This window comes from Peromyscus eremicus, unplaced genomic scaffold (assembly GCF_949786415.1).
Source record: "Peromyscus eremicus unplaced genomic scaffold, PerEre_H2_v1 PerEre#2#chr22_unloc_1, whole genome shotgun sequence".
Lineage (NCBI taxonomy): Eukaryota > Metazoa > Chordata > Mammalia > Rodentia > Cricetidae > Peromyscus > Peromyscus eremicus.
Genome location: NW_026734286.1, coordinates 8587073 through 8659161, shown reverse-complemented (window position 1 = coordinate 8659161; position 72089 = coordinate 8587073). Strand labels below are relative to the sequence as shown.

Sequence of the window (72089 nt, the reverse complement as noted above, 5' to 3'; positions counted from 1 at the left end):
AAGACAAGCCTTATTACTTGAGATCAATGTTGCAATGAAAAAGGTATCAACTCCAGAACACTATGCTCTCACCTCTACACATATACACTTGTATATACAGCCAACCTTGAGGACTTCACCCTCTTGCTTTCACCTACCAGTTCCTGGGATGACAAATTCCATGAACAATTCTTGTTTATATAGAGGCCTTGTGCATGCTGGGCCATCATTCCACACATTGAGATTCATCTGAGCTTGAAAACATTGATATAACAAACTTGGTCATGCACAGCTGCACATTGAGACCTTCTCAAAATCAAAACAAAACAAAATACAAACAAACCAAAAACTTCATTACAAAGGAGTGTATCTGAGTGTTTGTGTGTGTTTTGAGAAAGGGTCTCTCTCAGTTGCCTAGGCTGCCTTTGAACTCACACTATAGCCCGTGAACTCCTGACACTCCTGCATCAGTATCTATGTACCTAGATCACAAGTGTGCACCACCAAGTGAGAAAGATAGGGCACACAGAGGCTTAACTACCTGTTACATGATGCAGCCAGTAGCCAGAGGTAGCACAGCAGGATTAGAATATTTCTTGGGTCGAGTTGGAATCCAGAACCTTCCTTGAGGTAGAAAGCCATGTGCTTCCCATAAAGGGTGGGAAGAGCACCAGTATCTAAGCCTATTTGAATACTAAATATTCAGAGAATCTTGTGTCATCTAGAACCACAGACACAGCATAAGTCATTGATTACTAAGAAGAGGCATGTGGCCCAGTCTCAGCTTACCACAGCCTAGATGCAGCACTATGGGATTTGTACAAAGTTCAAGAGGGCATCCCAGCCCCAGTACTATGCCCAGGAGGCCCTAGACAAGGCCAAGGATAAGGACAAGAAGATGGGTTCCCACCTTGCTCAGTCATGGCCCATGAACCTGACATTATACAGAACTGAGGGTTTTACCAGTTGGCCTGGTCTTATGAAATGGTCTTATGTTCATTTCTAACATGGGAATTTGGGGCATAGAGAACAAAGAGATTCATAAATAGAGCCACACTTGGTGTGGATGCCAAAACTGGTAATTGTAACCATGGTAACAGAATTCAGCCCTTACTGTACTCTCTAATTATCCCTCTTTAAAGTAATAGGCACAGAGTGATGAAGCCATTCACAAAAGGTCACACAGACACAAAATGGATCGTTAGCCAGTATTTGAACCTGTTTTCCATCTAACATTTTAATGTTCTTTAAATTACATATTTATTAATGTGGGGGACAGTGCTGGCATATATGGAGGTCAGAGGATAGCTTGCCTGAATCTTTTTTCTCCTTCCACCATGTAGGACCCAAGGTTCAAACTCAGGCAGAGACAGGCATGCCAGCAAGTGCCTTTACTCCCTGAGCCATTTTACAGGGTCACAGTTGGATCTTTTGTGTGTGCTCTTTGTGTGCATGTGCATGTGTGGTGGCCGCCCGGGGTGGCGCCTCCCGCTGCGGCCCGAGCTCGCTCCCCAGCGCCCCGCAACGGCTCTGGGATCGCCGTGCGCCCTCGCCGCGCCCGGCCGTCCGCCCCCCCCCCCCCACCTCCTGCAGCGGCGGCGCGGGGGGCGGGAGAGAGGAGGCTCGTACTGCGGCGCCGGGCGCGGAGGGCGGACTGGCGGACTTGCGGGCTCGCGGGAGGCGCGGGGGCAGCTCGGTGCGGCCACCCCACCAGGCTGGGAGCAGGGCGCTGCGAGCGCCGGGTCCCCACTGCAGCGAGGCCCCGGAGCGCGGCGGGGAGAGGGGGCGGGGAGGCTCGCCTTTGGGCGACCGGAACAAAGCGGGAGCGCTCAGCCTAAGCCCGAACCAGGCGACCCTGCGGACCCGCGTGCCTGACGCCGGCGGAAACGCCAGCATCGCGGGGCCAGGCTGCGGATGGAGCGTGGGACCTGGGCGCCGCTGCGGCACGGACTGCGCTAGCACCGAGCCGGGCCAGGGGCGCCCTCCGGGAAGGGCCGAGGCTCCTGCCTGAGAGCCTGATTTGCCCCTTGTCAAAGCAAGGGGTTCTTTCATTCGCAGATTTACCAGCTATAGGTAGAAAACGTGTCCAAGCGTCAAGTAATTCTTTTTCTTTTCGCTCTGTTTGGACGGGCGTGGAACTGGGTCTCCTCACCAGGGACGGCCCACCCTGCATTAGCAGGTCTCTCCCCACCCTCCTAGGTACTGTAGTCAGGACCTGTTCTCAACTGTAAAGACCCTTACCAGCTGGGGTCATGCAGCTACCATCGCAGACTGTGGGAGGGGGAAGTAAGTGGCTTATGCTCATTTCACCACTCAGTCATGTGACAGGCGGGGAAACTGAGGCCCCGACCTATGATCATTGTTGCCTTTCAGTCTGCCGCAGCTCCAACCTACTCCTTCCCTGTCCCGCGGGATGCTAAGGACAGAGTTTTGGACACCAGTGTTTGAGACTTGAGGAAGTCATTATGAAACAGCCTGCTTCCTCCTGCCCCAACCCCACGCCTACCCCCAGCCTGTGTAGAGGCGTGGTCTTATGTGACCCTGGATGACCTCAAATTCACTATGTAGCCAAGGATGACCTTGAACCTCTAATCCCTCTGCCTCCCCTTCCCTTGTCCCTACAGATGGAGGCCTAGGAGCATGGTGCTGTAGTGGTTTTATGTAATGTATGTAATTCAGGTGAGTCTCCTGGCTCCTGACTCCATCTCAGAGTTCCAACTCTCCTTCAGTATTCCTCTGCCACTGCCCAGGCCTCAGTTTCCTCTTGTGTTCTGAGACAGGCTTGTGGCTTCTGGGAACATCCATGTCCACAGACCTGTCTCACGGAGCATTAACAAACTTGGGTTTGAGTGGGGAAAATGCAGGGGTCAGTAGAGTACCCAAGAGGTGCACCAGGCTGTGCATTTGCCTGTGTCCCCTACCATCTCACTGCAGGGACAGATGAATGAGGACGTGCAGTTCATTCTCAGGCAGATCCTGCAGATGCAGCAGTTGGAGGCTTAGGGTCAATGAGGACATGGTTCAGGTCCTCAAATCTCCAACCTTCACCTCTGCAATCCAAAGCCTCAGGGACAACCCTCCCCAGGCCTCAGGATGATGAATGGGGCGCAAAATACATTGGAATGGCAGCCTGGCACTTTACTGATGGTGCCCAGTTGGTCTCACCACCCTACACTCTCGGGTCCCTACCCTTTGACCCTCTGATTCCCATCATTCTTTATCTGATATGACTCCTCATATGCCACCTACATTAGAACTGTCCACTCAGGGGTATATGGTCACTACAAGTGGGAGAAATAACCAGTATGAGGTGAGGGCAGGGATAAGGCAGGTGGATTCAAAAGAAATTCTGATCTTCTGGACCCAAAACACAGTTACAGCAATAAACATGATTGTAGTGCAATATGTACAGAACCTAAGGTATGGAGTTGTGGCTCAGGGGTGGAGTCCCTACCTATGATACCCCACTGAGTGGCTGGAGGCAGGCCTTAGGGTTGGAATCTTTGTCTAGAATCCTCCTTGATGGGTTGAGGGCATGGTCAGTGGGAGCCTCTGCCTAGAATGCCCCTTGAGGGGCTGGGGCCATGGTCAGGTATATAACCTTATCACATCCCTAGATTCGTGGTACCTGGGACAATGGATCCATAGTTGACGGAGACTAAAGTTTCAAGCAATAACTATCTTTACTCACCTCCTCAGACAATATATATTCTGAGATTTAAGAAAGCTCACATGAGTAAATACAATCACTAGGACAAGCAAAATGTGCAAAGGCATGTTTTGGCATAGACTCATAAACATTTAATTGAATAACTGCATCAAGCAAGGATAATAAGAAGTAAATGCAGCACTATCCACTACACCTTGGAGAAGCATAAACAAAAACATTCCAAGACCAATTCTGTGTTTCTATGAAACTGAGGTCACAAGACTTTTGTCTGGTTTTCTTGGAATGTTCTCACAAGCTCTCAGAATTCTCACATGACTATGTTCCTGGACTGTATTCTATCAAACATGAAACAACAACTTATACATGACCTACTAACTCCAATCTTTCTATATGTATCTTCTCAACCCAGGTCCCCACACTGGACACCTCTACTTTTGGGATCCTAATTTCTGTTGAGTTTTTTTTTTTTAATCATAGAATGTTTCGGTGTTCTAATCCACAGGGAAAGAATAAAGACTTAGATTCTATTCCAATTTAGATTAAATGAATTTATTCTTATTGCTAGCAGAAGGAAGGCAGCCTTAGAGCCAATACAATATGCTGTGTGGAAGTGGGGGCGGGCAGGTAAGGTCAGGTTTGAAGGCAGACATCAGAATGGTGCGTGTTACAACTATCCATGGATTCCACAACTGGGCAGGAAAGTTGTTTTACTTCCCTCAGTCGTTCCTCCCTTTCCTGCTATATAGTAATAAAAAGACCAATTCGGCCTTTCAAATAGCGATACGTAAGTTTTACATAAGCAAAGGCAGCTATTAATACTTCACAGGCATTATCCTATTACTGTCTCAGCTGCAGGGTACTAGGTTCTCCCAGAGCATTGGCTTTTGCATTCCAGAGCAAAAGTCATGCCTGGCTCCATATTAAGCATCTTTAGCTATCAAAGGGGACCTGTGTAAATCATTACTCTGGTCTGAGTACTCTAATTGTAGGCTTAAGTCAGTTCATTTCTGGGCAGGCAAAAACAGTGCCATCATATTAGGGCTGGCTGACATGGCCTCACAAGACTAAACTGGTTTAAATTTTAGTGTTCTGCTTACACCTTCAAATCCTGGCATGATGGGCCAGTGCCACCACAGACGGTTGAAAATGTGTTTAAGTTTTGGCAAAAGTGGTACAAGTGACAGAGGTGTGGACAATTCTAGATGTTCCTTATTGAAATTGCTGATGCCTAGTGATGTATATCCTGTGCCTTTACATGTTGGAAGTATGTAATCTGCTTTTTGATTTTCATTTTATAGGGGATTACATTTAAAAGATTACCAAATCTCAGAAGAGATTTTAAACTTTGGACTTCATAACATTGTTGAGATGGTGATAAACTGTGGGGACTTTTGAAGTTTGACTAAACACATTTTACATTATGATATTGTTACAAGCTTATGGGGACCTGGAAGTGGAATGTGATGGTTAAAATGTAATAACACCCCCCAATCACATAGGGAGAGGCTATTAGGAGGTGTGGCTTTGTTGGAGTAGGTATGGCCTTGTTGGCGGAAGTGTGTCTCTGTGGAGGTTTCAAATATGACAAAGTCACACCCAGTGTCACAGTTCACTTCCTGTTGCCTTCAGATCAGTATCTATCCAGAATCACAGACCTGGAAAAACGGAGCCCTGAAATGAAGCAGACTAAAGTTTCATGAAATAGCTAATTTTATTCAGAGTACTATACAATTTTTATTCTTAAGGTTTAAAAAAGTCGTAAGTAAAGTTCTTATGAGTTAAGGATGTATACAATCCCAAGGACAAACTGTGGCAAAACAGGTTTTTCCATAGAGGCATATGAAATATAGTTTGAATGTTTAAATGACTAACACCACCAAGCAAAAAGGAGTAATCTAAGGTAAAAGCATTACTATCTGCTATACCTGAAAGAAGCACAAAAGTACATTCCAGAAACAATCCTGTGGTTTGAAGAAAAGGACAAGACACTTGTGCTGTTTTCTTGGAGTGTAATATAAGCACTCAGAATTCTCCTCACATTACTTCATTCCTTGATATTTTTCCAACTACACAATTTAATTAATTTAAAAAATAACATATATATGAAGAAAGCCCTTTTCACAATATGGAGGCGCGCGCACACACACACAAAATCATGCCATTGCACCATGTGTATACTTGGTACACATGGAAACCAGAAGAATGCATCATATCTTCTTAACCAGGAATTATAGATATTTCTGAGCTGTGTGATGTGTGTGCTAGTAACCACACTTTGGTTTCCAACAGTAGAAGTACTAATGAGTTGACTCTCCATCCCATGAATGTGTCATTACAATGCAAAAGATTAAGTTACAATGCCCCATTATTTCTTTTGTCTTCAGTCACTGGGAAATGATGAAAGTTTCTGCTACATGGTCATCAAAGGAATGAATGGATTTTTATCCCTCTGTAAATGGACTCTGCACATTGCTTCTAATTGTCATTGGTAACACACGTCTCTTGATGTGAATAAAAACACAAAAGGTTTAGTAGAGATTCCAAATTATATTAGGAAAAGTTTTATAATGTGACATTGCTATTTATTTATTTATTTATTTATGGGCAGGATCTCTCTACATAGCATGGTGTTCCCACAAAAATTTTATAATGTGACATTTATAATCACTATATGGAACAAGCTGACCTCGAACATATAGAGTTCTGCCTGCCTCTGTCACCCAAGTGCTGAGATTACAAGCATTCACCACTATGCTCACCTGAGATATGTTTTTCAAATGACCCATCTCTGAATCAGAGAATGAAAGGGTTATGTAAGATTTAAACAGGAACCACCATTGTATTGATGAACAGTGATACTTCTTGGAATTCTATAATGAAATTCAACTGGTAAATCATTTCCTATGTTCTCCATATTTTGGTTATTTTGCTTGTTACTTTCATATTTTTCAAAATTTTAACACTGTGTATACACCTGTGCAATGGTGTGCATGTACCAGTCAGAGGACCATTTACAGATGCCTGTTATCTACTTCCTCTATGTGAGGACTAGAGATGAAACGAAGACAGCCAAGCTTGGCAAGTGCCTTAAACTGATGAATGGCCATTATATTGGTTTCAAAAATATTTATGTATGTGGTTGTATGTGGGTGTGCATATGCCACAGTACATGTGAACTATTCTGAGGAAAACTTGTATGAGTAATGTGAGGCTCCCAGAAAATGGACTCAGGTCAACAGGTTTAGCAGCAACCACCTTTGCCCACTGGAACAATTTGCCGGTATTCATTTATGTTCCTGAGAAATTGGTAAGAACAAGTGTTTAGTCCTCAAAATAAACTAACTTAACCAAAAAATGGATGGCATTATAAACAGCACTTTCATTTTAAAATATGTTTCATTATTCAAATTGAGCTGTGTTTTTCTATCCTGTCATGACAGGATGGTTACAATTTCAAAATGAGACAATATTTTATTGATGAAATGGTTCTAATCATACCAGTGAGACAACTCAGTGTAAAAAATGAGTGTTATGAAAGGTTTTACTGCATTTATTACATTCATGGAATGTCTTTCCAGTATGAGTATTTTCCTGCTTTTGAAGAGACAGTAACCTGAAAAAGCTTTACCACATTGACTATATTCACAGGATTTCCTTTGTGTGTTTCAAGATTTCACTGGTGTGCAAAAGCTTTACTGCATCAAATACATTATTTTGCTGTCTCTCACATATGATTTTCTCCATGGTTACAAAGACTACTGTAATGTACAAAGGGATCAGAAAGTGGGTGAAGGAAATCCCAGCCCAGTCTCTGGGATGAAGAGTTCAGAGTCATTGGGAGGGTATACCTGGTACTCTTGACACAGAGAGAAACTGGCAGCCATTGGCTGCTTTGACACATTAATAGAAAACTCAGCACTTTGTCACAAATTTGAGATCTAACAAGCATAATCTCAAAAATTATTTTAAAGCATTAAATCAAGCTTCATGGTCCCATGTGCTCAAGAGACTAAAAATTTGGAGCATATCAAGGATTAATCACACCTTTCCTCTCTAGCTGTACATTTTCAGCCAGAAAAGTAACAGGCCAAATAGTCAGAATCATACCAGTGTGTTCAGCACTTTTGTTCTGTTTGAAGTAGTGCAACTACAGTAGTTAGGTTTCTAGAAGGAAATTTACTTGTTTGTCCAAATTCTTTAGAGGTCTGGTCTGTGGATACTCCATATTTATTTATCAGGACATTTTTGATCACTAAAAGTTGATTATCTGACTAATCACTGAAAATCCCAAATGCAGACAAATATAGACCCATCAACCTTCTTCTTGCCACCTCCCTTTCTCTACTGTGAATATACCAGCTTGCAAGTGGACAATGGATTCTGATTCTTACAGAGGTCCCTATGCATTTGCAACTCCCCAACAAAAGACTGAGCTCTATTACAACACCTATTCCCTTGTCTTATGCTCCTTCTCACTGACCTGCATAACTGTATTCCCAGCACCGGATGGCACAGGCAATTTTATGTGTTCAAAGCAATTCTTAATGGCATAGTACAAGGCACATTTGGCATAATGTGCTGGATTGTTACCAACTTGATATAGACTGACATCATCTGAGAAGAGGGAACCTCAATTGAGAAAATGCCTATAAACATTGAGGTGTAAGCTGGAGTTTAAGGCTATTTATTAAATAGTGATTGATGGGGGAGAGACCAGCTTATTGTAAGTGGGTCCAACCCAAGGGTCAGTGATCCTGGGTTCTACATGAAAACAGGCTGGGCAAGCCATGGAGAACACCAGAGTAAGCAGCACTCTTCCATGGCCTCTGCATCAACTCCTGCCTCCAGGTTCCTACCCTATTTGAGTTCTTGTCCTTATTTCCTTTGATGATGAACAGTAATAAGGAAGTGTAATACAAATAAATTGTTTCCTCCCTAATTCATGTTTGGTCATTGTGTTTCATCACAGCAATAGAAACCAAAACTAAGACACCGTGCTCTAAAAAGAAATACAAAACCAACCATGTATAAAAAAATCAAAATTCTTAATGATTGGGAGACAATGGGGAATAGAAGTAAATAGATTAGTGATCTATGTAAAAAAATACAATAGAAAAAGGTGATACTATAGTATCTGAATGAGAATGGCCCCCATAGGCCATGTTTTAATACTTACTCATCCTGGAGTGGTACCACTAAGGAGGGATTAGAAGGTGTGGCATGGTTGAAGATGGTATGGCCTAATTGGAGCAAGTGTAGCACTGGGGGTAGGTTTTGAGGTTTCAAGGGCACAAGCCAGGCACAGTGCCTTTCTCTCTTCCTACTGCCTGCAGATCTGGATGTAAAACTATCAGCCATCATGTCTGCCTGTGTGCTGCCATGCTCCTCACAATAATGATAATAGAATAAATATCTGAAACTATAAATAAATTCTTTTCTTTAAAATACTTGCTCTAGTCATGTTATCTCTTTACAGCTAGAGAACACTGGACAAGAAAGAAGGTGGTGCCAGGGAGCAGGGACGGCCAGACCACGCTACTTGGTGGAATGTGATCTTTGAGGCTTTGGATTAGAAAAGTGGTTGAACACTTTATGTGGGACTTAATAGGTCATACTAGGAATATTAGGAATGTGGAAGTCAGTGGTACTGAGTGAAATGTAGATTATAATAGACCTGCTCAAAGGTTTTAGAGGAGAGTATTAGTAAGTGGCCTAGAGATACTTTGGCCAAGTATTTCCTGTGATACTTTGGCAAAGAATGTGGCTGCTTTCTGCCCTGATTCTGAAGGAGAATAAATTTAAGAGGTTTAGATTAATTGCATTGTCAAGATAGCCTAATATTGACATGTCTTGTGGATTTTAGAGGGCCCTCTTGTGCAGATTTATAATGAAAGGCAGCAATCTGATCAAGGGAAAAAATGTACATTTTTGAGCAGCAAAGGAGAGACAGGAAGTATAATAGAGCTAGGTCTGATGCACAAAGAGATAAAAACTTTAAATAAGTCTGATGATAAATGGTCCAAAGGGAGTGGTGACCTCACAGCAAGAACCCACTTAGCTAGGCTTCCAAATTGTGAAAAGGGAGTAAAGAGAAGCTTAAGCAGGGAAGGCAAACATCAGTAATGGAAAGCTGGTGTAAGTGTAATTGAAGGGGGCGGCCAAGTCCAGCCCCAGCAAGCAGCAAAACTTGGTAGATTTGGCTTTGGTTCTGGCTTTAAAGTCAAGGATATTGGAAAGGTGTTGTGGAATCTCCCTCTAAAACTAAGGAAAGCTCCTAAGGCCAGGCATGTGTCTGGGGTGTCTGTCCATGAAAGCCCACAGACACCATCTCCTGAAGCTGTGAAGGTGGAGCTTGTATTGTGTTGGAGACTCCAAGATGTTGGAGAAGCCACAGTCATTAGATACCTGCCAAGGAAACCTGCTAACAGGGTGTGGAACCAACCCAAGGCAGAGAGGAGTGTTACTGTCAACAAAGCTGAAAGGAATTGGAGATGTGAAGAGTGCTTTGACATCAGACATGGAGATACAGAATGTGTCGTCTGCCAAGTTGATTTTTTTGCCTTGCTTTGTTTCAGTATTTCCTTACTGTGCTTCCATTCCACACTTTTGTTGTTGTTGTTGTTTTTAAGAAAAAAATTATTCATTTTACGTACCAATCACAGATCCCCCTCTTCCCCCTCTTCTCTCTTCCTGCCCCTCCATCCTCCCCTCCCAACCCATCCCCCCATTCCCTCCTACAACAAGGTAAGGCCTCTCATGGGAAGTCAGCAGAGCCTGGCACATTCAGTAGAGGCAGGTCTAAGCCCCTTCCCCTGCCTCCGTCCCATCATAGGTAGTGGGCTCCAAAATGCCTGATCATTCACCAAGGATGGATCCTGATCCTGCTGCCAGGGGGCCCCTTAAGCAGATCAAGCTATGGGATGGTGGAGCTGGGGGAGGGACGGAGTGGGAGAGCCATGAAGGAAACAAGCCATGATGGAAGGAAACATCATGGGGATGGGGAGAGATTGGGTGCTAGGTAAGTTCAAGGAATCCATAGGGATGACCCCAGATTAGACTGATAGCAACAGTGGAGAGGGTGCCTGAACTGGTTTACCCCAGTGATCAGATCAGTGAATACCCTAACTGTCATCATAGAGCCTTTCTCCAGAACTGATGGGAGCAGATGCAGAGATCCACAGCCAAACACCAGGCCAAGCTCCAGGAGTTCAGTCAAAGAGAGAGAGGAGGGATTCTATGAGCAAGAGGCATCAAGATCATGATGGGAAAACCTACAGAGACAACCAAACCAAACTAGTGGGAACTCATGAAATTTAGACCAATACCTGCGGAGCCTCCATGGACTGAGCTAGGCCCTCTGTATAAGTGAGACAGTTGTATAACTTCCTAGATATAACACCAGTAGCACAGACACTAAGAACAACAATTAATAAATGGTACCTCCTGAAAGTGAGAAGCTTCTGTAAGGCAAAGGACACGGGAAATAAGACAAAATGACAGCCTATAGAATGGGAGATCTTCACCAACCCCACATCTGAAAGATCTCCAAAATATATAAAGAACTCAAGAAACTAAACATCAAAATACCGAACAATCCAATTTAAAAAATGGACTACAGAGCTAACCAGAAAATTCTCAACAGAAAAATCTCAAATGGTCGAAAGACATTTAAGGAATTGCTTAAGATTCTTAGTCAACAGGGAAATGCAAATCAAAATGACTCTGAGATACCATCTTACACCTGTCAGATGACTAAGATCAAAAACACTGGTTATGCTGGAGAGAATGTGGAACAAGGGGAACACGCCTGTACTGTTGGTGGAAGTGCAAACTTGTACAGCCACTTTGGAAACCAGTATGGCGGTTTCTCAGAAAATTGGAAACCAATCTTCCTTAAGACCCAGCTATGCCACTCTTGGGCATATACCCAAGAAATGCTCAATCATGCCACAAGGACACATGCACAACTATGTTCATAGCAGCATTATTTGTAATAGCCAAAACCTAGAAACAACCTAGATGCCCCTCAACCAAAGAATGGATTAAGAAAATGTGGTACATATACACTGTTCAGCAGTAAAAAACAATGACATGAAATTTGCAGGCAAATGAATGGAACTAGAAAATATCATCCTAAGTGAGGTAACCCAGACTCAGAAGGACAAACATGGTATGTACTCATAAGTGGATACTAGATGTAAATCAAAGGATAACCAGACTACAACCCACAGCTCCAGAGACGCTAGCTAACAAGGAGGACCCAAAGAGGGACACATGGACCACCCTGGGAAGGGAAAATAGATGAGATCTCCATGAGTGAATTGGGGATGAGGGGCAGCAATGGTAGGTAAGGGATGGGAGATGAGAACATTCCATCCTTTTGTAATGGTAATGTTTATGATGGGAAACTGCATGTTGGAAGTATGTGATCTGTTTCAAAGTGGCCCCTATAGGGCAATATGTTTAAATGTTTAGTCATCATGGAATGCTTTGGAGGGATTAGATGGTATAGTCTTATAGGCATGGATGTGGTCTTTTTGGAGGAAGTGTGTCACTGTAAGTCTGCTTTAAGGTTCAAGTTACCAAGCTAGGTCCATAACCTTTCTCTTTATGCTGCTTGTGGATAGGATGTCGATCTTTAATATACCATGTCTGGTTATGTGCTGCCATGCCCCCCATGACGCCAAAATGGACTAAACTTCTGAAACTGTAAGCAAACCCTGTTAAAATGCTTTCCATTATAAGAGACTGTTTCCTCCTGCAGTGTACACAATAAACTATTCCTTCTATTCTGTCTCAAATGAAAACTTATATTGCACACACAAATCATTTTCCTGCTACTGTAATAAAAAGCCCATTGTGTGACTCAAAAGGGTTCTATTAAAATTGTCTGATGTTACAAACATTTAATACAAGAATTTAGGAGGTTGAGTCAGGAAGACAAGGTCAATACCATGTGTGACTACACATGGGGATAAGGAAACATGAGTCAACATGAGTCATCATAAGAGACCTTGTTTCACAAGTATTTTTCTGAAAGGCTGGATATGAAGCTGTTCTAGATTTAATGAGCCTTCCCAATGGTAAGTCATTCCTTACACAAACAGCTTAATAAAGAATAGACTCTTTAATAATAACAACTCTCCAGATCTGTATAATGCTCAAGAGGATCTGTCCAGGAACAGATTTGCTAATTCATATCCACCGTAGGCTTAGGCTCTGCACATCTGCTATAACCCAGGAGAAATGCTGCTTTCTGCCCTGCTATCATGGCTTACTCAGTTTGCTTTCTTATACAACTCAGGATCACCTGCCTAGTAGGATAGGCCCTATTCCATTAATCATTACTCAAGATTTTCCTACATGTCAATTTGTTGTAGGAATTAAGCAGAGTCCCTGTATCTAGGATAAACATTAGAGTGAATATTTGTTTTTGAGAAGTACTTCGACCATGAAAAGATCATTGTAGAAATAATGATTGTTTTCTGTGATCTGTAGAATTGTGTTTCTGAGGGGTCATTACAGCCTGTGCATGATTTTGGTCAATAGATACTTCTGGCATACCTGAAGCTCTTGGATTACTGGGTACCAAATCCAGTACACACAATGACTAAAGAAGCAGGAGCATGATCCTTTCCTTTAGAGAAAATATAGATTAGGAACCTTTGTACGAGAAACTCGTGTGTAAGAATCCATAAATATGCCTGTCAATGGTGGTTTCAGGTTGAGTCCATAGAAGATTGACATTCCTGTTGCCACACAGGCCTAAAAATTTCATCTTAGACTGACCTCTTTCTTTTACTAATTCATCCAACCCAGAACACCCAAAATAATTCTAACTCTAGCTTCTATCAACCTACCAAATCTAATAAGCATACCTAGAGAGTCATCTCGACTTCCAAACACAGATTTTTTTAAACAAACATCAACTCTCTTAATACTCACTTTTCAGTGTGTGGATCTGAATGCACACACACAAAATTTTGATAATCTGTCAAATTTAGGACTGGAGAGATGGCTCAGTATTTAAGTCTACTTACTCTTCTCATAGAAGACATGAATTTCATTTCCAGCATTAACACTGTAGTACACAATCATGCCTACATCCTGTTGTAGGGGATCTGATGCCCCTTCTTTCTTCTATGGGCATCAGACATACAAGGAAGCAAAACAAACATAGAGGTAAAATTAAATAAATATAGTAAATAAAAAACACCCCCATGTTTCTTTTGTCATGATGAACAAAACAGCCAGAAATTACATAGAAATGTTACAAATATCTGTAGGACTATGCTATACCCAAGCACCTCATTGGGGATTCAGGCAGAGGCTTCAGCACTAAGAAATACCAAAAGATCATCATTGGGTTTCCTAGGCAGGGTACTTATCCATGAGCCACAACAATGTTCTCAGGTTTCTTTAAAGATTGTATAGAATGCGTGTTTACTGCCATAAGTGAGCTTCAGGTCCAGAAGCTCAAACTGTCTTCTGACCCTACCCGCCAAAATGTTGTTTCCCCTAAGGTCCAATAGTATGACAATAGTTGTTTATAAGGACCCGCAAAGGCCCCTAAGAGCATCCATATCTGACATTAACACTCCCCATACCATTGGTATGCCAGTCCAAGTAGTATAGAAGCCTGCACAGCCACCAGCACCTGTTGAAGAACCCTCTTCTGTTCCAGGTCCACACAAGCCAAAATAACACACGCAAGAGAGCAATGTGCTGTCTCCAGAATCCAAACAGGCACACTAAGCATTGTGCTCCTTTTTTCGTTGTGTGAGGGGCAGGTGCAATGGCTTACCCTTTACATTAGAAGTAGTATCTCTGTAAAGCAATCATCACTGGACTCCTAAGAATATCAATGAGATTAGACCTTTGAATTTTGGTTGGATTTATGACCCATCCTTGATGGGCATATGTGTTGCCAATGAGTTCAAAGTGGTTGCTACCTGCTGCTCACATGGTCCAATCAACATAATACCATCAAAATAGTTCATCAATGTGATATTTTGTCGAAGAGACAGGTGATTGAGATCCCTTCTAAGTTACGACATTTAGGGACAGAAAGGTAATAAATTATTTATTGATGTAAAACTGTGAAGGAAAACAGTCCAGTGCTATCTATCCTTCTATAGTTTTAAGTAGATTGGTTAGTGAATAATTAGAGGTTAAACATTTTGATTTTGTTGAAATTGCACTGGGAATAACTGTGGTTCATGAAGTCAGGAAGGACAATTGGTAAATGAAGTTAGCTTTCCAACAGACTCTCCTAAGTTCTCATCAAAATGTAGAGAATTCAAGAGCAGATTGATTAGTAAATTACTCAGCTCATGCTTCAGGGTCTTTTCCAGAACACAGACATGTCCCTAAAGGAGGCTCCAGGGAGCTGAGGGAGCTGGCACCTGCATCCATGTCAGTGGTGCTTTGCTCTCAATTTTGCAGGAACAAAAAATTCATCTTTACCTCTTTTACCAATTTTACACTTTGGTCATGAAGTTTATATTCATTCCAAGAACTTGATTTCACTTCTTCATGATTAATATCCTCCTTAATATTGTGAAAACAGTCCAAGTTAAGGACCAAGTGACCCAAAAATCAAAAGGGATCTTTTCCCCCTTCTTTATATGTCTTTTCATTTTCCTTTAGAACTCTGTCCCATACTTCTTCACATAAATTGCCTTCTTCTGGAACAGAAGTTAAAAACAATTTACACACAGTATAATAGTTATGCTTTTAATACTTGTGCTTCCACTTACTTTTAAAATGATCCAAAATAAGTCCAAAATAAGGCAAAGCCTTCTCTGGTGTCTGCACCATTATTCTCACTCACCTCCTTCTCTGAGAGAGCTCGCTCTTTCATTTCATCAGCCAACTTTTGGCCCCTGTTCAAGAAACACTTGTCACCATTGTAGAGATGGAGAGCCCAGGGAGAATTGTGCTGATAAATGAGGGATACTAAAGACTCATCCAAAAACCTACTTTATTAAGAGCTCCAGATAATTTATACTCTGGGGTTTAAGAAAGATTATGTGAGTAAAGTTCTAGTGTGTTCAAACTATACAATGACAAAAGCAATCCACATACGAACATACAAAAATGTTTTCCCATGAAGGTATATAAAGCATAGTTCAACTGAATAAAAACAAACAATGATGAGTAATGTGAAGTAAGCTCACTCCTGTTATATTGTGAAGAACACAAAAACACATTCCAAGAAAAATTCTGAGTTTTGAAGAAACTGAAGTCACAATTGCCTTGTCCTGTTTTCTTGAAGTGTACACACAAGCACTCAATTCTCCTCACATGACTTCATTCCAGGTCAATATTCCGACAAACACATGAACAAAAATAATTTTAAGAAAAGAAACATAACATATACATAAAGATAGATCTTTTTAAATATGGAGTCTCTCGCCTATCTCACACTCACACACACACACACAAAATATATATATATATATATATATATATATATACACATAAATAATGATATATGTGTATGTATATGCATATATCTGCCTTTATTCCATTAACATACCTGGTGCCCAAGGAGGAATAAAAGTGAGTCAGACCTCTGAACCAGGATTTACAGATACTTCTGAGCCACCTGACGTAGGTGCTAGGAACCAAACTTGGATAACCAACAGCAGTGGTGTGATGGGTGATGTTGCTCTGCATGCTGTGAATGTGTTGCTCTGATTGGCTGATAAATAAAATGCTGATTGGCCAGTAGCCAGGTAGAAAGTATAGGCAGGATAAGCAGACAAGGAGAATTCTGGGAAGAGGAAGGCTGAGTAAGGAGTTGCCAGCCAAACACAGAGGAAGCAAGATGTGAAGGCAAAACTGAGAAAAGGTACCAAGCCATGTGGCTAAATATAAATAAGAATTATGGGTTAATTTAAGTGTAAGAGCTAGTCAGTAATAAGCTTGAGCTAATGGCCATACAGTTTATAAATAATGTAAACCTTTGTGTGTTTCCTTGGATCCAAGTGGCTGTGGGATCAGCAGGTGAGAGAGATTTGTCCTGACTGCAGGCCAAGTGGGACACAGGAGAAAACTTTCAGCTACAGCAGTACTACTGAGTCAACTCTCCAGGTCCCAAAGATGTCCTTATAGTACAAAAAATGAAGATGCTCCTGACCCTTTACCCCTTCTGCCTTCCATCATTTGCAGGTGATGAAAGCCCTTGCTACTTCTTCAGTGAAGATTTCAATCCCTTTGTGAATGGACTCTGCACATTGCTTATTTTAATTGTTAACACAATTCTCTCGGTGTGAATGACCCCAACAAATGACTTAGCTGAGTAGAAATGAGTCCACATTATGCTAGAGAAAGTTACACTATGTGACAAAAACTTTCAAAAATGATAATTTATTTTTCTTTTATATCAAAAAGTGTTTTGAGTGAATGTATGCCTGTATGACCTGTTGTATCCCCTAGAACTGGACTTTAAGACAGTTGTGAGCTTCTATGTGAGTGCTGAGAATTGATCCTGAGTCCTGTGGAAATGCAACCATATTTCCAGATCCCTGTTTTGGATTTTTTGAGAAAAGATCTCTATTTATAAAAAGGCCATCCTGAAACACAATATCAGGTAATCAGGCTTAGCAGCAATCAAATTTGGTGATAAAATTCTCTGCCATTAATTTTTGTTTCTGAGAATATGATAAGAACAAGTATTTAGTCCTCAGAATACAGTAACATGATCCAAAAATAATGATTGACAATATAAATATCAGTTTCATTTGAAAATATATTTTATTATTGAAATTATCATGTTTCTGTATTCTTGGAACACAATATGTTAACAACTTGAAAGCGACTATATTTTAACTAATGAGAGGCTCTACTAACTCAAGCACCAGTGAGACAGCTCGGTGGGAAAAACATGTGGACTGCAAGGCTTGACTCACTCATTAGGTTTATGGGGATTTTCACCAGTATGAAATTTTTCATGATTCTGAAGGACAATGCAACATGGCAAGACTTTACCACACTGACTACATGCATTGGGTTTTTGTCAAGAATAATTTCTTTCAGGATTGTGAGGATAATTGTTCTGTGAAAAGTCTTTACCACATTGATTACCTTCATATGGTTTCTCTCCAATAAGGGTTCTTTCCTTTACCTGAAGGGGACTGTTACATGCAAAATCTCTACCATATTGATTATACCCATAGGGTTTCTCTCCAGTGTGACATCTTTCATGACTCTGAAGATGGGTTTTACGTGCAAAGGCTTTATCACATTGATTACATTCATAGGGTTTCTCTCCAGTATGACATTTTTCATGCCTGTGAAGATTACTGCTGCGTGCAAAAGATTTCCCACACTGATTACATTCATAGGGTTTCTCCCCAGTATGAATTCTTTTATGACTGAGAAGATGACTCTTCCTTGCAAAGGCTTTATCACATTGATTACATTCATAGGCTTTCTCTCCTGTATGACTTCTTTTATGAATGAGAAAATTCTCCAGTGTAAAGGCTTTAGCGCTTTGATTACATAGATAGAGTTTCTCTCCAATATGTTTTCTTTCATGACTAAAAAGATTACTCTTCTGTGCAAAGGCTTTACCACACTGCTTACATTGATACGGTTTCTCTCCAGTATGAATTCTTTGATGACTACGGAGATTACTCTTCTGTGCAAAGGCTTTACTACATTGATTACATTCATAGGGTTTCTCTCCAGTATGGATTCTTTCATGACTTCGAAGATCACTCTTCTGTGCAAAGGCTTTACCACACTGATTACAACCATAGGGTTTCTCTCCAGTATGACTTCTTTCATGACTGAGAAGATTACACTTCTCTGCAAAGGCTTTACCACAGTGATTACATTCATAGGGTTTCTCTCCAGTATGAATTCTTTCATGAATGAGAAGCTTATACTTGTGTGCAAAGGCTTTACCACAGTAATTACATTCATAGGGTTTCTCTCCAGTATGACTTCTTTCATGCCTGTGAAGATGACTCTTCTGTATAAAGGCTTTACCACATTGATTACATTCATAGGGTTTCTCTCCAGTATGAATTCTTTTATGTATTTGAAGATAACTAGAACATGCATAGGCTTTATCACATTGAGTACATCCATAGGGTTTCTCTCCAGTATAAATTTTTTTATATATTTGAAGATAACTGGGACTTGTAAAAGCTTTATCACATTGCTGATATTCATAGTTTTTCACACTAGAATGAGTTCTATGTATTTGATGAAGACTGTGACATGTAGGGACTTCATCACTTTGATCATATTCATAGGGCTTTTCCTCCAAATGAGTTCTTTGGTATACTTTTATAGAGGAATCATATCTAAAGGTACTATCATGTTGATTACATTCATAGAGATCCTCTTCATTATTGGTTGTTTTGTGTGTTTGCAGATAACTGTGATGGCTAAAGTCATCAGTACAAAGCTCACATTTATCACTTCCTCTTCCCATATGAGATTTTTCATATCTTTGAAAAGAACTGGAAGAACTCAGAGTTTTACAACATTGATTGCATGCATAATATTTTTTTATACTGTGAGTCACACTACATGTGCAAAGTGAATCAGTACAGACAGAAGAATTTCCATATTCCTTGTACTCATAAGGGTTTTCTCCAATGTGAGAGTATAAACTTGTATCATAGTCATCATGTCTTCTCACAGTGGGGACTACTACATATCTTACAATTGTTCCAGGAGAAACAGAGGTATATTGCTTCTTTCCATATCCCTTATGCTCACATGAGTTGTATGCACACTGACAGTTGATATACCTATTAAAGGAAGAACAACAAATAAAAGATTTTCACATTACATTCACACAGTCTAACATTTTGTGCCTCAGAGATGTGGTATATGGATTCATGTTTCTACACCACAATAAATTCCTTGTCTCTCATAAAGTTCTCCTCTCACTAAACTACGGTAAGTCACTCACTACAAATGTATAAGGAACACTAGCAGTAATATGGAAGATTTGCTTATAAAATGTCTTGGACATACACTAATCCCCTTATCAATGTATATACCTTATGTGATTATTGAACGGCATGACAATTCTACACAATGCCTCTCATATGGCTATGATTAAAATTGTGACATTTGTTATAGCATTGTTTCCTTGTCTTATCCTTAATGGAATGCTTTCCAAACAGTGATCGGCTACTTGACATTGGAGTACATGGTGTTGTGAGAATTTAATAAACATCACACAGCTGTGCTAATTTACACTGTTGCTTTTCTTTAAAAGTTTAGAGTACATTAACATTTCTTCCAAGGTACATATGTACCAGATTGCACATGAAAATTACCTTCCATGTCTTCTAGAACTTTGATAATATTCTTCAATATTGTAGTCTTCCCATTTGTAACCTAAAATACAGTACCAGAAAATGTATGTGATATATTACTGGAAATTAGACACAAGTGAAATTACTATCTTTCATGAATCTTTGAACAATGCCTGAGTTATTCACTAGATCCTTCCTCTTTCACATTTGAAATCACAGAAGAGCAACAATCTCCAAGAAATGCTTATCTCCTTAAGTTAAAAAGTGACAGAAAGCTCACATTCTTACCTACAATAGTGAGGTTCCAATAGGTTTCCAACATCACATCTTTGTACAGACTCTTCTGGGAAGGATCCAACAAAGCCCACTCTTCATGAGTGAAGTTCACATGCACATCCTCATAGGTCACTGCATCCTAAAGTATCCCATATATGCACATAATAGAAATGTTGAGACTGACTGCACTGCAAATATACATTTCATTGAAAATATATTTACATAATTCATTCTGCTTGTTATATTCTATCTCATAGATCATAAAATATCAAATGCAGTCATCATCACATTTTAAAAGGAAACAGAAAAGGTGAATCATGCCTTCCATTTGTGCCCTCAAAACAGAATAGAGCATTGCATAAGAAATGCTTAGTAATATATACAGAGAGACATGCAAATAGATTAACGTTATTTAGTATACATTAACAAAGTATTATCAAAATCTTTAACTTCGGGGCTGGAGAGATGGCTCAGAGGTTAAGAGCACTCACTGGCTGCTCTTCCAGAGGTTCTGAGTTCAATTCCCAGCAACCACATGGTGGCTCACAACCATCTATAATGAGATCTGGTGCCCTCTTCTGGCCTGCAGGCATACATGTAGGCAGAACACTGTATACATAATAAATAAATAAATCTTTTAAAAAAAAATCTTTAACTTCAAAAAACAATAGACAATATGGGTGTGGTGGTGTCAACCTTTAATCTCAAAACTCAGGAGGCAAAGGCAGGTAATATTTCTGATTTCCAAGCCAGCTGGTCTGTGTAGAGATTTCCAGGACAGCCAGAGGTACATAATAAGATCCTGTCTCAAACAAACAAACAAACAAACAAACAAACAGAATGCACTCATAGGCTCACTTGAAATTCCTCCATAGTGTTAAAACATTCACTCCAATTCTGTACTTCTCAAACATAAACTGGAGTGACCCCTGATAAACTGCAAGGCTAACAATTCCTAGGAAGGAATGCAGTTTTAGTAAGTTACTGGCAGATCAAAGAGGTCTCAAAAACATTAGTAAAGTAAATGCTGATCTTAAAAAAACAATAATAAAAAATTATAGATGTGTCAACAGATAAGATTGCCTGTTGCTTTTGAAGAGGTCCTAGATCAGTTCTCAGCACTCACTTGTGATTGCCAACTATTACTACCATTAGTTCAAGAGAATTCAATACTATCTTCTAACTCCAGTAAATACCAGACAGACAAGTGATAGTCACTCACAACCAACTGTAACTACAGCCCCAGAGGGATCTGGCCCCCTTCTGGTCTCCATGGGCACCAGGCAAACACAGTATACACAGGCATAAAAGTAGGCAAAACAGTCATACATAGCAAAATTATAGTTTATATCCTAACAAATCAAAAAGAATAAAGGGGCTGAAGATGTAACTCAGTTGGTAGCATTCTTGCTTAGCATGGATGAATCTCTCAGTTTAATTCATGTTTCATAAAGGGGACAAGCCTGGGATGCTTGTAACCAAAGCTCTTGAGAGGTGTAGGTAGCAGGATCAGAAATTGAAGGTCATTCTTTGGGGACATAGGAAGTTTGAAAGCAGCCTGGGCTATATGATACCCCGCCTTAAGAAACAAAAACACAAAAAGAATCACAAAAGAATGTCCCAGGAGAAAGAAGAAAAAAAGCATATGGGACACAAGTTACTAGAGAGTTATGAAAGGCCACAAAGCTGGAATAGGCATTGACTTCATTCATAGTCGGCAGAAATGGCAACCTGGGTGTGGGAACTGAACTCTCTCCTGCAAACTTCATAGGCACACTTTCCACTGAGCCATCTTTCCAGCACCTAGAAACTGTTTATGTACAATATAGCTTTAGTTTCTGACTTTTATTACCAGCAGAAGACATATTTATCTTGGAAGAAGACTTTTAGAATGCCCCATCAATGGCTATATCTAAAGGAAACAGGAATTTACTGTCCACAAGCAAGAACTCATAGGATGAAATGAACAGTCATTGTTTGTCAAGTAATGACCATCACATCCTGATATAATTATGTATGGCTCTGAAAATAAAATATTGAAATTTAGGCTAATGACTGCAGACTACAGAAGAGGTCTCCCTAAAATTAAGTCTTGAGTAAAAGGTCTTTTTCAGATAGGCATGGAGGCCTGACACCCTTGATCTCACCAACTGGGAGGTAGAGGCAAGAATATCAAGGCCAGTCTTAATCCCATGAGGTCCTAAGTAAAAAAAAAAGAAGAAGAAGGAGGAGGAGGAGGAGGAGGAGGAGGAGGAGGAGGAGGAGGAGGAGGAGGAGGAGGAGAAGAAGAAGAAGAAGAAGAAGAAGAAGAAGAAGAAGAAGAAGAAGAAGAAGAAGAAGAAGAAGAAGAAACAAAGTCTACGGAGACACATAAAGGTCAAGATCTTATACTCACAGTATACCACAGCATGGTTCAGGCCCTCCTCTGAGGAGCACCAAAACATTGACTATCTAATGCTTGTCTGACTAAGCACCAGGCCCTACTTACTGGCTCAACCAAGTCTAATTTGAGAAACCCACCACCATCAATTCAGCTACCCTTATGCTTGATGATATAGAAACTCATCCATGACTGTCAGGAGATGTAAATGATACCAGGTATCTTGGAGCATCAGCAGTTCCATTAACTGAAATAATTTGGGCCATATACAGAGATTTAGCCCCAGTGAGATTATTCTTGAGAAACTTCCCCCACTGCTTCCAAGGCTCAGAGACAAACAACTGGCAAAAGTGTCTAACCCTTATTTTCTCAAGGCACTAGAGGCACTCTAGTTCTCCATAATGGCTAGTCATCGGACTATTCAAGAGACCCAGCTGACCCCCCCCCCCATTCCAGTCCAATGATACTGTCTGGTCAAGAGAGTAGGCAAGGACACTAGATCTAACCTGGAAAGGACCCTAAAACATGATTCTCTCTACTCTATGGCAGTCAAGATAGCTGGCATTATATCACGGACACACCACACCCAGGTCAAGAAAGCAGAAGTCACAGATGCTGCTAAATGGAGTGTCTCTGGACAATGGACTCATTAAAATTAGTGTTTCATTGGGTCCCTAAGCCCTTCCACTCCATATCCCTCTAACTCCTCCTGAGTCTTACATTTGGCATGAATACAGGGTCATGCTCCAACTCCCATAGCTCTTAGGCCTGAACCTGGGAACTAAAAAAGACAGACAGAGGAAGGTTTTATCTAATTTAACTACAGACTAGCAACTCTTATTCATTTTGATCTTTGCTCACTGAAGCCCACTTTAAATGTCTAGTTGTATTAGAAAAAGAAAAAATATGGAGGTTTATCTTTTGATATATGTATATAGTCTATAATTCTATGCATGCCCTGTAGCTGGGTGCCCTGATTTCCAAAAACAAGGGAATTTCCATTACAAAAAAAAAAAATGGATTTGTGAAACTGAGTCCTCCAAAAAAGTTCACAAAAAAGATTCTAGATTTTGTGAAACAGGAACAACCTGCAGAATCACACTCTATGCTACAGGAAGGAGCCATGGGGATGGAATTAATCAGTCCAAACCAGAAATTGGCCAGAATTGCTGGTTATGCTTAAACACCTGACCCCTGTCATACTACATAGGAATAGGAACTAACCAGACTGTCAGTCCATTGACTGATGAAACTCACTGTGACTGGGGGCAGCCCAAAATTAATGTCCTGCTTTATGAGTTAATTCATCAGGGTAACAATATTGCTGAATCCCTGAGATGGTTTGGTTTGCATGTAGCAATGATTTCACTATATGTGCCTCTTCCAAACCAAGTAGACAGGTTGATCAGGACAAGATGGTATTGAAAGTTTCCATTTCTGAATTAAAACAACAGTTAGATTCCCTTACAAAAAATATATTACAAAATCAAAAAAACTTAGACTTACTTCTCATGAGATAAAAGAAAATATGTATAGCTTTGGAAGAAACCTGTTGTTCCAATAATAATTGATCAGTAGTAATTTAAAAAAAGTCATGTTTAAGGAAATAATTGATACCAGTCTCTGTTCTCTTGGTCCCTCTGGCTAACTACTCCACTATCAGTACTGACTGGTCCTATAATTCTCATTCTGATTGGAATAATGGCAGGGGCTCTGCATATTAAATGAAAACAGGATGAGTCCATGATTTGATTTATTCATTTAGTCCAGGGGTGAATGTAATAGCCCCAGAACTCAGTAGGCCCAAGATCTTAGAACAGTTGACTCAATAATGGAGGTGGCACTCTGGCTGCAAAACTCAGCAGTTAAACAACACCATCTGCCAAAAATATAAACAAAGGCCTGTTCCATCCACGTCCATATCTGTGGGAATTCTCTAAATGTACTAACCTTGCTTTTTAGTCTGTAGTTCTCCTTCTGGTTAACTGTTCTTGTTAACTGAGCTATGTCACCCCAGAACATGATTTTTATGCCTAAAAGCTCATCCTGAAAAAGGCGAGGACTAAACTGGAATCCAGAACATGAAGTGCAGTAGCAGGCCAGCTAATAAAAACTTTCTATTGGCTTAAACCCATGTCCCAGAAGTCTACTCTGTTGACTAACTACAATAAGTACCTCATGGAACTCTATGTGAACACTAGGTTGAACCTGCTCCCATCATTCTGCTTCTGCCACTGAGTCTTGGTATCACGTTTGTCCATCACCACCCACAGATGTTTTTGTTTTGGAGTGACAGGGTGTCAAGTAGTCCAGGTTGACCTCAAGTTCAGTAAAGTACTGAGGTTAGCCTTGCATCTGCCATGTAGTGACATTTTAATAGCAAACATTGAGGCTAGGAATAATCATATGCACTTTGAATATCAGCACTAAAGGATATAACAACAGACATGGAGGAAATCTAGAAAATCATAAGGCCATACTTTAAAAACTATATTCATCCAAATTGTAAAATCTAAAAGAAATGGGTAATTTTCTCAATAGGTACCATTTACTAAAGTTAAATGAAGATTATATTAAAAAAAAAAAACAACAGGCCTATAACACCTAAGAAAATGAAAGGAGTAATTAAGAGTCTGCAAACCAAAAAAGTCTAAGGCAAGATGCTTTTATGGCAGAATTTTACCAGACTTTCATAAAAGAGTTACTGCTAATACTACTCAAATTATTCCACAAAAAGAAATAGAAGAAACATTGTCTAATTCATTTTATAAGGCCACAATTACCCTGAAACCCAAACATATAAAGATGCAAAAAAGAAAATTACAAATCTTTTCTTCTTATGAACCAAGATATAAAACTTGTCAATAAAATATTACCAAACTAAATATAAGATCACATCAAAAATATCATCCACCATGTTCAAGTAGGCTTCCTTCAAGAGATGCTGTGATGGGTCAATATTCAAAAATCAAGAAATGTAATCCATCATATAAACAAATGGAAAAAAATGCTTATCTCATTGGATGCAGAAAAGGCCTTTGACAAAATCCAACACTCCTTTATGATAAAAGTTCTGCAGGGAAAAGGGATAGAAGGAACACATCTAATCAAAATAAAGGCAATTTCCAGCAAGCCTGCAGCTTGGTAAATGGAAACAAACTCAGAGTTATTCACCTAAAGTCAGGCTGCTATTTGGCCACCAACTTGGGTTTCCTTTATTCATACTGTATTAAATAATAAATAGTGGGAAAGTACACAGGAAGATATTCCCCCTGCCCCATCAGATCCTTCTTTATGTCAGAGACACCTGCAGCTCAATGACATAAACAACCTCTAATCTAGCTATTGCCTAGAGTGTACAAAAGATTCTCTCACCACATCTATTCAATATAGAGCTGGAAGTCTCAGCTAGGATGATAAAACAACCGAGAGAGATCAAGGGAATACAAATCGAAAAGGAAGAAGTCAAAGTATTTTTATTTGCAGATGATGTGATACTATATGAAAGTGACCCTACAAATTACACAGAGGAACTCCTATGGCTAAAAAATCACTTTCAACAAAGTGGCTGGATACACAATTAACTCACAAAAATCAGTAGCTCTCCTATGAACAAATGATTAAAGGACTGAGAAAGAAAGCAGGGGAATGACAACTTTCAAAATAGTATCAAATTATACAAAATATCTTGGGGTAACCCTAACCAAGGAAGCAAAAGACTTGAATGATAAAAACATCAAGTCTTTGAAGACAGAAATTGAAGAAGAGATAAGATAAAAAGATCTCCATGCTCATGGATTAGTAGGATTAACATAATAAAAATGGCCATCCTACCAAAAGTAACTACATAGTCATTGCAAAGTCCCCATCAAAGTCTGAATACAGTTCTTTACAGATGTTGAAAGGACAATTCTCGACTTCAAATGTAAAAACAAAAAATCTAGGACAGCAATGCAATCCTGAACAGTAAAAGAACAGCTGAAGGTCTCATCATTCCAGACTGCATGTTGTACTCCAGAGGAATAGAAATAAAAATCATGTGGCATTGGAATAAAAACATTATTTTTTAATTAATTAAGAAAATAAAATTAAACACGCAAATGCCTACCCAGAATAAATGAAGATAGATCCATCCATCCATACATACATACATATATACATACATGAATGTAAAATATCAAGTTCTTATCCTGGAGCAGCCCATGGAGTGACATCATTCAGAGACTGCTGGCTCCAGCACAAATACAGGAGTGGCAGGAACAACACCAGATGTCAAGAGACCTCAAGGGGGCCTCAAGGGACAAGAGGGGACCACTAGGACATGTCGTGATCTCATAGGACCACAGGGCACCTCAAGGGACTTTATCGGGTGTGAAATCCCACTGCCAATTCCCACAGCCCTGGGAGGATCACACACTGACTCCCATGGCTCCTCCCCATGTAGGGGTAACAGTCCCTCCCATACCATGGTATGGATTCTGAGCTCAATCTGCTCTCCTCACAAGAAAACCCAAAGAACCAAGAGGGCCTCATAGTCCCAGAACCAGGTCTGAAGCATGGTGGACTGGAAGTGTCCTCCACATCCTGACTGGTGGTCTGTCTGGTTGCCCTCATGGGCCAATGAGAACTGAGTGACAGGAGCAGCTCCCTTACAGACAGAGTGCCATGAAGGAACATAGCACAGTGGTTTCTAGCAATGGCTCCCACCCGAGGCACAGAACTGTCCCAGGCCTGCAGAGATTAGCATTGCAGCAGAACCTGGACTGCAAAGTCTTCCTTGAACTATCTCTGCACTCAATAGGCATTTCCCATTCTTCATCCTGGACACAAAAAAAAACAGGGAGTTTTGCATACACAGATCATTACTCAATGTGCAGTGGAGTAATCCCCCTGCCTCACAGATGAAGAGGCCCCCAGCCCATTTAGATCAAGTTTGAAACACATGGTGGATATTCACCAGACATCAGCAATTTCAGTAAGGCATGCCTAAGATTGCTCACACCTCTCAGCTGCACATTGGTACCCTAAACATTAATACTTTCCAGCCTTCTAGCCGGCCGGTGGTGGTGTACGCCTTTAATCCCAGCACTCAGGAAGCAGAGCCAGGTGGATCTATGTGAGTTTGAGGCCAGCCTGGTCTACAGAGCGAGATCCAGGACAGGTACCAAAAGTACATGGAGAAACTCTGTCTCAAAAAAAAAGAACAAACAAAAACCCTGTCCAGCCTTCTGTGTAAGGATTGGAGTACTTTACTTCAGATTACTCATTACTGCTTGCTGCTGTTACTTAAGTAACTATATATGCTTCTACAGAAACACATGTTTTCCATGTCTGGATTGTCCTGGTCACTGTATATGGTTTTAATTTACTCATCCTTCAGTTTAAATTGTCTGAGGCTATGACTAAAGTTGGCTATTGAATGAGATTTTAGTCTACTCATTCATCTGCTCCTTTCTCCCAGGTTCCATTGACTCTAATGGGGCCACAGGGGTGTGCCAACACAGCCTCCAAACTTTTCTTTTTAAAGACAAGGTCTCACATGATCCAATGCTTTTGGAATTAGAGCAGTCATGGCTATGTAAAGTAGTGTCAATGGTGAACCAAACCAATTAAAACACCAAATTTCACTTGTGTGAATTATGTATCAAGAAGGTAGAAACAATATAATGAGTGTCTGACTTTACTATTTTTTCATTGAAACTGATTGCTTATGAACGCCAAGAAAAGAAGAAATTTCAGTCTTAACTCCTGTGCCAGCAAGATTGCTTAAAGGTACTTGCAGCCAAGCCTAAAGATCTGAGTTCATATCTAGGAATCCATACAGTACCAATTCATGGAAACTGTCATCTGAACTCCACATGTAAACTGTTGCATATACAGCCACTTCCCAACCTGCTGCATGTATGCACACATGGGTGCCCTCCCAGAACAAAGAAAAATTCATATATACATACATACATGAATGTAAAAATATCAAGTTCTTAGCCATGTGTTCACCTATGGCAATGTTCTTTCTTACTCAGGCAGTATCAATGGTCTTGACACCAACCCCAAGTCACCAAGATAAAACAAATTCTGAGCTCACTGTTCAGAAAGGCTAGACTCTTTCCATTTTCTCCATTTGTTCATTTATTATTAGTGCACAGGATATTACACTGTAGTCTAAACTGGCCTGCATATACAACGTACTACTGACTGGGCTGTACTTAAGGAAACCATCTGCCTCAGCATTCTAAGTAAAGCACAAGCATGAGCCAAGATGCCCAGTTTCCACATCTTAAAAACAATGAACTAATAGCTGAGGTAGGACTACTTCCACATATTTTCAATTACGTATTTCCTGAAAAGAACTCAGAATGTCACTGACAAATTTGTCATGACAAATGGCCAAGAGTGGTACATTAACATTATGTGAAGAGTATGGGGATGTACAGAGAAAGGCATTAAGACTAACATATGAAAGAAGCCAGGGGATGGGGCTGAGACTGTTTGGCTAGGATGCTCCCAGTGAAGGGCTCTAACAGGCCAGACTATGCCAAACACAGGTCAGAGTATAGCAAATATGGTGCCTACAGAATTTACCTTTCTACACCCTGCAAAATTATTATCACACATTTCTAAAGCTAACCACCAAAGTCTATTCCTTTTTTGGCCACTGACTCCTTCTCATGACTGATCACCAAAGTCCAACTATTAAAACATCAACGTCCCATGATAAAAATTCATTATTTTGACTAACCTAATTAAAATACCCAAATAGAACTTACCATTGTATCCTAGTTTATTCTAACACATACCTCTTTTCTCTTAAAATAAACATTTGCAAAGATACCTGCACTGTTTCTGCCCAATTCAGATTCAGCTACCTGTCACTTTGCCTTCCGTAATAAAGAATCTCTGCATTTGTTTTGTGTTTGGAAGTTGGTATTTGAGTGTGGTCTGTGCCTAGTCCAGGGTCCAGAGGAAAGCACCCTGCATTGCATGGTTCCCTTCCCAGAGCCCTAGGTTCCATCATCAGTATGGCCAAAGGAGGCATGACAACTCATGACAACTCAGCACTCAGGAGGCAGCAGCGGGAGATTGCAATTTGGAGTTATCCTCAGCTACAAAGAAGAATTTCATTTTCACATCACAGCAGCAGAGGGATGATTTTGAATTCTGGCTGCTTCTTCCACTTACAGGTTGGAACTTAAGCCCTGAGAACCATACCTGGGTTCAATTTCCATCCCTATTCTTTACCTTGTCTAGTCTCTTCCATTTGCATATGGTGGACCGTTAGTAGAGCCTAGCCTGCTGGGTCTACCTAAGTCATACTTTTCTTCTGAAAACCTTGGTAACAACAGCTGAACATTTCTCTCCAGCTGGGTTATTTCCTAGTAGTCAGACTGTTTGCCCTGGGTTACATCAGACCTTGTCTCAGAAAAAAAAAAAAAAAAAAAAAAGGAAGGATGAAAGGGAAGAAGGGAGGGAGGGAGGGAGAGAGAGAGAGAAAAGGAAGGAAGGAAGGACAGGAAAGTCAGTTGGCAGAGAAAGACTGGGAACCTTTTTCTACCTGCACTCCATGTAACAAATGATATGCATAAGAAAAGCCTAAGATAAAGTGGAAATGCTGGGTATTATGTAAATAACCTAAAAAGATAAGGAGCTGGGAGAATAGCCCACAGGGAAAAGCACACTTACTGTGCAAAGCATGACTCTGAGTTCAGCACTGTATCCACTGAGTGGATCCTGGCCCAGTCAGTCCTTGTGTCCTATCTCCCTGTGATGACTATTCTTGGTTGTCCACTTGATCACATTTGGAATGAACTAAAATACAAAAATGGAGGGCACATCTGTGAGGGTTTTTTTTTCTTGATTTAAAGTAGGTAGGTGTACTCATAATATGAATCTGTGAGGTAGAAAGACATAGGCCTTTAACCTGCCTGAAGGTTAAAGCCAGAAGACACATCATTATTCTGGGTCACACCTTCAGAAGCTTTCACTCTTTGCCCTTTTTCCCTCACCTTTGTATTAAGTCTGTTTCTTCACTGGCATTGCAGCATACTTCTTCCAGATTGAAGGGTTTACTGAAGACCAGCAGATTCATAGACACTCATGGACTGAGCAACTTCTGCATTCCTAGAATTTCCAATCACAGCCAGCCATTGTTAGATTCATTGTACTGCTGCCTAAGTCATTCCAATAAATCCCCTTTCTCTGTGTACACACACAGTGTGTATGCATATATGTATGTACAATCATTCTTTAAGTTTTGTTACTCTAAAGAATTGAGACTAATACAGATTTGATAATAGACTTCCCCCCCCATCATTGAATTATTTTAATGGACTCTGCATATTGTGCTCAAACAGCTCCTCTATTAGAAACTGCAAGACTTAAAACCAACCACAATACTAGTGTTATTTTACAACCATTTGTCTCTCTTCAGACATCTATACAAAAACAAATTCAGCATTTTTTTCATAGCTCATTCTTGCTCATTCTTATTTGCAAGGTCTATTAACATCTGCCAATGCCTACGCCAAGGGACTGGACTCTTCCTCGCCCCAAGTTCTTTCTTTTCAGGCCACTCAAAAAAATCTCACAAATTTTTTCAGCAAAACGTAAAATCATTATAAGTACAATTCTCTTTGCCTTGTGAACAAGCTCGGAAAATTATCGGGACCTGTCCTTGTTCTTCCTTTACTGTTGTCATCTGCCGGCAGAATTAATCATCAGAAGTTAAAATCCAACAAGGTTTGGCGAACAGATAATACTCATATCTCAGAATTTGACCATTTAAAATATGTTCACCTAACAGTAGAAACCTATTCAAATAAGATTATTACTTCTGCTCACAGAGGCAAAAATGACCTCAAATACCATTAGTCATTTATTACACACCTTTTCCTTTTTAGGATTACTATGGTGATATTTTATTTGTGCTTTAATAAATAAAGCTTAGCTGGAGATCAGAGGAAAAGCCATCCACAACACAGAAGTCATGCAATGTTAGCACACGCCTTTAACCCTATCACTTGGCAGGCAGGATCTCTGTGTGTTCAAGGCCACACTGGAAACAGAGCCAGGTGTGGTAGCACATGCCTTAAATTCCAAAACTAGTTAACCATGAAGCTCTGGAGGTCTGTACAGACAGGAAGTGTAGTAAGAGGAAGTGATGTAGATGAATAGATAGAGCAAATCAGATGGCAGAACAGCATATAGACCTGGGTAGACAGGAAGTAACTCATATTTGGATGCTGCAGAGTTGATGAGGTAAGGTTGGCTGGTGGCTTTCCCTATTTCCTTTATCTCTCTAAGGTTGTCACCCCAATATTTGGGTCCATGTTTTTTATTTAATAAAACCATTTACAAATTCATCTACAATTGGTACCCAATGAATGTGGCAAGAATTCATTAAAAAGCCGCTTATGGGCTTACAGGGCCCCTGGCTCAGGCCCGATTACATGCTCAGGCTGGAGCTTGTGGCCGGACTGTCTTTGGCTTTCTTTTTCCTGGTGGGTGGTGGGCTCCCTTCAGATTCCCATCTCAGACTGCCACCACACTAAGTAGCTGCTTTGAAATGCCTGGACTTCTGCAGTTCTTTGCAGCTGACAGATTTGGTAAGTCAAGTAAGATATCTTAAAGGATGAAATTAATTAAAAGAGAATTTTTTCCCCACATTAAAAACTGGGAAACACTTTTACAATGAAAGGAATTTGGTCTCTGTTTGATAACACATTAGGCAGTCTGAAAATGGAACAATTAAATGAGAAGATAATTAATGTTGATGGGATGTACATAACATCAATTATGAATATTATTTGCCTGATCATTTTTATTTTAGTATTAACAAGGTTGGTCAATTTAAGTGCTGAGAATAAAAGCTTTAGAAAAACCTGTTAAAATGAATCATAGAGAAATTCAGACCCAGAAAGAATAATATAAAGGTGAAATTATCTCAGGATTGAATTATACAGTTACAGAGAGGCAGTCTATTTTCAAACAACCAAACTTAATCTATCCGGTAACCTTACAGGAACTGCCAAATGCTTGTGTACAAGCTAACTGGACTCCAGTGGAAATGTTAGATTTAAGGAAATTTAAAGATGCTATATAGTATCTATCTATCTATCTAGATATATAGTATTTTAAAAAGTACAGTATAGTATGGCATGCATTGTCCATTTGTAAAGCAGATGATAAACTCATGGTCAATTTGTAATAGAATTATCCCTCAGGACTGGAAAGAATTAATTACAGCTGTCCTAGAGGCCAGTCCATAGTTACAGTGGAGAAGAACATGGTTTAAAGAGGAGGCTAAAATGATAGAACAACAATGTAGGACTAGAGGTGTGGAAATTTCTCAGGATCAGCTTCTTGAAGAGAGTGATTATGCTGATATACAAAGACAATGTTTATGATAACTAAACCCTAATTCTATGCCACATGGCAGCCATGAATGCGTGGGACAGAACTGAGGAAGAAGGAAAAAAAGTTGAGTCATTTACAAAGGTTATACAATACCTCAGAGAATCCTTCACGGATTTCTTACAAAGGATGTCTTCAGCATTAAATAGAATGATACCAAATTCGGAAGCTAGACAGGTACTAATTGAATCTTTGGCTTTTGAGAACAAGAATGCAGCATGCAAAAGAATAATCAGGCCATTAAAGGCCAGATCAGTACCCTTGGAGGATTGGATAAGGGACACAATTAATATTGAGTCTCATGACCATGATGATATGTGGATAGGAGAAGTGATATGAAAAGCTTTGAGAAAAAATAATAATGTCAGATGTTTTAATTGTGATAAACAAAGTCATTTGAAAAGAGAGTGTAAACAGGGCATTTCTAGAAATAATGTTTATTCAAGGAACAGAGGCAACAGAACGTCCCTTCCTTCTGGATTATGCAGAAAGTATGGTAAGGGTAAACACTGGACTAATGAATGAAGATCAGCTAGGGACAGACAAGGTAATCCTTTGCCTCTGTCATCGGGAAATTCCTTCAGGGGCCTCAAGCAGGCCCCCACGGCAAATTCTGTTCAGACCTTTCCTGCCATCATAGAAGAAACCCCTTCTCAGAGCAATTAAATAACAAAATGCCTATTGGAATAAAACAGGCTGCTTGGAGTGATAGAACAGCTGTATCAGAGAGAACAGGAAACTCACGAGAAACCATAAACAGAATTTTTTGGCAAACTTTTATAAATGAACAAAGACCAAAATAAAAAATATGAGTAAATGATGTTCTCTCAGAAGGTTTGGTAGACATAGGTGTGGATATTACAATAATTGCACCAGAATTTTGGCATCCAAATTGGTGTCTTTAGGAGGTAAATGCTCAGCTGTTAGGGATTGGAACATTATCTCAAGTAAAATAGAGTGCAGGATGGCTCAAATGTATAGGGCCAGAAGGACAGAGAGGAAAATTAAAGCCATATGTGGCTAATATAGCTATGAATTTATGGGGCCATAATCTTTTACAACAATGGAATACCCAGATTAATATTCCTCCAACCTAAGAAACAAACCACAAACTAACACATGTTTCTGAGAGAAATATTAGGAGCTATTATTATAAAGAACAGTTACTGGACATCCAGATTCTACAAGAACAGGGCACAAGAACTACTGATCTTTCAAAGACCAACAGCTCTACCTTTAAAATGGTTAACAGACAAGCCTGTATGGGTTCAGCAATGGACTTTAGCAACAGAGAAACTGCAGGCTTTAGAAGACCTGGTACAAGAGCAGTTAAATGCTCAGCATACTGAAGAATCTACCAGCCCTTAGAATTCTCCTATATTTGTTATTAAAAAGAAATCTGGCCGGGCGGTGGTGGCGCACGCCTTTAATCCCAGCACTCGGGAGGCAGAGCCAGGCGGATCTCTGTGAGTTCGAGGCCAGCCTGGGCTACCAAGTGAGTCCCAGGAAAGGCACAAAGCTACACAGAGAAACCCTGTCTCGAAAAACCAAAAAAAAAAAAAAGAAAAAGAAAAAAAAGAAATCTGGTAGCCAGGCGGTAGAGGTGCACGTCTTTAATCCTAGCACTTGGGAGGCAGAGGCAGGCGGATCTCTGTTACTTCAAGGCTAGCTTGGTCTACAAAGCAAGTTCCAGGACAACCAAGGCTATTACATAAAGAAACCCTGTCTCGAAAAACAAAAACAAAAACAAAAACAAAAAGAAATCTGGTAAATGGAGAATGGTAACAGACCTAAGAGCAATTAACAAGTAATTCAGCCAATGGGCTCTCTATAATCTGAAATTTCTTTGCCTACTTTATTACCGAAAGGATGGCCTCTTATAGTTACCAATTTAAAAGACTGTTTCTTCTCAATGCCCTTACAAGAAAAAGACAGAAAGATTTGCCTTCACAATGCCTACATTTCATAATTCCCAGCTAGTTAAGAGACATCAATGGAGGGTTCTCCCACAGGGAATGTTAAATAGCCTAACCCTGTGCCAATATTTTATACAACAGCTATTGGAAGCAATACATAAACACTTTCCTAAATCTATAATTTATCATTACATGGACAGTATTTTACTAGCTGATTCAAATGCAGATAATTTAGAAACAATGTTTGAAGAAGTAAAGAAAATTTTGCCTTGTTGGGTATTGCTCCTGAAAAGAGCAATACATTGCTCCTGAAAAGATACAAAGAGGAGATTCTATTATTTATTTAGGGTATAAAATAGGTCTACAAAAAATTAGACACCAAAAGGTGAAAATTAGGATAGATCAATTACAGACTCTTAATGACTTTCAAAGGCAATTCGGAGCCATTTCCCATCTATGAACTGTTGTTGGGGTAAAAAAAATGATGAAAGGAGTAATTTGTTCAAAACTTTAGAAGGTGACAAGGACCAAATAGTCCAAGAGAATTATCAGCTGAAGCTGAGAGAGAATAGGCTTTGGTGGAAAAGAAAGTACAGGAAGGACATGTGGATTGTGCGGATCCAAAGCTTGATGGCATTTTGATTATTTTACCCTCTAAGCATTATCCTACAGGAATTTTAATGCAGAGGGAAGATATTATATTGGAATGGATATTTTTACCAAATAAACAGTAAAAAATTAAAAACTTATGTGGAAAAGATCTCTAACTTGATCCTAAAAGGAAAATTGATATGTACTCACTCATAGGAGGATACAAGATGTGGAACAAGGATGACTGGACTGCTACTCACATCACCAGGGAGGCTACCTGGAAAACAGGACCCCAAGAAAGACACGGGGATCGCTCAATGACAGAGAAATGGAAGAGATCTACATGAACAGCCTGGACATGAGTGGGGGTAATGAAGGGCGAGGGTCGAGGGAAAGAGAGCTTGGGGGAGTGGGAGATCTCAGCTGGATCAACAACAGAGAGGGAGAACAAGGACTAGGAGACCATGGTAAATGAAGACCACATGAGAATAGGAAGAGGCAAAGTGCTAGAGAGGCCCACAGAAATCCACAAAGATACCCCCACAACAGACTGCTGGCAATGGTCGAGAGACAGCCCGAACTGACCTACTCTGGTGATGGGATGGCCAAACACCCTAATTGTCATGCTAGAAACCCCATCCAACGACTGAGGGATCTGGATGCAGAGATCCATGGCTAGGCCCCGGGTGGAGCTCTGGGAGTCCAATTAGCGAGAAAGAGGAGGGTTTATATGAGCGAGAATTGTTGAGACCAAGGTTGGATAAAGCACAGGGACAAATAGCCAAACGAGTGGAAACACATGAACTATGAACCAATGGCTGAGGGGCCCCCAACTGGATCAGGCCCTCTGAATGGGTGAGACAGTTGATTGATCTGTTTGGGAGGCATCCAGGCAGTGGGACCGGGTCCTGTGCTCATTGCATGAGTTGGCTGTTTGAAACCTGGGGCCTATGCAGGGTCACTTGGCTCAGCCTGGGAGGAGGGGACTGGACCTGCCTGGACTGAGTCTACCAGGTTGATCTCAGTCCGCGGGGGAGGCTTTGCCCTGGAGGAGGTGGGAATGGGGGGGTGGGCTGGGGGGAAGGTGAGGAGGGCGGGAGGGGGGAGAACAAGGGAATCCGTGGCTGATATATAGAACTGAATTGTATTGCAAAATAAATTAAAAAAAAAGAAAAGAAAATTGAGACTTTGTCAATTAGCAGGAATAGACCCAACAAAAATTGTAGTACCTTTAACTAAGGATGAAATTGATAAATTATGGGCAGAAAGTGAACTTTGGCAAAGAGCTTGCAGTAATTTTTTGGGAGAGATTAACAGCAAATATCCCCAAAGTGATAGAATTCAACATATAAAGAGAGCTGATTGGATTCTGCCTTGCATTGTTCAGGAAACACCCATATCTGGAGCCATGACATTTTATGCAGATGCAAACAAACAAAGAAAGGCAGGTTACAAGTAAGAAAATTTAAGTAAATTGGTTCAAAATCCTTATAATTTGGTCAAAAAATTGGAACTGTATGCTATTCTGTTGGTATTAACGGATTTTTCTGAACTTCTCAACATAGTTACTGACTCTCAGTATGGTGAAAGAGTGGTCTGCTGTGGGATGGTCTGTATGTCAAGTGTGTTGCTGATTGGTCAATAAATAAATCACTGATTGGCCAGTGGCTAGGCAGGAAGTATAGGCAGGACAAGGAGGAGAATAAAGCTGGGAAGTGGAAGGCTGAGTCAGAGACACTGCCAGCCGCCATGATGACAAACAGCATGTGAAGATGCCGGTAAGCCACGAGCCATGTGGCAAGGTATAGATTTATAGAAATGGATTAATTTAAGCTGTAAGAACAGTTAGCAAGAAGCCTGCCACGGCCATACAGTTTGTAACCAATATAAGTCTCTGTGTTTACTTGGTCGGGTCTGAGTGGCTACGGGACTGGCAGGTGAGAGAGATTTGCCCTGACCGTGGGCAAGGCAGGAAAACTCTAGCTACAGTGGTCTTACATATTGAGACTGCAGAAATTGTCCCTGATGAGTCAGAATTAATTTTGTTATTTATTCAGTTACAAGATATAATCAGGAATAGGAAACATCCCTTATATATGACTCACATCCAATCCCATACGAGTATGCCAGGCCCTCTAGCACAAGGTAATGACAAGATTGATAAACTATTGATAGGAAATGTGCTGGACGCCTCAGAATTTCATATAAAAAAAATCATGTCAATAGTAAAGGTTTAAAAAAGGATTTTTCCATAACCTGGCATAAGAAAATGTCCTACTTTCTCTTTTTACAATCAGACTTCACTACCAGCAGGATGTAACCCAAAGGATACTCAGAGGAATGAAATCTGCCAGATGGATGTGTTTCACTTTCCAGAATTTGGAAAACTGAAATATGTACACCATACTATTGATACTTATTCAGAATTTCAAGAGGCAACTGCTCTGAGTTTTTAAAAAGCTGACTCAATAATCACACATTTGCTAGAAGTTATAGCCATCATGGGTATACTTGCCCAAATTAAAACTGACAATGCTCCAGCATATGCTGTGGGATGTATGGCAAATGTGTTGCTAATTAATCAATAAAACACTGATTGGCCGTTGGCTAGGCAGGAAGTATAGGTGGGGCAAGGAGGAGAATAAAGCTGGGAAGTGGAAGGCTGAGTCAGAGAGACACTGCCAGCCGCCACGATGAGAAACAGCTTGTGAAGATGCCGGTAAGCCACGAGCCATGTGGCAAGGTATAGATTAAAGGAAATGGATTAATTTAAGCTATAAGAACAGTTAGCAAGAAGCCTGCCACGGCCATACAGTTTGAAAGCAACATAAGTCTCTGTGTTTACTTGGTAGGGTCTGAGAGGCTGTGGGACTGGCAGGTGAAAGAGATATATCCTGACTGTGGGCCAGGCAGGAAAACTCAAGCAACAAATGGCGCCCAAAAAAAAAAAAAAAGATTCTAAAATGGAGCTAAAAACAGTTCCTAATTGTCTCTCTCAAATGAGCAGCAGCTGCTGGTTTGAGCTACTGGTGGGTTCCTAGTGTGCATGCTCGACTTGCAGTATGGCGGGAATCAGGCCTCTGCAAGTGGCACATTAAGCTGCATGGTGGATTTAGACTTTGCTAGTACAAAACAAAAAAAGAGGTTTCTGGGCTACATGCTGCTTGGATAAAAGCATAGACCCATGATAGCTCCCAGAGCTGGTGATAAAGTACCATGGCCATGTTGGGAAGCTGAGATTGGCAGAGCCAGCAGCCACAGCTGCTGCAGTTTAAAGCAATAGATTCACAATAAGACAGATTCAGATGTAATAGTTTACAATGTTTGTAAAAGATACGTAGGCTTGAAAGAGACAAAAAAGGTGATATATAGAGTTATAGAAACAAATACATAGTTTTAAAAAAAATAAAGTCATTAAAGAGACAGTAAAGGTAGTATAAAAAATAAGCCACGTAAAAATGGATATTACACAGAGAATCTGGATTGTGTTGTCTTTGGGATTTTTAACTGCAGAAAAACATTTGATTGTAAAAGCTGTTGAGTTATGCCAAAATGTATATTTTAGAGATACCTTGACTTCAAAATTTGGATATAAGGATATGTTACTTTGGAAAGGAGACTCTGCTTTTGTTCCCACAGAAAGCCAGAGGCTATGGATTTGTTCAAGATTAAGATACATCAGGTTTGACCAGCCAAGACCCCCTGAAGGTCTCCAATGACACCATGGCCCAGATGATCCAACATCCAGAATGGTTTGAAGGCATCTGGCTCAGACGATACAGCCTCATGGACTATTCCATAATTCTAAAATTTTCTTTGTTTCCCCATAAGATACAGCGCCCCCTTCCAGCAGGAAGTAGTAAGAGAAGCTACGCCCAAATTCCCAAATTATATGTAATTTTACTTTGTTAAGGTTAAAACCTTCCTTTTTGAAAAAAAAAAAAAAGGGGGAAGTGCTGTGGGATGTATGGCAAATGTGTTGCTAATTAATCAATAAAACACTGATTGGCCGTTGGCTAGGCAGGAAGTATAGGTGGGGCAAGGAGGAGAATAAAGCTGGGAAGTGGAAGGCTGAGTCAGAGAGACACTGCCAGCCGCCACGATGAGAAACAGCTTGTGAAGATGCCGGTAAGCCACGAACCATGTGGCAAGGTATAGATTAAAGGAAATGGATTAATTTAAGCTATAAGAACAGTTAGCAAGAAGCCTGCCACGGCCATACAGTTTGAAAGCAACATAAGTCTCTGTGTTTACTTGGTAGGGTCTGAGAGGCTGTGGGACTGGCAGGTGAAAGAGATATATCCTGACTGTGGGCCAGGCAGGAAAACTCAAGCAACAAGCATATGTCTCTGGTAAAATGAAACAGTTTTTTGCTTATTACAATATAAAGCATATTACAGATATACCACATAATCCTACAGGCTGAGCAGTCATAGAAAGATCAAATCAAACTCTAAAGGATATGCTAAATAAACAGAAAGGGGTAACAAAAAAAATCCAGATTACATAATGCTCTATTAACTTTGAATTTTCTCAAAACTAATAAGAAAGGCACAAAGCTATGGAGAGACATTGGATAATAGAAAAAAAAAACTACAGAATTAAATCAGCCTATATACTTTAAGGATATGCTGACCTCAGAATGGAAACCAGGATATGTGTTATGTTGGGAACAAGGTTTTGCTTTTTCTACAGGAGAATAAAAGCTATGGATACCATCGGAATTGATAAAAGTTCGATTAAAACAAGACAGACCTCTTAATTAGAAGAGGTGATAGTTCATCAACCAGCATGACCCTCCAATTTAAATTAACTTATACAACTAACAAATGCTTTTCATTTAATCAGATATAACTTGCCAAAAGATAACCTCCCCAAAGTTAGGCTTGGGGAAGGGTTTTTGTTTTTGTCTTTCAGGAGAATGGAGGCTAAGAAATCTGTAGAACACTGGACAAATGAGACATCTGAAGAAAAGGGACAAATCATCCAGAAAAAAAAAATGTCCCAAGAAAAAGAGTAAATTGGCCTATTGGTATATCACATATAAAATTTCATGTCTTCCTAAATGTTTGTTTCTGCTCTTCTCTACAGACACTTAACATAAATGGTCTTTTTGTAATCCCAATTCAATTAAAAACTAAAGCTGGCTTTGGAATTGGAGAATGGCTCTCTCCTTCTCTAAACCCAAGCATGTTTGTTAAAAGGAAAATGCAATATTCTGTATTGTGTCAGAAGAGCCACCTGATATGGGACAGAAGAAAACCAAAATTAAGGGACTATTCTATTGCCACTAATCTCAATTCTTTGATTCTATTTTGATTCTTTAAACTTTTCTTAAGGCATGAATTTTATATCAAAATTTATAAGATTAATATACATATTAAACTTTTGTCATGATATTAATGGTCATATAAAGTACTAATTAATTCTAGAAAAAAGGCTTCATTTAGCTGCCTATACATGTTTTTGTGGTGAAGTCTCTATCAGTTTTCTGCAGGGAATCATGACCAGGCCTAACAACAAATTTGAAGTCTCCAGAACAATGATGGGGCCCCACAATGATGATTCCACGTGGACAATAATAATACCACTAAGCTGACAAACATCACCCAAAGATCAGCTTTGGACTACAAACTTCTCAGGACAATTTTGAGATGGCCAGCTGAGATGATCCAGCCTCACAAACTATTCGAGCAAAGACTTGAGATAAGCTCTGCACTTTCGCATTATGCAGAGACTGGACAACAAATGATACAGCTATCTCTCCTAGGACTTGACAATTAACCCAAAATTTTTCTTTTCAGGATCCACTAAAGATGCCTTCACCCACAAACAGCAGGAAGCAATTTTAAGAACACAACACCCACATTCCCAAGAGGTGGGGCAGGTGGTTTTTGGTCTTTCAATGGGTTTTGGGTTTGGAATAATTGTCATTGTTTAGGATGGCTGGTTACAAGTTTTTATTGTTAATGGTCAGGAAAGAGGCTAAACAAAGGAGGTTAGATTTAAGGTTCTTGCTTGAAAAAAAGAAAAAGAAAAAAAGAGGATATAGATAATAGGTAGATTATTGAATCTACTCTGAAAAAAAAAGATAGAATAAAGGGCAGATTATTGAATCTACTTGGAAAAGAAAAAAGAGAGGACATAGATATGATATAAATAAAAAGGTAGATTATTGATCTACTTTTAAAAGACAACTACTCGTTTTAAGTACTTTACATTGGATTGAATTTTTGTACATTATATACAAATTATATATATTGATACAAATTTGAGACTGATTTTGTTAGAAAATACTGTACGTATATTTTTAATCTTGTTCCAGATATTGTACCTATACGGTTCATTTATAAATGAATGTTATGCAATTTGCTAATCCTTGAATGTTATTATTACCAACTATTAGGTTATAAAGAAATGAAAGTCAGCAGTTAGACATTACAATTGAACTTGTAGTCATATTAGTTATGTTTTCAAAGTCAAGCAGAGACGTATTTTAGAGAGACAGGTCATCTTCAAATCCTTCAGAGATCTACAGAATATGGCACTTAAGATATTTTAATAGCATAGATTATTTTTCTTTTTTTTAATGACTATGAAACATGTCTGCTCCTGGCAGCACCAATCTACTTCAGAAAAGATATGGGCATTGAATAAACTGCATATGGAGTTAACTTTCACTGTGGCAAAAGTTAGTCACTGGGCAAGAAAGTGCCCTCGCATCAACCGCTGACAGTATGCTGTCCAAAATGGACAAGCAGGACACAAAATAAAGGACTACCAATCCTTGCCAAGACAAGTGTGGTTGCAGCTTTGGCAACAGGTGTCCTCTGAGGCCAGGACAATATGACACCACCACTGAAGTAGCTTTGCAATCCAGAAAAGGTACAGTGCCCCTTTCTTTGAAGGCAGCTGAACAGGCAGTGGACCGATGGCTCCTGGTGTACAATGGAACCGTAGCTGGAACAGTTACTCTTGGAGGAGTAACTAGGCTGACTGAGTCTGGCTTCTCAATGGTAGACTGGCATTTAATAAGGGAGATGCAGCCACCCACAATCCAAGAAGAATGGGAAACTGAATTCAAAAAACACCAGCAATTTCCAGAATTTAAAATCCTGAATCATGACAGGACACTGGTGGAATTCAAGGTTATCTGGTACATGGAACACTTGCACCAAATGTGAGGTCGAGCTGCTGGCCTTGTGTACATCCTACTTCACAAATGAGTCTGTGAGATACGCTAAGCCTGTAGGTTGAAGATGATGCCCCAATGTGTAAAGAAACCTTGGGTGACTGTCCAGGAAGCTAGCTGTTTCTATCATAACTAACATTTTTTGGAAGTCGCTTGTTTGTGCCTCTTATTTTACTAGGTAATATTATTTCCTTCTCAGGTCTCTGAGGAAGCTGAAGATTAGATAGTTATAGTTGTAGTTTTCCTTGTTAAAAAATTCAGAAAAGAAACTCACTAAGATGTGTTAAGTGATTAAGTTTGAAAGACATTATAAGATAGTTTTCTGTTGGTAATACAAGATAGGATAGAAAGCGAATTAGACGCATTTTGGACTCACCAAAATAAGATAGATAATGAAATATTTTCATTGAATTTGTCAAACACAAATGGACTAGACATTGTTGATATATTTATTGCCTGTATATATTGTATATAGTTATTGTACTTATTTTTTTACTATTTTTTTATTTTTTATTAGACGAAAAAGGGAAATGTGGTGATATTTTATTTGTGTTGAAATGTGGTGATTTTTTATTTGTGCTTTAATAAATAAAGCTTGGCTGGAGATCAGAGGAAAAGCCATCCACAACACAGAAGTCATGCAGTGTTAGAACATACCTTTAATCCTATCACTTGGCAGGCAAGATCTCTGTGTGTTCAAGGCCACACTGGAAACAGAGCCAGGTGTGGTAGCACACACCTTAAATTCCAAAACTAGTTAACCATGGAGGTCTGGAGTTCTGTACAGACAGGAAGTAACAGAGCTGTGTAGGAAGAGAAAGTGATGTAGCTGAATGGAAATAGCAAATCAGATGGCAGAACAGCAAGGCATATAGACCTGGGTAAACAGGAAGTAACTCACATTTGGAAGCTGCAGAGTTGATGAGGTAAGGTTGGCTGGTGGCTTTCCCTACTTCCCTGGTCTCTCTAAGGCTGTCACCCCTATATTTAGGTCCATGTTTTTTATTTAATAAGACCTTTTACAAATCTATCTACAGATTACCACAACAAATAAAAACTGATAATACCCCTTTTATACCACCAAATGCTTTAGAGAAATTTTTAGTGTATGGAATATTAATCATGGTACTGGAATCCCTTACAATCCTCTAGGATAAGCTATTGTGGAATAATACCATCAACTACCGAAACAACAACTATATAACATAAATGGGGGGTTTACATCCACCAAAATCTGTTGTGGGATGGTCTGTATGTCAAGTGTGTTACTGATTGGTCAATAAATAAAACACTGATTGGCCATTGGCTAGGCAGGAAGTATAGGCGGGACAAGGAGGAGAATAAAGCTGGGAAGTGGAAGGCGAAGTCAGAGAGACACTGCCAGCTGCCACCATGACAAACAGCATGTGAAGATGCCGGTAAGCCACGAGCCATGTGGCAAGGTATAGATTAATGGAAATGGATTAATTTAAGCTGTAAGAACAGTTAGCAAGAAGCCTGCCACGGCCATACAGTTTGTAATCAATATGTCTCTGTGTTTACTTGGTCGGATCTGAGCAGCTGCGGGACTGGCAGGTGAGAGAGATTTGTCCTGACTGTGGGCCAGGCAGGAAAACTTTAGCTACAAATGGCGTCCAATGTGGTGGCAAGAGTTTCCACCTAAAAACTGAGAAAAAAGATTCTAAACTGGAGCTAAAAACAGTTCCTAATTGTCTCTCTCAAATGAGCAGCAGCTGCAGGTTTGAGCTACTGGTGGGTTCCTAGCGTGTGCGCTTGACCTGCAGTATGGCAGGAATGAGGCCACTGCAAGTGGCTCATTAAGCTGCATGGTGGATTTAGCCTTTGCTAATACCAAAAAAAAAAACAAAAACAAAAACAAAAAAACAAAAAAAAAAAAAGGAGGTTTCTATGCTGCTTGGATAAAAGCATAGAGACCCATGATAGCTCCCAGAGCTGGTGGAAAACGTACCACCGCCATGTTGGGAAGTTGAGGTGGGCGGAGCCAGCAGCCACAGCTGCTGCAGTTTAAAGCAATAGATTCACAATAAGACAGATTCAGATGTAATAGTTTACAATGTGTGTAAAATATACGTAGGCTTGAAAGAGACAAAAAAGGTGATATATACAGTTATATAAACAAATACATAGTTTTAGAAAATAAAGTCTTTAAAGAGACAGTAAAATTAATATAAAAAATAAGCCACGTGAAGATGATTATTACACAGAGAATCTGGATTGTGTTGTCTTTGGGATTTTTAACTGCAGAAAAACATTTGATTATAAAAGCTGTTAAGTTATGCCAAAATGTATATTTTAAAAGTACCTTGACTTCAAAATTTGGATGTAAGGATGTGTTGCTTTGGAAAAGAGACTCTGCTTTTGTTCCCACAGAAAGCCAAAGGCTATGGATTTGTTCCAGATTAAGATACATCAGGTTTGACCAGCCAAGACCCCCTGAAAGGTCTCTGATGACACCATGGCCCAGATGATCCAACATCCAGAATGGTTTGAAGGCAAATGGCTCAGATGATACACCCTCATGGACTATTCCATAATCCTAAAATTTTCTTTGTGTCCCCATAAGATACAGCGCTCCCCTCCAGCAGGAAGTAGTAAGAGAAGCTATGCCCAAATTCCCAAATTATATGTAATTTTACTTTGTTAAGGTTAAAACCTTCCTTTTTGAAGAGAAAAAGAAAAGGGGAAGTGCTGTGGGATGGTCTGTATGTCAAGTGTGTTACTGATTGGTCAATAAATAAAACACTGATTGGCCATTGGCTAGGCAGGAAGTATAGGCGGGACAAGGAGGAGAATAAAGCTGGGAAGTGGAAGGCTGAGTCAGAGAGACACTGCCAGCCGCCATGATGACAAACAGCATGTGAAGATGCCGGTAAGCCACGAGCCACGTGGCAAGGTATAGATTTACAGAAATGGATTAATTTAAGCTGTAAGAACAGTTAGCAAGAAGCCTGCCACGGCCATACAGTTTGTAATCAATATGTCTCTGTGTTTACTTGGTCGGATCTGAGCGGCTGCGGGACTGGCAGGTGAGAGAGATTTGTCCTGACTGTGGGCCAGGCAGGAAAACTTTAGCTACAAAAATCCCTGCTGCATCCAGCCATGTTAACTTCAATTTTTTCACTATAAAGATAATGCTTCTGCTGCCCAAAGTATTTTGCCCTAAAGGAGACAAAGCCTAAAGAATATGTTAAATGAAAATATCTAGAGACTAATCAATGGAAACATGGGTGGAAGCTTATGTCTCTTTCCAGAAAATGGACAACAAAGTACCAGACAGTTCCTGCTGTAATACTAACAACTTGGACAGCATCCCAGGGACCACCAGACAAATGAAACATCTAAAGATAGGCAGCAAACCAATGAGATCAGTCCAGACTTCAGCATAATTAAGTACTCTTTAGAAAGCTGATAGTGGAAACTATAATTGTATGAAGATGAAAAATGGAATATCTGATTACTGCTTACTAAAGTTGTTATTACAGTACCTAAAACAGAGCTATCTGTTGTCAATGATTTAGAAAATAACTTCTGGCTTCATTTTGCACTTGGTTGTAAACAAGAACAATCTTTTAGTATCAGAGGAGATCCATCTATTCCTGGGCTCCTAAAAAGAAATTTATTTGGCATAGGAGTCACACATGAACACTATGCATAAATAACAGGACAATACAGAATCTTCCCCATATATATTTATAGGGTTTTCCCTGATATCCTTGTCAATGGTGTTTTTCTATCACATTGTTTATGCTTTCAATGTTCTTGTATCCCTTCTTATTGCAATTCTGCTTCTGTTTACACCCTTCCCTTTGGTAAACAACTGCCTTTGGGATGGACCTTTTTTTTGTTGTTGTTGTTTTGAGAGGGGTGCTATTTCTACTGCCCTTCCTGTGGGTTGTAAAGGGTTATAAATGGAATAGTCTCTACTATACTTATTTTGCTCAGCAAATCTCTGCAAGTGAACAATAGAATTCGAGGTCTTCCTGAGAATTACGATGATTCTTGACATTTACTGGATCCTATAACAATTGCAGCCACATGGGGTCTGTTATTGCATATTCCAGGACTAGTTGGGAATACAAAGAAAAGCCTCAAAAATGGCCTATATGATTAGTATACCTGCGTTACAGCAAACATATCAGCAGAAATTAATCTAGAGATGGGTGATTTGGGGACCACAGTTTTACAAAATAGAGCTACCATAGATTATATTACTCAAGCATAATCTTGGTTGCCAACAATTACCTGGCATGTATTGCTTGAAAGTCAGATATTCCCAAATATTATTAAAGGTCAAATTAATGACCTACACAAAAAGATAGACAGAACCTCTGAAGTGAACGTTGAGTGGCCTTCCTGGTTAAGATGACTTTCCACTATTAATGGTCCTCTGTTAGCTAGTCTTATAATTCTCTTATGCTTGCCTATATTTTACTAGCCATGAAGGGAATCCATTCTGGTATGGCCTCTATTATTGCCATTTTTTTTTTAAATCTTAGAAATGGGGAGATGTAGAATTCACTAGGACCTTGTACTCACCAAGAAGCACTAAGAGAACCAAAAATGTTAATCATATAGGAGTGTCTCCTCAATGGAGGAGAGGAAATCAAATACCTGCATTCCATTCAGAAAACTGAGAATGGATTTTTGTAATGACCTAGTGACCGCTTTATTATCTGTAGGGACACAAATCACCCTAATTCCCCAGAGTGATTATTCCAGATTCCCCCTTCTCTATACCCTTTCATTTGAGAGGAGATACCACATGCACTCCATGGCCTGCTGACCTCTATGCTACACTGGTGAGAGATCACATTAGATTCTAGGCTTTTTTGCAATAGAACCCAACCTAATAGTGACATGTACTTTGTAAGAGTTTCTATCTATATAGTCATATCTTAACCTTTATTGTTCACTGGAATTGAAATGATTATGGAAATTATTGTTGCCTGGAGACCCTTTCCCAAATTCTATTGTGTATACACATGCCTACAATAAACTGCCTGATATTAGACTCACCAGAGTTTGACCCAGATTGACAAAATCAATGTGCATTGGGTTTAATTCTCATTCCTTCGTGTAGTTTGCGTCCCTGTCTGACACCTGCATGCTTTGATACAGGAATACGCCAGCAGTAGCAACTATAGCAGTAACAGCAGTAATTCCCAGAACAGTGGCAAAAAGTACTCAAACCATTCTTTAGTCCTTTCCTTCATTTGATCCAATATATGATGAAGGACAGACATTGAGAAAGATTCTTCCCAGGCTGAATCTGTCCGTACAGGTACCCAAACATCAATCTGGGTTCAAAGGACATAAATGTTCTGGCAGCTCAAAGTAATAGGGGTACTAGCATTTAAACATGTATACAAAAAAAATTGGAACAAGACATATATCCTTTGGATTGATTCAAAGTACTTTTCCCAATCATAAACAAATAAGAGAGATGAACATATGCCATAATAGTATGAGTTCCACTTTTTGTACAAGGGAACATAGTCTCATTGTTAGAAGTATTTTCCATATATTCCCCTTCCAAGAATTAAGCTGATACTAGATTCCATAGATGTTCTTGAGTAGCTCATCCCTCTATATAAGGAGTGACAGGGACAGGGGAATTCCTGGCCACAGGCCATACTAACCCCACAGAACCATTACTATGAGTGTTAGTGGTAATATTACTGAACCCCGTCTTAATTCTTTGCTTTCCCATTTGGTGTGAGCAGAACCTACATGGCTCCAATCTATGGCACTACCATAGGATGTATTAATAAGACTATGAACCACTGGTCCTCTGCATTATTCCCAATGTATCTATTCACTTAACTCTGAGACAACAGCAGTGTTGCAAGGGAGAAAATGAGGTGGAATGAAATGATCGGTAGTAATATTCCCTTTAAATCCTTTAGCTACTAAAATGAACATGGTCTTCTTCACTTCATTTTTTGTTCCCTAGAACTATCCCCTAGATATGACTTTCACACAATGAACTTCTTGCCCAATACAGATAGGAAGTGCATCCCTATATCATAAGATGAAATCAAATCTAAGCCCTTTTCATTGGGGAACACAGGACCTCTACTTTCACCAGGTCCTGGAATCTAATTAGTCAGTATAAATTGGAATACTGAGATCCCCCCAGTGCACTACTGGGTTTAAGGGAGGGTTAGGAATAGAAGTCCAATAAGAAAAATTCTTTGCTTTACTTACTTAAGCAGTGGTGATTGCTAACAGGGCCAAGAACAAGGATTCAAGTGTTTATTTTACCCCATATAAGAACCATCTCTTCTCCTTCATTGGCTAATTTTTTCAGCTGCCCTCGGGTAGGAAAGGTACAATTCTCTGTGGAAGGGAATAGTTTGGTAATTGTTTTGGAAGTTTGACTCAAAGTTATATGAGCCATTTGTTCGGTAGGCAAGTAAAGGTAAAGCTGTGGCCACTTACTCATTTCTCAATTTCGGCAGTCTAAAAATCTAACCATTACCTGTATCTATGGAAGCATAAGGATACCCTTTCCCCCATTTATAACATTTATTTTTTCCAATGTAAATATTCTTCCTCTTTATACCAAATAGGTTGTAGTACAATACCCTCAATATTTTCCCCAATAATACATTAATAATGAATTTTAGCAGGCAGATGATAATTATCATTACAATTCAAAAAAGTTAAATAATAAGTAGAATAGGATGTTGGCAGAATTAAGGGCTTTCCCCCTTTTAGTTTAATTAACATGCTTTAATGTTCTGATCTTTCAATGATGGCTTGTCCTTAAGGAATATAAGAGATGTCAGTAATATGTTTAATATTTCAAGGTTGTAAAAAATTTTTGAAATTTTAGTGACATATAAATTGGAACATTTTTCATCTAATTTGTTGACAAATACCCATGATATTAAAAGCTTTTTAAAAATGTAATATAACAGATGAAGCATTTTTATTACTTAATGCAGTGGCCAAATGAAATGTAGAAAATCTATCAATACAATGATGTATGTATTGCAACCTATCAAAATCTTCCTTTTTCAAGACAGGGTTTCTCTGTGTAGCTCTGGCTGTACTGGAACTCAGTTAAAGACCAGGCTGCCCTTGAACTCAGAAATCTACTGCCCCTGCCTCCTTAGTGCTAGGACTAAAGGTGGTGGACACCACCACCCAGCTACCAAAAAATTTTCATGTGCATTACATCCATTTGCTATATCTCATTCAATATATTACCTCTGGGGTATTTATCAGAAGACAATCAAGACCTATGAAAAGTTTGACAATTTTCACAATGTGAAATTTTGCCATTTTTTGAGTTAATGGAAATTTTCTTTTTTAAGGCACTCCATTTAGCATGTGATTCTGTATGAAATTTAATAGCTTTAGGTAAAAAGGTACAATGATATATTTGATATGCATTGATTAATAAATCTATGAATTAATTAACATCGGCCATAGGACTGGAAGATTAGTGAGTGCTATAATAAGAATATTAAAATGCCGTCTGCTGCAAAGTATACAGCAATAACCTCATGGAGGTAGGCAGGGTGTGGGGTGTGGGGTATGGGGCAAGGGGCTGGAGGCTGAAATAGAGGCTGGGTGTGGCTGAAGCTTTGGAAGCAGAGAGAAATGGGAGGAAAGTCCATGGAGGGCAGGCACAGTGAAGGGCAGGGGCCATCATCAAGGGAAATGGAGCCAGTGCTGGAAGGGGTGGGGGGAGGTCAGGGTGGAAAGAGACATCGCATAGGAAGGGGCAGCTTAGGAGGTGAGCAAGAAAAAGCAATGGGAAGGACCAGGGCAAGGTAGGTGAAGCCAAGATCATTGGGCGTGGCTTGATACATACTTGGGGTGAAGCCTTCCTTCTTCAGTGCCAGACCTACCTAGACATGCAAGAGCTTCACACAGGCACCATGGTACATCCACAACCCCCCTGCCACCCTAGCCTCCTATAAATCCACACACCCATGACTTCTCCAAATACACACACACACACACACACACACACACACACACACACACACACACACACACACAATGATGGCAGCCAGGCTGATATAGGCATCATGCATGCCTCACACATATAAATGTACATACAGGCTACTCCCACAAACATACACTCATAAATTTTTCAAAATGTATAAATAGAGTCAGAAAGATGGATCAGCTGAGAAAACGGCTTGATGCCAACACTACTGACCTGAATTTGCTTCCCACATGATGAAAACCAATGCCCCCTATGCACAGTGGCATGTGTGCATCACTGACAGAATGTTTGGTCAAGAAATCAGTCCATTACTCTTTCATTCAGTCTCACTCGATTTCACAGGACATGCACAGATACAGAGAGATAATACGACAAAATATTAATCACTCTGGACCAGGTTAGTCTTGAACTTCTGCATCTGCCTCAAAAGTACTAGGATGACAGGTGTTAGGCCTCATGCTCAACTAATTAAATGTACTGATCAAATCAAAGTACAATAGAGAAATATATGGCAACTTCCTGAAGAATAGAAAAATAAAAAGAAAAAGAAGGAGGCAGATTAATTTTAAAGACTTTTAACTCTTGCCAAAGGAAAATCTAACCATGTAACAGGAAGCACCACTTGGTTTCTTATGGGCCTAGGAAATCTTTGCATTTTATTTCTCAATGACAAACTGTCAAATATGCACAGCTTATGCCTTGGCGAGATCTCAGTTTTGTGTTTTTGTAGCAAGGTCTCATTCTCTGCTCATTCTGGGATGGCCTCAAGCTAGTGTTGGGATTCCAGGTGTGAGTCACCATGACTGGCTGAAGGAAATTCTGGATAAAAGCTGACCTAGTGTCAGATTATTTGCCTATCATGTGTGAGGCATTTGGGTTTGATCCCTAGTCCCAGAAAAAAAAAATAACTAGTGTGACCTCATTGCTCATATAGTATGCCATAAGCATATGAAATGTATGGGAACTGGCTCTTCAAACCAAAATTAATTAAAAGACGTGGGGAAGGGAATACATATTCATCAATGGAAAAATCTACCAAGACTACATTTCAATTCTTAACATCTATTCCCCAAACAAAAGGGCACCCTCGTTTGTAAAAAAAAAAACACTACTACAGCTTAAATTACATATTGACCCTCACAAAGTAATAGTGGGAGATGTAAATATCCCATTCTCACTCATAGACAGGTCATCTAGACAAAAACTAAACAGAAATATCAGAGCTAACAGACATTATACACCAAAAGGACCTAGCAGGTATTTACAGAACATTTCACTCAAACACAAAAGAATACACCTTCTCAACACCTCATGGAACTTTCCTCAAGATTGGCTACAAATTCAGATACAAAGCTAGTCTCAACAGATACAAAAAAAATGAAATAAGTTCCTGGATCCTATCAGACTACCACATACTAAAGCTGGATATCAACATCAGCAGAAGCATCAGAAAGCTTACAAACCCGTGGAACCTCAACACCTCTCTACTGAATGAATAATGGGTCAATATAGAAATAAAGTTCAGAAATTAAAGACTTTCTAGAAACTACCATACTGCAGATGAAATGTTTGGTCAGGAAATCAGTCCATTACACTTCCATTGAGCCTTATTCAACTTCACAGGAAATGGACAGAACACATAGAGATAAGACACCAAAATATGACACGAATAATGTGTCTTACAGACTGTTCCATTGCTGCGAAGAAGCACTATGACCAAGGCAACTCATAATGAAAGGCTTTTAATTCTGGGATTGATTACAGTGACAGAGGGTTAGCCCATTATCACCTTGAAAGGGAGCTTCAGAGGGCATGCATGGGACTGAGTGTTACATCCTGATACACAGGCAGGCAGGATAAAAGAAACACTTGCCTTGAACTGGTATGTGAAATCTCAAAGCCCACCTACACTGATACACCTATACAATACACTCAAGGCATACCTACTCCAAAAGGGCACACGTCCTAATTTTACACAATTAGTTCCACTCATTGGAAACCAAGAATTTGGAGATAGGAGCCTGAGGGTGTTGAGCAAATACGAAGCCTGTCAGGAACACAACCTAAGAAGAAAGGGCTCTAAAGTAAAAGAGTGAAAGCTATTGAGGGAAACAGAGAGAGAGAAAGGGACGGGAGAGAGGAAGAGAAAAAGGGACAGAGGGAGGGAAGGAGAAAGAGAGAGATAGAAAGAGAGAGAGAGAGCCGGGCGGTGGTGGCGCACGCCTTTAATCCCAGCACTTGGGAGGCAGAGCCAGGCGGATCTCTGTGAGTTCAAGGCCAGCCTGGGCTACAAAGTGAGTTCCAGGAAAGGCACAAAGCTACACAGAGAAACCCTGTCTCAAAAAAAAAAAAACAAAAAAAAAAAAAAAAGAAAGAGAGAGAGAGAAGGAAGAAATAGTTCTTCCAAATGGGGAGAGAACCAACTCCTCTGGCTGGTTACAGGATTCCTTAATAAAACATTTCCCACTCCATCTAAGAAGAGATTGAACAATTCAAGATCTCCAAACTCCAGTTAACATCTCTATCATTTCTCTTAGTGCATGGCATTATACCTTGTTTCTCTCCCTACCCAGTTCTTTTATAGAACCTGGGAAACCTAGGATCAGGTCTGGTGGAAACAATAAAGGAAGTCTCTTGGTGTGGTTAAGTGTGCCTGTTGTGAATGATACCATGTGGAAGCTGCATTTCTAACTGGGTAGAAATGTGCCATAAGGCTACTATGGGTTTAAATTTGATTTAACTATTTTAACAAGTTGAAATCTGAAAGTCTTCAATTCCAGCCAACATTAAGAGTCAGAAATCTGTGTGATCACAGCAGAGACCATAAATCAAATGAGATAAAATAGAGCCAAGCAACATCTTGTGTCTGGGTACTAAGAAGAATATGAAAGATCTAGATGACAACACTTGGCTTCCACAGTACAATCTGTGTGGTAAGACACAGGGATGGACCCAGCTGTCTCTGCTTGAGGCCATGGAATACTTCCCTCTGTTCCTTAGCTGTGTGGGGCCTACCTGCCAAGGGCATAGGTAACATCCCCTCCTACATTCATGCTAACCTCACAATGGTGTTTTCTTAAAGAAAAGGGTGTGACAGTTCACATTTAACCTTTAACAAGTGTGGATCCCACTTGGACCTGTAACTGATGGAGGATGAGATCGTCTCAGCTACCCTTGAGTAGAAAGCAACCTTGTGGTTTGCTGCCATCTTGGCTATTATGTCAACAATATATTACCACAATACAGAATTTGGCTATCCTTTCAGCAACAGTCCAATAAAAAGTCTAACAATTTATTCTTCCAACAACAGAAAACTGATGACTGAAGTCATTCTGAATAAAAAAAAAAAAAAAGATCAACACAAGATTAAATAAATAGCACACAGTACAACATCTGACTTTAAAACTTAGCATACAACTGCAATAAAGACTGTATTATCTGGGAAAAAACAAAGAGATCATCAGAACATGAGAGGAAACAGAAAAAAAAAACTACAATTAAAATAGAGTCAAGTTTTACAAATAAGGTGAGGAAACCCAGTAAGCCTGACCTTACTAACCCAGGAAGATAGAACCACTGTGGCCTCTACATGCAATTATGTTCATATTTATGCCCTGCACAGAATTAACTGCAGATGGACCCTACACCTGAATGTTCAGTGCCAACTGCAGAACTTCAAGAAGATATTAGACAAACTAGAGTTCAGCTAGTTAGCAAATCTCCTTTCCCTTGGGACAGTAAAAGCAGCTGAGGCTCATTGCATGTTAATGTCAGCAACAAGGATGTTTCCACTAAAGCGTTTCTGCTTCCCATGTTCTGAAAACTGTAACAAGTGAAACTAAGTCACTCAGAGGCGCAATTTCCTACTAGGAGCTGAAGACCTCTGGGAACCAAACAGTATGGCACCAGACATGAAGTCTGGCCACAGGTCCCCATCAGCAACCCCCATCCTGGACAAATTCTACATGGGCTCTGGTGGCTCCTCCCCTTGTAGGGACTGTAGCCCTTAACTCACTATGGTGTGGATTCCAAGTTCGCCCCACTCTCCTCACAGTTCTCAGCAGCAGATCACAGGTAAACATACAGGAATACCAGAGCCTCCCACAGCCCCTGGACCTCTTAGCCTGAAGCATGGAAGACTAGAAATGCCATCCCCATTCTGAATGTGGGTTGACCTAGTGGCCCTGACAGGAGGCCAATTGGCTAGTAAGGTCTGAGTGACAGGAGCACCTCCCTTAGGAACATGGTGCTGTGAAGAGATACAGCACAGTAGATCCAAGCCCTGGCTTCCACTCCAGACACAAAACTGTCCTGGATTTGCAGAGCCTGCATTTCAGTAGAACTTGTACCTGGCCTCTAAAACTTAACCCTACACTTACTTACTCCTGCACTCAGTAAGTACCTCAGCAACTCTAAGAAGGCTCATCTATATTTTCTCACATCTCTCTCAGGTACACATTGTTAACCAAAACAGTAACACTTTACCAACCTTCTGTGGTGGTACTGGCCTATAATGACAGCATTTGGGAGGTTGAGCCACACAGCAAAAGGTTAAATCACCTTGGTTTATGACACCAAAAAAACAAGCAATTAGGGTCACAAAAGGGAAGGTGACTAGGATCGGGACGTGGGATGAAATATAAAATTTAGAAAGTTTGGGATCAGCTGATGGCTCATGCTTAAGTTCCTTAAGATATACAACTCTGATACACTAGTGTTGGTAGAGAATAAGACACTCAGTGGGTAGAAAATTTAGCAATGTTGGAGAAAGCAACACAGGATACCTCAGACTGAGCTCACAGTGGCCATGAAGAGCCTGGTTCCCTTGACTCCTTCATGACGCTCACTCAAGCATTGGACCAGACCTTCCCAAGTCTGCCCATGGGCAGGACACAAAAGTAGTGTTCCTTGGTACTTTCATCATGGTATCTAAGAAAACTTTGAACAGGCCAGGCTCCCAAAAGGCCCAACTTCAACCTACACAAGCAAAAACACATATGAAAATGGAAACACATGGATTAACACAGGGAAGAAGGAGCTTAGAAAAAACCACTAGTAGAGATTGGAGGAGGAATCCACATAACAGGGAATAAAAAAATATTAATGACACCAAAAGGTGATTTTAAAAACTGTAATTGATATACCTTTAACTGAAATACTTTTAAAAGAAGACAGGTTCAAATTGTTAATTCCCCACACGAATTTAGAGCTGGGAATGCTGGTGCTATCCTGGAATGCCACCACACGGAAGGATGAGGCAGGAGCATCACAAGTTTAAGGCCTGTTGTGGCTGCTGACTAAGTTGACAAAAAAAACTTGGGCAACTTTATCAGATCTTGCCTCAAAATAACTTTTTGTTTATAACTCTGTGAGAGATGCTGGCCAAGCATGGGAGAGCTCTAGAATGAGTACCCAGTCTTCTCTACCCCAAAAGTGAAAACAGAGCAACTACACCAATATACTGAAATGGGTGGGTTAGAAGGGAGTGCTATGACAGGAACCAGCTGGTTGGCTGAGCGAGTACAGACACTTGCCACCAAGTCTGAGGGCCTGAGGTCAATACCCACGGGAGAACCCATGCCTCCAACTTGTCCTCTGACCTTCACACATGTGCTGTGGCATGTGTGTTCATATGTTTCTCAATGGCCTGAATTCAGAATTTTTAAAAAGAAAATTGAAGACAAGAAGAACAAAAATGCATCGAAACTAAAAATCCAGCAAAATAGCTAGCTATGCTGCATGTAGCGCAACCACTGACCAAAACAGACCTCCTTCAGAACAGGGCCAGGATGGCAACAGGGAGCAAAGCACTCATAGTTCACTCCCTATCAAGTTTTGACTGCAGAGCTCCCTTAGGGTGAAATAGGAACAAATAGTTTTTCACAGCATTACTTTTCTTCTAGGTACTTTCTTTTGGATTAAACAACTCCAAGTTTGTAAAGAAAAGAAAAACAAAGAAAGACAGATGAAAAGCAAGGAAATTCATAATAAGAATGATGAATGCAGGGGCTGTCAAATTACACCCTTAGCAGGATGCACCTAGGTCTGTCTCTGTTCTATGGACTTTGCATCAGGCCTGTTTAGACAGTGCTTACGCAGCATCCAGAGTGGATGCTGGATCATGTATGAATCTTCCTTACTGCTGTCCTGGGCCTATGACACTTACAGATGTCACTGGGATTTCCACACAGATGCAGAGAGGTGACAACCACACATGGTCATCCTCTAACTGTATTGCTATATAGATGTGGAACAGGAGCAAGAGGCCTTGCCTGCATCCCATCCATCTGAGAGACCCCACTCTGTAGTCCTGAGAGTCACCACCAAACATCATCATCACACTGTGCTATCTAACAGCCTCCATATCCTGCACTGTTAACACCAAGGACAGACCACCCTTTCCTGAGGGCTATGCAGGTAAGCCACTCTGGGACATCTCTTACCTGGCAGATGAAGTGATACTTTGCTCCCTTCCCCAGCCCTGCTGTGCTGCTAGATGGTTTCTTTGACATCTGGGAACAGAAAGTAGTGAGTGGTAGAAGGAACTGTGTTTTTAAACTTTATGTGCTTTGCTTACATGTATGTCTGTCCTCCACATCTGTGAAGTGTCCTCAGAGATTAGAAGAGACGTGGTGGATCCCCTGGGACCCAAATTACAGACAGTTGTTCACCATGTAGGTGCTGGGAATTGAACCCAAATCCTCAGGAAGAATAATCAGTGCTTTTAACTGTGGAGACATCTCTCCAGCCAGGTAGAATTAAGTTTTCAAAACAGCCTACAATCAAGGGTTTTAACCTAATGTGATTCCTAAGTTGCTTCTGGAAATAGAAATACAGTAGTGCATATCTGAATAAAGGGCTGGAAAGATGCTTCATCACTTTCAACCACTGGATGCTCTTGAAGAGGATCAAATTTCAATCATTACATCCACAGGCCAGCTCAAAACCATTTGTATCTGCAGTCCCAGAGCACCTCCTAGGTCCTTCGGGGCACTGAATGCATGTGGTGCACACACATACATGTAGGAATAATACCCATCCACATAAATAAAATTTAAGATCTTAAAAACAGAAACACAGGATCTTCTGGATATGTGGTGCAGAGGCACACCCCGCCCCCCAACTCATCACAAGGCCTATCTGAGCTACAGAAACGATGCTAGGCTAGGCTGTGCCACTTTTAAATATTTTGTTATTATGTTTCTGTGATGGGGGGTGGGGGGTGGGGGGGATGGTATGTGCATACTGTGGTGCTTATGGGGCTCAAAAGACAACTCTGTGATGTCTCTCGTTATATCTTTTACATGGGCTTTGGGGCTGAATTCAGGTAATCATGTGCTTCACATGCACACAAACACCTTTGCTCACTAAGCCATCTCCTTGGCCCAGCCTATCAAATTACATGCAACCGTTTTTCTTTGCTCTTTGGTTGTGTTATTGAGACAGTACCACACTGTGTATTCTTGCTGGCATGAAACTCACCATTAGACCAGGGTAGCCTGGAACTCAGAGGAATCTGTCTCTGCCTCCAGAGTACTGAGATTAAAGGGATGCTGTTAACAACACTGGGCTGTAAAGAAAGGAATTTACAGGATGAACTTGACACTTTGGTATCCTTAACCAAAAGTGGCCACAAGTAAAACCTAAACTGAGAGGACGGTGTCAGGATGCTGGTACCCACTGTCTTGTTATCTTAGTGTCATGAGAAGCTATTACAACGGTAAAATCTGGAAAATTCGAGGATTTGATCTGTGTTTGTAAAACTATAATGCTATAGAATAGATTGGGAGTTGGAGAGTGTCAAAGGAAATCCAGACACTGGGTAAAATATTAAGACACATCTTACTATACAATTGACATGGGAAAAAGAATCCACTGGGACTGAACTTAGCCTGGAACTGTAGAGGTGACTAACTAGATATAGTAATGAGGGCTGAGTAAATTCAGAGACTGAAAATGTGTGAAAACGTGGTTAAAGGAAGATGGGCTTTGTGTCCTCAGACTTGATCTTCCTACCCAGCTTCCTGATGGCTGGGAATTCCAATTTTGTTTGATCCTCAGGACCCATATAGTGGAAAGAGAGAAGAAATTCATACATGTTGTTATCAGGGATCCACATGGGGACCATGACATGGGCATGTCCCTCCCCATACAAGCTAGTAAACAAATAATTATCATTTAAAAAATTAAAATATATCTGCATTTTAATAAGCAAAGCCATTCATCCCCTCAAACTTGGCAAAGATCCAGCTTCAGTTTCCTTCCCCAATGCTGTCATCAAAGGTGTGCCCCACACTCCTCCACCCCTACCATACAATTCACCTTTTTGATCATCTGTCTCATTCAAGGCACCCAATTCCTGAAACAGGAACTCAAGCCCACTGAAATACAGTTCATCAGTAACTATTTCAGGGTTAGTATGGGATTGACCACTTATTAAAGACCATTGTCTAGTTGTATTTGTTTACATCATCATACATAGTAAAAGTACTCTACCGCTGACCTACATCCCCAGCACCCTGGTTTCCATGCCAGCTACCCTGAAACCAAACCACATAAAGATGCAACAACGAGAATCAAGGAACTTTTCCTCTTATGAACACAGAATCAAAAACTTGTCAACACTCAAAAACCAAATCCAAGAACACATCAGAACAATCATCTACCCATGCTCAAATAGGCTTCATCCAAGACATTCAGGGATGGGTCAAGATGCAAAAATCAAGAAATGTAATCCATCATATAAGCAATCAGAAAGAAAAAAAACTACATTATCACCACATTAGATGGAGAAAAGGCCTTTGACAAAAATCCAACTTCCCAGATAAAATCCCTTCATGATAAAAGTTCTTCAGAGATAAGGGAGACAAGGAATACCTAATCAGAATAAAGCAATTTCCAATAAGCCTATAGCCAACTTCAAATTAAATGGAGAGAAACTCAAAGTTATTCACCTAAAATCAGGAAGAAAACGGCCTTTCTACTCTCACCATGTCTATTCAATATAGAACTAGAAGTCTTAGCTAGAGCAATAAAACAACTGAAGGAGATCAAGGGGGTAAAATTGGAAAGGAAGAAGTCAAAGTATTTTTATTTGCAGATGATGTGATAGGGTACCTAAGTGGCCCTAAAAATTCCACAGAACTCCTATGGCTGAAAAACACTTTGAGCAAAGTGGTTTGCGTACATAATTAACTCAAAAAAATCAGTAGCTCTCCTATGCACAAATGATGAAGGGAATAAGAAAGAAAGCAGGAAAATAACACCTTTCAAAATAGCCCAAAATTACATTTAAAATTTCTCACAGGAACTCTAACCTAGCGGCAAAAGACTTATGTGATAAAAACTTCAAGTCTTTGAAGACAGAAACTGAAGAAGATATGAGAAAATAGAAAGAACTCCTACACTCATGGATTGGTAGGACTAACATAGTAAAAATGGCAATCCTACCAAAAGCAATCTACAGATTCAATGCAATCCCCATCAACATCCCAATACAATTCTTTACAGACCCTGAAAGGACAATTCTTAACTTCAAGTAGGAAAAAAAAAGCAAAAAAAAAAAAAAAAAAAAAAAAAAAAAAAAAAACAAGATAGCTAATGCCATTCTGAACAATAAGAGAACTGCTGAGGTTCACACCATTCCAGATTACATGCTGTACTGCAGAGGTATAGTAATAAAAAGCACATAGTATTGGCATAAACACAGACACATCAATTAATGGAATAAAATTGAAGACCAAGACATGAACCCGTACCGCTCTGGACATCTGGTTTTTGATAGAGATGCCAGAAATACACACTGGAAAACAGACAGCATCTTCAACAAATGGTGCTAGACAAAACTTGATGTCTGCATTTAGAAAAATGCAAATAGATCTATACTCATCATCCTGCACAGAACTCAACTCCACATTATAGGAGGCTGTATGACCCTGCCCTGTGTAAAATGTTAGCTGCTGAGTACTGTATGCTACACACAAGCCACAGCCAAATGCCCAGTGTCTCAATGTTCTCACCTGACTAAAGTGAGACAACTGAATTTACACTTACCAACATGAGAGAGTTGCCCAATTGGAAATCTGAGTGGCTCAGGCTAACCTCCCCAAACTGTACACCCACCAATTTGGTTTGCCCTTATTCACGTGGTATGAATTAATGCATACTGGGAAAGTACACAGAAAAGCACTCATCCTGCCCGATCATGTCCTTTTTTATGACAGATACCTACAAGTCAATGACTTAAACAACCTCTAATCTAGCTATTGCCTAGCCTGCTTCCCTGCAGTATACACAATAAACTAATTTCCTTCTGTTCTGGCTCAATGGAGAAGCTATGTCCCACACATTAATGCACAGCCCACTCTGTGACTCAAGTGGGTTAGTATTAGAAGTGTGTGTTCCTATAAACCTTTCAACTTCCTACAAGAATTAAGGAGATTGAGTCAGGATGATAGCAGAGTCAATGCCCTGTGGGCCTAAACACTGGGATCAAGGCAAAAAAAGTCAACATAATCTTGTCTCAAAATATTTTTCTGAAAGCTGGAAGGTGTAACTGTTCTGGAATTAATGTGCCATCACAATGAGAAATCATGTCACACACTTAGAGATTAATTCAGAAAAAAATCTCTTCAGGAATTATAAGTCTCCAGCTCTACCAAATACACAGAGGAGGGGACAAAGAATATATTGGCTAATTATATACACCATAGGCTTATGCACTCCACATATGCTGTCAACCTGGATAAATGCTGTTTACTGCCTTCCTGCTATCATGGCTTGCTCAGTTTGATTCCTTATAGGAGTCAGGACCACCTGCCCAGGACAGCTCCACCTACAGTGGGATGGGCCCTATTACATCAATCACTAATCAAGAAAATACCCTTATAGGTTTACCTACAGACCAATGTGACTCTAGCTTGTGTCAAGCTGACCAAATCTAACCAGCCTATCTACTGAGTCATCTCTCAAACCCCAAAGACAGATTTATAAGCAAACCTCAACTCTCTTAACATTTGCTTTTCAGCATATACCACACACACACACACACACACACACACACACACACACACACACACAGAGTTTTGAAAATCTGTTGAGTTTAGGACTGGAGAGATGGCTCAGCATTTACTACCACTTTTTGGTCTTGTAGAAGTCCTGGGTTTGGTTCTCAACACTAACATGGTGGTACAGAATCATCCCTAGATGCTGTTACAGAAGATCTGATGCCTCCTTTTGTCTTCTATGGGCACAAAACATACAAGTGGTGATCAGACATATGTGCAAGCAAATCACTCTTACACATGAAATAAAATAACATAGAAAAATTAAAAACATATACCCTCATATCTTATATAGGTCATCATAGATAAATAAGCCAGAAATATACAGAAATGTGACAAATATCTGTAGCCCTAACTATAACTTTGTAATTAAAGAATTCAAGAAACTTGATCAAAGGAGAGAAGTTCCATAATTGTACACAGGAAGCCTAAATATAATTTCAGAACAGACTTTGAGCTATAGATTCAGCAACAGTCCAATAAAAAGTCTAGCAACTTTTACTATCTACAACAGAAAAATGACGACAAAGGTCATCATGAATGAAAAAAATGATCCACACAAGATTAGGTAAATAGCACACATTCTGATACCATCTGACTTTAAAACTTCCCATACAACTGCAATAAAGATTGTACTGTCTGGGAAAGAATAAACAGATCAAAAACTTAGAAACAAAGTCACAATTAAAACAGTGTTGGTTTGAACACAGGAGGCCAGGAAACCCAGTAATCCTGGCCTTCCTAACACACTTGACTGGACCACCCTGGAATCTACATGCAAATGTGTTAATGACACAGAATTTACACCCTGCACAGAATTAACTGCAGGCGGATCCTACACCTGAATGTTCAGTGCCAAGTGCAGAACTTTTAGAAGACAGTAGAGAAAGTGGAGCTGTCATTTAGCAAATCTGCTTTTCAAGCCGATGATGATAGCGGGGCATGCGCACACACTGCATGGTGAGGTCACAATAAGGAACTAGCCACACAAAGTACCCACATCCCCGTGTTCTTTGCAGCCGTAGCCGCAATACGCAGATGGAAGTTATTCAGAGGCCGGGAGTTGTAGGGACAGCGCGGATCTCATGGACCTCACGGGGCGAGGATCCACCAGCGGTTCCCACAGCCCCGGGACCCTACACCGGCTCCCGCGGCTCCTCCCCTCGTGGAGACGGCGGCTCCTCACTCACCATGGCGGATTCCGCGGATTCCGAGCTCGCCCGGCTCTCCTCTCAGCTCCCGGCAGCGGGTCACAGCGCAGCACACACGGAACCCAAGCGTCTTTTGGGGCCTAGAGCCTCGGAGTCGACTGCTTGGCTGACCGGAAGTGCCCTCCCTTATTCTGACTGACAGTCGGCTTGAGAGCCCTAATTGGTTAGTGCGTTCTGAGTGACAGAAGCAACTCCCTTTGGGACAGAATGTTGTGAAAGAACACAGTACAGCGTTTCCCTCCTCTGGCTTCCACTAATGGCACAGAACTGTCCAAGACCTGCAGAGATTGGCATTGCAGCAGAACTTTAGCCGGAACTGCAAAGTCGTCTCTGCACTCAATGGGCACTGCACCTTCCTCCTTCTGGGCACAGGGTGTTAGGTTTCAAACCTAGGATTAAAGGTTGAGGTGCATATTTCACTTATAAAAGACACTAGCTGTCAGGTTCTCACTGCCTCCCTCAGTCCCTACTTATGGCAGGATATGGTTGCCATGCACCGCTCCCTACCCTGAACTTCTCCAGCCCTTCCCTATATAATCCAACCATTCTGATAACCCGGTTTCTTTTTGTTGTTGTTTTTGTTTTTTTCCAATCTATCCTTCTTCCTGACCTCTTGGTTTGCCTCTCCCCGTCTCTCCCTACCTCCTCTTGTCACATGGCTCAGGCTCATGTCCACTCTGGACTCTCCCAGATGTCCCTGTCTCTCCCTAGACCCTCTTATGAATAACAGACTTTCTCCTCTACCATACCTAGGAGCAGTCATGTCCTTTCCTTTTATAGTTTTTTGTTTTTGTTTTTGTTTTCCAATCTGGTGCCTGAACCTGGAACCAGTCATGTCTTTCCTTTTTTATTTTTATTTTTATTTTTCCATTCACAGCATCCTAGGCATACACAAATCATTACTTAATGCACAGTGCAGTGATTCCCCTGGCTCACAAGAGAAATGATGTCCAGCCCCTCTAGGTCCAGTTTAAACAACCTGATTGACGTTCAGCAGGCATCAACAATTTCAATAAGGTTCACCTAGGATTGCTCACACTTCTCTCAGCGGCACATTGTTGGCCAAACATGAACACTTTCCTGGCCTTATGTGGTGGCACTGGTGTTTCATGACAGCACTGGGGAAGTGGAGGCAAGACACCAAAACTTTAAACCAGCTCAACCTGTGTGACACAAAACACCAAAAATTTAGATCCCGAAGGGGAGGTGACCAGGGAGGTATTAGTAGGTCTTGCATAAGCTGATGGCTCATGCTAAAGAAGTTTATTAAGAACTACAGCTCTGATACACTATTTGTAGGGGCAGAACGGAACAGTCAGCAGAAAGCTAATTAAGTCACATTGTCAAGACACACAGAATACCTCAGACTCAGCTCACAGTGGGCATGAGACACAGAACTACTGTTCCCTTGGCGCATCCATCAGGGCATCTGAGAAAGCCTTGGGTTGGCCTGGCTCCCAAAAGACCCATCTCCAACCTAAATAAAAACACATATGAAAATGGAAACAAAGGGATCAATGCATGGAATAGGGCTTATAAAGAAAGACTAGTAGAGATTAGAGATTAAATGGGCATAATAGCTAATAAGAAAATATTAATAACACCACCAAAAGTTAATTTTAAAAACCATAATTGATATACCTTAAGATACACTACTTTTAAAAGAAGACAGATTCAAATTGCTGATTTCCCACATGAATTTAGAGCGGAGAGTGGTGGTGATGCCCTGGAATCCCACCACATGGAAGGATGAGGCAGGAGCATCACAAGTTTAAGGCCTGGTATGGCTACAGACTAAGTTGACAAAAACTTGGACAAGTTAACCAGACCCTGCCTCAAAATAACTTTTTGCTTAAACCTCAATGGACAGATGCTTGCCAAGCATGGGAGAGCTCTAAATGAATACCCAGTCTTCTCTACCCAAAAATGACAACAGAGCAACTCACCAATATACTGAAATGGGTGGGTTAGAAGGGAGTGCTACGACAGGAACCAGCTAGTTGGCTCAGTGAGCAAAGGCACTTCCAACCAAGTCTGAAGTCTGAGATCAACTGAGGAGAGAATCCATATCTCCAAATTGTCCTCTGACCTTCACACATGTGCTGTGGCATGTGTGTCCACACATGTCTAAATGACCCAAATTCAGAATTTGTAAAAAGAAAACTGAAAACATGAAAGACAAAAATGCACCAAAACTAAAAAATCCAGAAAAATAGCTACCTAGCTACATGGTACTTCAGCCATTGACCAAAACAGAAGTCCTGCAGAACACTGCCAGAGTAAGTGTCTGGACTGGCAAGCCACCTGCCCCTAAGCCCTTTGTAACACTATGGCAGATGGCAGAGTGAGGTGAGGGGCTCCCACCATCCAAGAGAGAACGAAAAGTGTTTGAACCTTTGCTGGGACCAGCCAACTACTGGGTCAGACTTCAACTCTGGGAGTTGAGGAATCGTTTCTGGGGCACTAGTCAGGTTTGCTATGAAACTGAGAAAGGACAAAGAGAACCAACCATTTCCATGGACAGCCATACCTCTGGCCAGCTATGGAAAATGTTTTCATTTTTGTAAAAAAAAAAAAAGTTTGATTAAAAATATGTGCCAAAAATCAGCAATCTCTCCAACAATTATTATGTAGAAAAAAACCATCAATGTAAATACAGAATTTTACTCAACTAAACCCTACAGGATCAAAGTATTTTTACTTAATCACTTCACATTTACTATAGAGCCTCTTAATATTCTGATGACTATACATATTTTACTGCCCAGTTCACATATGAGTCTACATATCTATTTTTCTCTCAATTTGGCATCATTAGTAAAAATTAAGTAAGCCACATTAAAAATAAGTATTTTTACATCATGATCCTATTGTTTCATTTTCTGTGTCAAGGTCTCACTTTGTAGCCCTGGCTGGTTGAGAACTCATTATGCAGACCTGATCAATTTTCCTCTGCTGCACAGTCAGTGCTAAGATTAAAGGCCTGCACCACCTTGCCTGACTTGTATTAATTCTGCACATTTACTCAGTTGTACTCTGTACTGAGCACACTGTGGCAGAAGGATTACTGTGAAATTTAGGCAATCCTGGGTTATATGTGAGACCCTGTCTTAAAAGAGCAAATGACAAAGTGTGTGGAGGCCCTGCCACTCCAGCTTTGGACCATTAGTGTCAGTCTTTATCCTGGAGTCCACGTGAGACTATGGCACCCTGGCCTTTGCCCCAAGTCCACTGTCCACATTTTGACACCCTGTCTGGCATCTGTGACGGTGCCGAAGCAGCAGCCAGCAGCAGTGGCAATGGCATGAAGAATCCCTGTCCAGATGCTTTACTGCTGTGCTCCACTGCTCTGTGGAAGATTTTATCCTGTGTCCTGCCTGCAGGCCTTCCACTGAGGATTCTTTAAAGCCACATGAACACTTGGCTAGAATGTTCAGTCTGACATACTATTATCATTTCTGGCTCAGGTAATCTACTTTCCCAGGGCTATTCATTTGTACCTGAACTTGGAAACAAGCAGGCAGAGTCCCATACTAATGGTGATTACCAAAGGGTTGGACAATCATTGATAGCTCCTGAATAGGCCCAAGGTGCATGTGGTACTATTGTCACAATTTATAAACAATTGCTACAAACACTGGCAAAGAGGTGATGGGAGGCTGATAACACTACTGAGGTCAAATATCTTCAAATTCCAGCACACCAAACATCTGGAAATTTCAAAGCATAAAGCTTATGTTTATTTACACCATTTTACTTGTGAACATGAAGACAGCCATGATGACCATGACCAAGAATTTTACACTGACACTTGATCTTTTTGAGGGTGCATTGAGTAGGTATGCTTTGGCTTTTTATTGTTAGAGAAGAAAAGTTAAGTAAAACCATTTTCCGAGGATACTGGCTCACCAGGTTCAGAAACCCACAGTGCTTGCAGAGAAGGCTCAGCTGTGAATACTGTGTGATGCTAGTGCCAAGGACCTGAGCTTTGTTCTCAACACCAGGTTGGTTGACTCACATGCCTATAACCAAAACGTCAAGGGATCTGACCACTCTTCTGTCTTCTGAGAGAACTAGGCATGCAAGTACATACATCCAGGCATGCAAAAACACACATAAAGTAAACAAATAAACCTCAATAAGAAAGTGAAACAAAACCTATGAGGGAAGGTCCAGACAATGTTAAAAAAAAGAACTATGCTGTGTACACAGTATATTTACTTGAGATCTAGAGGCATTTTCCCCTTATTTACCTCTCAGCTTGTAATAGTTTGCATCAAGATTATAAATATGGCCCAGTATGATGACTTGTGCCTTAATACTAACCCTTGTGTGGCAGAGGCAGATGGATCTGTGACTTCAAGGCCATGCAGGACCACACAGTGCAACCTGGTTTCAAAAAATAAAAATAAGTATGAAAGAAACAGAAGTACCAAATAGAAAATTTTTTTTCTGGGAAGACTACTCTCTTGAATTTAATTCCTGAGCATCACTAGTGTATCATGTGAAGCTATTTTTCTCATGCAAATGAACTTAATAATTATTTTAATTATTTTATGTTGATAAAAGAATCAACTTTTAAATGTCTGAAAAAGTAAACCTGTTGATTTAAAATTAAATTAATGAGATTTAATATTTATATATTTAGTTGGAGATAAGGCTCAGCTGGTAGGAACACAAATTGCTGTTACAGGGAACTCAAGTTGCACGAGAGTGCATCTATATCAGGTAGTTACATGAGGAGACTTGAATCAAACTTTAATTAAAGATAAACCTTAATACATTTAAAGTTTTTATTTTAGAAACAGATTCTCTTCTCTCTCTGTAGCCTTGACCATTGAACTTGCTCTGTGGACCAGGCTGGTGTTGAGCTATAGAGATCAACCTCCCTTTGCCTATCAAGTGCTGGGATTAGAGGCTTTTATTGATCCAGGTCCTCCAAAGACACGACAAGTCATCTTCCTAGTAGCACCAGCTTTATATCTTTTTGGTTGTTGCTGTTTTTGTTTCACTTTCTTAAGATCAGCATTTAATTTATTGAAGTTTTGAGAACTGTTTGATCTATCAGTCAGTAATTTATTAAAACTGCATTCCTTCTTAAGAATATCATATCTGCTTTACACTTTAAACATGGTCACTACAGTTTTTTTGATAGACTATTACAAACCTAGAGTGGAAGTTTAACATTTTGGAGTAATTTTGATTGAGTCAGAGTGCTTTCTATCTTCTCTCATCAGTTTGTATCAGACAGGGTCTCATATGTACCTTTGGATCCATGCTAGCCTGGATACGAGAGTGTAGATGTAACTGACCGTATTAAATAAGAAACACAGAACCAATGCAAAGAAGAAAGCCAAGAGATCAGAGCTAAGAGCCTTACTCGCCTGCTGCAGCTAGCCTCTTCAGCCAAGAGACCTACTTTCTGTCTGTTTGTCTTTATAGAAACTTTCTGTTCTGCCTTCTCATTGGTTGTAAACCCAACCACGTGACTGCCTCGTCACTGCTTGTCTGTACAGACCTCCAGACACACATTAGAGCGTGTGTCTCCAATGCTGGCTGTATCCTTGAACACACAGAGATTTACCTAGCTCTGCCTACCAAGTGCTGGGATTAAAGGCGTGCGCCACGAACACCCACCTCTGCTATGGCTTGCTATTAGCTCTGACCCCCAGGCAACTTTATTTATTAACATACAAATAAAATCACATTTCAGTACAAATAAAATACCACCATATGAGATTGGTTCACCTGCCTCTGCTCCTTAAGGACTGCGGTACAAGTTGTGAGCTACCATACCCATCTTGTCCGTCCTTCTTTGAAGCTAGTTTTTTTTATATAATTTTGCTGATGTATACTCAGTAGTGTTGCTCTGTTTGCACATCTTTCTGTATATGTTAGTAGGCATTTCTTCTGAAATGCCATATCCGATTCAGTGGGCATAGAAATGAGAGGCATGATCCGCCTTCTCTGTTTCCTTCTGAAATGAGTTGAAGATTGCATTTGAAATTGTATGACATAGGGCTGAAGAGATGGCTCAGAGGTTAAGAACACTGGCTCTTCTTCCAGAGGTCCTGAGTTCAATTCCCAGCACCCACATGGTGGCTCACTACCATCTATAATGAGATCTGGTTCCCTCTTCTGGCCTGCGGGGATACATGAAAACAGAGCATTGTATACATAATAAAAAATAAATAAATAAATCTTTAAAAATAAAAAAAGAAATTGTATGACATGGAAGTAGTATATCGAGTACACAGAATTATGTAAATATATTCTCACTGAAACATACATTTACAATGTTGTCTCACCGTTTCTATTATATATATATATATGAGATATTTTAGCCTGTAGTGACCTATGAGGGTGGTAAAGCTTTAAGTCTTTCCAGTTCTCTTTAATGATGTGAAAAAACATACAGGAGAAATAAAGTTGAGCCATGAATTAAAATCTTTAACCATCACAGGTATCTTCATAGACAAAAAACAATCAATAATGAAGTGGATCTCTATGAGTACAATGATTATAATAAAGGCTTTAGATCTTATTCCTCTTCACAGTTACACAAAAGAACTTATTTGGAAGTAAAACCCTATGAATATGATCAAGATGATATAGTTCTGGCATGTGACAGTCATCATCAAGTACATAGGACTCATACTAGAGAGACAAGTTATGAATATCATCAATGTGGTAAAGCCTTTGCATATAAAAGTTACCTACAAATACATGAAAGAAGTCATACTGGAAAGAAACCTTATGAATGTAATCAATGTTGTAAAGCTTTTGCACATCTCAATCATCTTCAGAGACGTGAAAGAAGTCATACTAGAGAGAAACTCTATGAATGTAATCTATGTGGTAAAAGCCTTTGCATCTAATAGTGATCTAAAAAGAAATGAAAGAAATAATGTAGAATAACCACATGAATGTAAACATTGTGGCAAATTCTTTCCATTTCACTAATCTTCAAATTCATGAATGAATTCATACTGGAGAGGAATCAATGTGGTAAAGCCTATGCACAAAAAAGTAGCCTTCAAAAGCATGGAAGAATTCATACTGGTGAAAAATCCCATGAACGTAATAAATGAGTTAATGCCTTGGACACCACACACATTTTCCCAATGAGCTTTCTCACTAGGCTCAAGTAAGATTAGTAAAATCATTCTATCATAAAATACTGTCTCCTTCTCAAATTGTAAACACATTACCATCCAATAATACGGGAGCACAGGACAATTTGAATAATAAACCTTTTGTAAATGAAAATGATATTGCTACTGCCATCCATTTTATTTTGATTGCCAGTGCATTCTGAAGACTAAATACTTGTTTTAACACTTTTTCAGAAATACCAATGAATGGCAGAGAATTGTCTCAGTGGGTAAAGGTGATTGCTGTTAACCTTGATGATTTGAATTTAGTCTCTGTGAGACCCACACGAATCCTACAAATTTTTTCTTGATTATTACACTTAGGCTGCTGCATAGGTACACCCACACACCTGCACATATGTGAATACTTTTGAAACTGAAATAAGTGTCAATGAGTTCACTTACCATATTGAGGCACTTGTCTGCCTCAGTTTGATCTCTAGTACTAAAAGTAGAGAATAGACAATTGTAAGTTGTTTTCTGACTGGCAAATGCACACCATGTTACAGATGTGTACACACAACTAAAATTTTTTATAGAGTTGAAATTAATAAGCCACAGAAATTAACCAAAGTATTTAGAACATAGGACATGTTTTACCAGATGAAATTAATATACCGTAGGATACAAGAAATATCACGGTTCATCCAACCAATGATGGTTCTGCCATGAATCTTACATTATCCTTTCATCTCTGATTCAAAGATAGGTCATTTTAAAAATATCTCAGCTGGATATAGTGGGGCATGCTTGTAATCCCAGCACTTGGGAGACAGAGGCAGGTAGATTAGATTTAGGCCAGCCCAATCACACAGATTTTAGGGCCTGTGAGGCAGTCCTTCCCTCAGGGTTATATTATTTTTTATATAGATGATATCCTGTTAACCACTTCCAAAGAGCTACAATCATGTATGACATGACTCAGGATATGCTACATAAAATGGGCTCATTATAGCACTGAAAAGTTACAAAGATTAGACACTGTGCAATATTTGGGATAGTTAGTTATTAGGACAACTGATAAATCACAAACAAAAAAGGTCCAATAGATAAGACTATTTAAAATCACATAATGACATTCAGAAATTCTTAGGGCATATTAATTGGCTATATCATACTTTAGGAATACCTATCTATACACTAACCATTTTATTTCAAAGTGTAGAGAGTCAACATTGGATCATCCTCAATGGTGTCTGGAGAGACAAAGTAACAACTACAACTATTTTAATCCAGACTAAAAGAGGCATTTCTGTAGCATGTTGATCATGCCTTACTTATTTCCCTTACTAACATGTCCCCTACAGGTATTATAGCACAAGAGGATAAACCTTTGGGATGGATTTGTTTACACCATAATGGTCAGAAAATACTAACTACTTTCCTTACTCTTCTTGTTCAATTAGTAAATCAGGACAGGACCCTTTATCAGCAATTGCATGGATTCAGTTGTTGCTGTATTACATTACCCTTAACTAACTGTGCTTAAGCACATTAAAGAACTCTACAGACTTTCAAATAATTTACAAAGTACAATGTATGGATAGGAAACAATAATCCAGCTGGCAAACTATGGGAGTTTCTTATGCAAACTGAATTTAATAGTTACAAAAATTGTGCAACCTTCTCCTATTCCACAGACTGATACTTATCTTATTGATAGCTCTTCTAATGGATTAGGAGGATTCATGGTCCAGAGATTCATACATCTATTATACTAGTTTTTTTTCTGGGCTCAACAGGTGAAACTGGCTGTTTTGATTCATATATTACAGTTAATTTGTCAACCTTTAAATATTGCTTCAGATTCTGCTCATATCATAGGAATATTTTCAGCAATAGAAACTTCTCTAATTATATTCATATCCTGTTATTCTCCCAATACTACAGGAACTACAGTATCTGATAGAAAACCACAACTATCCTTTGTTTATTATTCATACTTGTTCACACTCCCTGTAAAGAGTGGAC

The 72089-nt window shown here is 40.0% G+C and overlaps 1 protein-coding gene across 1 annotated transcript; it reads right to left on the bottom strand.

Moving 5' to 3' along the window:
- Positions 1-17391: 17391 nt before the first annotated feature.
- Positions 17392-63075, bottom strand: LOC131900635 (zinc finger protein 883-like). Its single transcript, XM_059251938.1, has 4 exons — positions 62944-63075; positions 20227-20353; positions 19960-20020; positions 17392-19422 (listed from the first exon to the last, which is right to left on the bottom strand). The coding sequence occupies exons 1-4, from the start codon at positions 62944-62946 to the stop codon at positions 17673-17675; spliced, it is 1941 nt and encodes a 646-aa protein (XP_059107921.1). The 5' UTR covers positions 62947-63075; the 3' UTR covers positions 17392-17672.
- Positions 63076-72089: the final 9014 nt, after the last annotated feature.

Bases quoted from the DNA above. Each gene is read 5' to 3' on its own strand.
- LOC131900635 (XM_059251938.1), bottom strand. The intron at 20,021-20,226 runs GTAAGAATGTGA...ACTGTATTTTAG, and splicing joins TTGGAACCTCACTATTGTAG to GTTACAAATGGGAAGACTAC. The intron at 19,423-19,959 runs GTAATTTTCATG...TTCCTTTAATAG, and splicing joins AGTTCTAGAAGACATGGAAG to GTATATCAACTGTCAGTGTG.